Here is a 72,089-nt window from a genome sequence, read left to right as displayed (position 1 = left end):
CAGAAATTTGGAGTTTGGGGAATGGGCTAATAAATGATTATAAATTAAAGCAGTGGAAATTAAAGAGAGATTTTATGTAATTAAGATAAAAAGCCTTGGCTAGGAGAAGATTAATCAAAAGTTCTATCCTTGTTGGATTTCTCAAGATTAATAGTAATAGGTTGTTGTTTCTATTTAGTTAACCCTCAACGAATGAAGGAAAGTCAAGTAGTTGAGCTAACTCCGATCCACAAGTCCTAATCCTCTCCCATGGGAAGGATTAGCGTTAGTGACTAGAGAGCCAGCCAACAACTTCTAATTACACCTAACTCTTGAGTCTTCCAACTTAAGGGTCTCCTATTAATCAACTCCAAAGCCAAGTTAAAAGTCTACTCCATTGACATGGATTCCATTTTCGCATGCATGTAAAGGGAGTAGAAAGAAGACATGATAATTGGTTTCAATTGAAAATAATCAACAAATAATGAAATTAAATAGAAAAGTATCCTTGCATCAATTAATTCCAAAATCGAAGGTATCCATATAACTCTAAACAAAGTAAATGGGAAGAAAAAGAGTAAAGGAATAGAAAACAAACTAGAATAATAAAACCTTCAATGGAGGTAGTAACTCTTCTCAATATCCAACTCTGGTGCACGAAATTGTGATCAATACTTTTCACAACTCAAATAATCCCCGGTAATGAATCCAAAAACTTGGTGTTCAATACCATGGCATAAACACAACTTCGCACAACTAACCAGCAAGTGTACTGGGTCGTCCAAGTAATAAACCGTCACTAACGCCCCGCCCTCAGGAGTTTGAAGCTCGTCACAGTCATTCAATCATTGAATCCTACTCAGAATACCACAGACAAGGTTAGACCTTCCGGACTCTCTTGAATGCCGCCATCAGTTCTAGCCTATACCACGAAGACTCTGATCTCACGGAATGGCTGGCTCGGTTGTCAGGCGAGCGCTCGGTTGTCAGGCGATCAACCATGCATCGTGTATCAGGAATCCAAGAGATATCCACCCAATCTAAGGTAGAACGGAGGTGGTTGTCAGGCACACGTTCATAGGTGAGAATGATGATGAGTGTCACGGATCATCACATTCATCAAGTTGAAGAACAAGTGATATCTTAGAACAAGAACAAGCGGAATTGAATAGAAGAACAATAGTAATTGCATTAATACTCGAGGTACAGCAGAGCTCCACACCTTAATCTATGGTGTGTAGAAACTCCACCGTTGAAAATACATAAGAACAAGGTCTAGGCATGGCCGAATGGCCAGCCTCCCAATGATCTAAGATAGCATAAGAACAAAGGTAGCTACCCCGATATCTCAATACAATAGTAAAAGGTCCTACTTATAGAGAACTAGTAGCCTAGGGTTTACAGAGATGAGTAAATGACGTAAAAATCCACTTCCGGGCCCACTTGGTGTGTGCTTGGGCTGAGCATTGAAGCATTTTCGTGTAGAGACTCTTTTTGGAGTTAAACGCCAGCTTTTATGCCAGTTTGGGCGTTTAACTCCCATCCTTGTGCCAGTTCCGGCGTTTAACGCTGGGAATTCTGAGGGTGAATTTGAACGCCGGTTTGGGCCATCAAATCTTGGGAAAAGTATGGACTATCATATATTGCTGGAAAGCCCAGGATGTCTACTTTCCAACGCCGTTGAGAGCGTGCCAATTGGGCTTCTGTAGCTCTAGAAAAGCCACTTCGAGTGCAGGGAGGTCAGAATCCAACAGCATCTGCAGTCCTTTTTAGTCTCTGAATCAGATTTTTGCTCAGGTCCCTCAATTTCAGCCAGAAAATACCTGAAATCACAGAAAAACACAAAAACTCATAGTAAAGTCCAGAAAAGTGAATTTTAACTAAAAACTAATAAAAGTATACTAAAAACTAACTAGATCATACTAAAAACATACTAAAAACAATGCCAAAAAGCGTACAAATTATCCGCTCATCACAACACCAAACTTAAATTGTTGCTTGTCCTCAAGCAACTGAAAATCAAATAAGATAAAAAGAAGAGAATATGCAATGAATTCCAAAAACATCTATGAAGATCAGTATTAATTAGATGAGCGGGGCTTTTAGCTTTTTGCCTCTGAACAGTTTTGGCATCTCATTCTATCCTTTGAAATTCAGAATGATTGGCTTCTTTAGGAACTCAGAATCCAGATAGTGTCATTGATTCTCCTAGTTAAGTATGATGATTCTTGAACACAGCTACTTATTGAGTCTTGGCCGTGGCCCAAAGCACTCTGTCTTCCAGTATTACCACCGGATACATACATGCCACAGACACATAATTGGGTGAACCTTTTCAGATTGTGACTTAGCTTTGCTAGAGTCCCCAATTAGAGGTGTCCAGGGTTCTTAAGCACACTCTTTTTGCCTTGGATCACAACTTTATTTCTTTCTTTTTCTTTCTTTTTCTCTTTCTTTTTCTTTCTCTCTTTTTTTTCGAATGTTTTTTTTGTATTCACTGCTTTTTTTCTGCTTCAAGAATCATTTTTATGATTTTTCAGATCCTCAGTAACATGTCTCCTTTTTCATCATTCTTTCAAGAGCCAACATTCATGAACCACAAATTCAAAAGACATATGCACTGTTTAAGCATTCATTCAGAAGACAAAAGTAATGCCACCACATCAAAATAATTAAACTGTTATAAAATTCAAAATTCATGCAATTCTTATCTTTTTCAATTAAGAACATTTTTCATTCAAGAGAGGTGATGGATTCATAGGACATTCATAACTTTAAGGCATAGACACTAAGATACTAATGATCACAAGACACAAACATAGATAAACATAAGCACAGAAAAATAAAGAACAAGGAAATTAAAGAACGGGTCCACCTTAGTGATGGCGGCTTGTTCTTCCTTTTAAAGATCCTATGGAGTGCTTGAGCTCCTTAATGTCTCTTCCTTGTCTTTGTTGCTCCTCTCTCATGATTCTTTGATCTTCTCTAATTTCATGGAGGAGAATGGAATGTTCTTGGTGCTCCACCCTTAGTTGTCCCATGTTGGAACTCAATTCTCCTAGGGAGGTGTTTAGTTGCTCCCAATAGTTTTGTGGAGGAAAGTGCATCCCTTGAGGAATCTCAGGGATCTCATGTCGGATCTCCGGATATTCACTCCTTTTGAGTTTAAAAGGGACCTCGGGGTTCACCTTCTTCAAGGCCACAACTTCATAGAAGTGGTCTTGATGCACCCTTGAGATGAATCTCTCCATCTCCCATGACTCGGAGGTGGAAGCTTTTGCCTTCCCTTTCCTCTTTCTAGAGGTTTCTCCGGCCTTTGATGCCATAAATGGTTATGGAAAAACAAAAATCAATGCTTTTACCACACCAAACTTAAAAGGTTTGCTCGTCCTCGAGCAAAAGAAGAAAGAAGAGAGTAGAGGAAGACGAAATGAAGGAGATGGGGGAGGCTTTGTGGTTCGGCCAAAGGAGGAGAAAGAGTGTTTATGTTGTGTGAAAATGAAGGAGTGAAGAAGGGTTTATATAGGAGTGGGGGGAGGGTTATGGTTCGGTTATGTATGGGTGGGTTTGGGTGGGAAAGTGGTTTGAATTTGAAGGGTGGGGTAGATGGGGTTTTATGAATGATGGATGTGAGTGGTGAAGAGAAAGATGGGATTTGATAGGTAAAGGGTTTTTTGGGGAAGAGGTGTTGAGGTGATTGCTGAATGGGTGAAGAAGAGAGAGAGTGGTAGGGTAGGTGGGGATCCTGTGGGGTCCATAGATCCTGAGGTGTCAAGGAAAAGTCATCCCTGCACCAAATGGCATGCAAAAATGCGTTTTGAGCCAATTCTGGCATTAAACGCCAGGCTGGTGCCCATTTCTGGCGTTTAACGCCAACTGCTTGCCCTTTTCTGGCGTTTAACGCCAGTCTGGTGCCCCTTTCTGGCGTTAAACGCCCATAATGGTGCCAGACTGGGCATTAAACGCCCAACTGCTAGCCTTACTGGCGTTTAAACGCCAGTAGGTTCTTCCTCCAGGGTGTGCTGTTTTTCTTCCTGTTTTTCTTTCTGTTTTTGCTTTTTCAATTGATTTTGTGACTTCTCATGATCATCAACCTACAGAAAACATAAAATAACAAAAGATAATAGATAAAATATAACATTGGGTTGCCTCCCAACAGGCGCTTCTTTAATGTCATTAGCTTGACAGTGGGCTCTCATGGAGCCTCACAGATACTCAGAGCAATGTTGGAACCTCCCAACACCACACTTAGAGTTTGAATGTGGGGTTTCAACACCAAACTTAGAAGTTGGTTGTGGCCTCCCAACACCAAACTTAGAGTTTGACTGTGGGGGCTCTGTTTGGCTCTGTTTTGAGAGAAGCTCTTCATGCTTCCTCTCCATGGTGACAGAGGGATATCCTTGAGCCTTAAACACCAAGGATTCTTCATTCACTTGAATGATCAATTCTCCTCTATCAACATCAATCACAGCCTTTGCTGTGGCTAGGAAGGGTCTGCCAAGGATGATGGATTCATCCATGCACTTCCCAGTCTCTAGGACTATGAAATCAGCAGGGATGTAATGGTCTTCAACCTTTACCAGAACATCCTCCACAAGTCCATAAGCTTGTTTTCTTGAGTTGTCTGCCATCTCTAGTGAGATTTTTGCAGCTTGCACCTCAATGATCCCTAGCTTCTCCATTACAGAGAGAGGCATGAGGTTTACACTTGACCCTAAGTCACACAAGGCCTTCTTGAAGGTCATGGTGCCTATGGTACAAGGTATTGAGAACTTCCCAGGATCCTGTCTCTTTTGAGGTAATTTCTGCCTAGACAAGTCATCCAGTTCTTTGGTGAGCAAAGGGGGTTCATCTTCCCAAGTCTCATTTCCAAATAACTTGTCATTTAGCTTCATGATTGCTCCAAGGTATTTAGCAACTTGCTCTTCAGTGACATACTCATCCTCTTCAGAGGAAGAATACTCATCAGAGCTCATGAATGGCAGAAGTAAGTCCAATGGAATCCCTATGGTCTCATTTTGAGCCTCAGATTCCCATGGTTCCTCATTGGGGAACTCATTGGAGGCCAGTGGACGTCCATTGAGGTCTTCCTCAGTGGCGTTCACTACCTCTTCTTCCTCTCCAAATTCGGCCATGTTGATGGCCTTTTACTCTCCTTTTGGATTTTCTTCTGTATTACTTGGAAGAGTACTAGGAGGGAGTTCAGTAATTTTCTTGCTCAGCTGACCCACTTGTCCCTCCAAGTTTCTAATGGAGGACCTTGTTTCAGTCATGAAACTTTGAGTGGTTTTGATTAGATCAGAGACCATGGTTGCTAAGTCAGAGTGGTTTTGCTTAGAATTCTCTATCTGTTGCTGAGAAGATGATGGAAAAGGCTTGCTATTGCTAAACCTGTTTCTTCCACCATTATTATTGTTGAAACCTTGTTGAGGTCTCTGTTGATCCTTCCATGAGAGATTTGGATGATTTCTCCATGAAGGATTATAGGTGTTTCCATAGGGTTCTCCCATGTAATTCACCTCTTCCATTGAAGGGTTCTCAGGATCATAAGCTTCTTCTTCAGATGAAGCTTCCTTAGTACTGCTTGGTGCATTTTGCATTCCAGACAGACTTTGAGAAATCATATTGACCTGTTGAGTCAATATTTTGTTCTGAGCCAATATGGCATTCAGAGTGTCAATCTCAAGAACTCCTTTCTTCTGACTAGTCCCATTGTTCACAGGATTCCTTTTAGAAGTGTACATGAATTGGTTATTTGCATCCATTTCAATCAACTCTTGAGCTTCTGTAGGTGTCTTCTTCAGATGAAGAGATCCTCCAGCAGAGCTATCCAAAGACATCTTGGACAGTTTAGACAGAGCATCATAGAAAATACCTATGATGCTCCATTCAGAAAGCATGTCAGAGGGACACTTTCTGATTAATTGTTTGTATCTTTCCCAAGCTTCATAGAGGGATTCTCCTTCCTTCTGTCTGAAGGTTTGGACTTCCACTCTAAGCTTACTCAATTTTTGAGGTGGAAAGAACTTTGCCAAGAAGGCATTGACTAGCTTTTCCCAAGAGTTCAGGCTTTCTTTAGGTTGTGAGTCCAACCATGCCTTAGCTCTGTCTCTTACAGCAAAAGGGAATAGCATAAGTCTGTAGACCTCAGGGTTAACCCCATTAGTCTTGACAGTGTCACAGATTTGCAAGAATTCAGCTAAAAACTGATGAGGATCTTCCAATGGAAGTCCATGGAACTTGCAATTCTGTTGCATTAGAGAAACTAATTGAGGCTTAAGCTCAAAGTTGTTTGCTCCAATGGCAGGGATAGAGATGCTTCTCCCATAGAAATCGGGAGTAGGTGCAGTAAAGTGACCCAGCACCTTCCTTGCATTGTTGGCATTGTTGTTGTTTTCGGCTGCCATGTGTTCTTCTTCTTTGAAGATTTCTGTTAGGTCCTCTACAGAGAATTGTGCCTTAGCTTCTCTTAATTTTTGCTTCAAGGTCCTTCAGGTTCAGGATCAGCCTCAACAAGAATGCTTTTGTCCTTGCTCCTGCTCATAAGAAAGAGAAGAGAACAAGAAAATGTGGAATCCTCTATGTTACAGTATAGAGATTCCTTGAGGTGTCAGAGGAAAAGAAAAATAGAAGGCAGAAGTAGAAAATTCAAACTTATCAAAGAAGATGGAGTTTGAATTGTGCATTAAGGAATAGTGTTAGTCCATAAATAGAAGGATGTGAGAAGGGAAGAATTAATTTTCGAAAATCAAGTAAAAGATTTTGAAAACATTTTGAAAAACTTTAATTGATTTTCGAAAACCATGATTGAGAAAGAAGTGAAGTGATTTTTGAAAAAGATTTTGAAATTAGAAATCAAAAAGATTTTATTGAAAACTATTTTGAAAAAGATGTGATTAAGAAGATGTGATTGGTTTTAAAAAGATGTGATTGAGAAGATATGATTTGAAAAACATTTTAAAAAAGATTTGATTTTAAAAATTAATGACTTGACTAACAAGAAAAGATATGATTCAAACATTAAACCTTTCTCAACAGAAAAGGCAACATACTTGAAATGTTGAATTAAATCATTAATTGATAGCAAGTATCTTTGAAAAGGGAAAGAAATTGATTTTCAAAAAGATTTGATTGAAAAGATTTGATTTGAAAAAGATTTGATTTTGAAAAACTTTGAAAACTTGGAAAAAAATTGATTTGAAAACAAAATCTTCCCTCTTGTGCCATCCTGGTGTTAAACGCCCAGAATGGTATCTATTCTGGCGTTTAACGCCCAAAATGCTACCCTTTTGGGCGTTAAACGCCCAGCCAGGCACCCTGGCTGGCGTTTAAACGCCAGTCTGTCCTTCTTCACTGGGCGTTTTAAACGCCCAGCTTTTTCTGTGTAATTCCTCTGCTGCATGTTCTGAATCTTCAGTTCCCTGTACTATTGACTTGAAAATAGAACCAAGATCAAATAAACAATGCATGCAAGATACCAAACTTAAAATAAGACACTAGACTCAAACAAGAAACATAAAATTTTTTTGTTTTTTTTTATTTTGTAAAATTTTTTTGTGTTTTTCGAAAATTAAGTGGAAAAGAAAATAAAGGTATCAAAATTCTTAATGAGAATCCCAGGAATCATGCAATGTTAGTCTAAAGCTTCAGTCTAAAGGAATTAGACATGGCTAGCCAAGCTTCAGCAGAACATTGCATTCAAGAGCTAAATTGATGAAGATCAATCAGCTTTGGTGATGATAAGAACATCACCTTGAAACACTAGAATTCATTCTTAAGAACTCTGAAGAAAAATACCTAATCTAAGCAACAAGATAAACCGTCAGTTGTCCAAACTCAACAATCCCCGGCAACGGCACCAAAAACTTGGTGCACGAAATTGTGATCAATACTTTTCACAACTCAAATAATCCCCGGTAATGAATCCAAAAACTTGGTGTTCAATACCATGGCATAAACACAACTTCGCACAACTAACCAGCAAGTCTACTGGGTCGTCCAAGTAATAAACCTTATGCGAGTAAGGGTCGATCCCACAGAGATTGTTGGTATGAAGCAAGCTATGGTCACCTTGTAAATCTTAGTCAGGCAGACTCAAATGGATATGGGTGATATACGAATAAAACATAAAGATAAAGATAGAGATACTTATTTAATTCATTGGTGGGAATTTCAGATAAGCGTATGGAGATGCTGTGTTCCTTCCGTCTCTCTGCTTTCCTACTGTCTTCATCCAATCCTTCTTATTCCTTTCCATGGCAAGCTTATGCAAGGGTTTCACCGTTGTCAGTGGCTACCTCCCATCCTCTCAGTGGAAATGTTCAACGCACCCTGTCACGGCACGGCTATCCATCTGTCGGTTCTCAATCAGGCCGGAATAGAATTCAGTGATTCTTTTGCGTCTGTCACTAACGCCCCGCCCTCAGGAGTTTGAAGCTCGTCACAGTCATTCAATCATTGAATCCTACTCAGAATACCACAGACAAGGTTAGACCTTCCGGACTCTCTTGAATGCCGCCATCAGTTCTAGCCTATACCACGAAGACTCTGATCTCACGGAATGGCTGGCTCGGTTGTCAGGCGATCAACCATGCATCGTGTATTAGGAATCCAAGAGATATCCACCCAATCTAAGGTAGAACGGAGGTGGTTGTCAGGCACACGTTCATAGGTGAGAATCATGATGAGTGTCACGGATCATCACATTCATCAAGTTGAAGAACAAGTGATATCTTAGAACAAGAACAAGAGGAATTGAATAGAAGAACAATAGTAATTGCATTAATACTCGAGGTACAGCAGAGCTCCACACCTTAATCTATGGTGTGTAGAAACTCCACCGTTGAAAATACATAAGAACAAGGTCTAGGCATGGCCGAATGGCCAGCCTCCCAATGATCTAAGATAGCATAAGAACAAAGGTAGCTACCCCGATATCTCAATACAATAGTAAAAGGTCCTACTTTTAGAGAACTAGTAGCCTAGGGTTTACAGAGATGAGTAAATGACGTAAAAATCCACTTCCGGGCCCACTTGGTGTGTGCTTGGGCTGAGCATTGAAGCATTTTCGTGTAGAGACTCTTTTTGGAGTTAAACGCCAGCTTTTATGCCAGTTTGGGCGTTTAACTCCCATCCTTGTGCCAGTTCCGGCGTTTAACGCTGGGAATTCTGAGGGTGACTTTGAACGCCGGTTTGGGCCATCAAATCTTGGGCAAAGTATGAACTATTATATATTGCTGGAAAGCCCAGGAAGTCTACTTTCCAACGCCGTTGAGAGCGCGCCAATTGGGCTTTTGTAGCTCTAGAAAATCCACTTCGAGTGCAGGGAGGTCAGAATCCAACAGCATCTACAGTCCTTTTTAGTCTCTGAATCAGATTTTTGCTCAGGTCCCTCAATTTCAGCCAGAAAAAACCTGAAATCACAGAAAAACACACAAACTCATAGTAAAGTCCAAAAAAGTGAATTTTAACTAAAAACTAATAAAAATATACTAAAAACTAACTAGATCATACTAAAAACATACTAAAAACAATGCCAAAAAGCGTACAAATTATCCGCTCATCAAACTCAAAAGCATAAAACTAGAAATATCTGAATGTGAAGAACCCTAGAGGAAGTAGTGATTTCTCTCTCTAATATTCAAAAACTAAAACTAAAACTAAAAACAGAGAATGTGTGAATGTGTGCTGAGTCCCTGCTGTCCCCTGGCTATAGTCTGCGTTTCTGGGCCGAAAACTCGGTCCAGACTCAGCCCAAAATCGCCCCCAGCATTTTCTGCAAATTTTGCACGTGGCGCATGTCACGCGTACGCGTCAAGCACACGTGTGAGTCGATGGTCTTTTGCACGTTCACGCGTGTGTGGCAAGTACGCGTCCGCGTCTCTATGGAATGCGCCAGGTTGCGCGTACGCATCAGGTACGCGTGCGCGTTACGTCGATGGTCTTTTGCATGTTCACGCGTATGCGGCAGGTACACGTCCGCGTCTCTATGGAATGCAGCAGGTTGCACGTACGTGTCAGGTATGCGTGCGCGTCGATTCTCACTGGCCAGCTTCTTGGTTTCTTGTGCTCCTTCCATTTTTGCAAGCTTCCTTTCCATCCTCTAAGCCATTTCTGCCCTATAAAGCCTGAAAACACTTAACACACAGATCACGACATCGAATGGTCTAAAGGGGAATTAAAAATACATACTTTAAGGGCTTAGGAAGCGAGTTTTCAACCATAGAACAAGATTAGGAAGGATTTGTAACATCATGCAAGTAGTATGAATAAGTATGCAAAGAATTGATAAAGACCACTCAATTTAGTGCAAGATAAACCATAAAATAGTGGTTTATCAATCTCCCCACACTTAAACATTTGCATGTCCTCATGCTAAGCTCAAGGAGATCAAAAGAATGAACGGGGGAAAGTAAGACTCATGCAATGCATCCTATGTAAATGTATGCAACTACATGCTAGGATGTTGCCACCTACTTGGTTAAAAATAAACAAGTCCTCCAAGGCAAACATAAATCAGATTCCACTAATTCAAGTCACACAATAAGATGCAAGTAAACTTGTAAGAAGATAGCTCATGAAAGCTGGAAACATAGAATCAAGCATTGAACCCTCACTGGAAAAGTATATGCACTCTGATCACTCAGGTGTTTAGGGTTAATCCACTATATTCTCCTCTAGTCATGCTTTCTAAAATTTGTTCTTCATCTAACCAATCAACAAATATCTAGTGTACAAATGCAAACATCATGACGTCTTTTCAAGGTTGTAATGGGGCTAAGGTAAGGGTGAGGATATATGTATGTCCAAGTGAGCTATAAATTGAATCTTTGACTAACATAAGTTCCCACCTAACACACACACATATAATCTATATAATTATAAGTTCATGCCTAGTTACCCAAAATCTCACTTTTGTACATTTCACATACTCATGTATCAATTTTCTTTAATTTCATCACACATGCATTGATCTTTTTATTGCACTTAACAATGGGGTAATTTTTGTCCCTTAATTATTTATTTATTTTTATTTTTAATTTTTTTAAATAAAAGCATAATGGATCAATGCCTATGGTTTTATAACTTCACATGAGTAGCACCCAAATTCTCAAAATTTGTCAATAACTCCAAGATACTTTCTTACTAACCCAAGTTCCCACATTTCCCCACACTTAATTGAACACATTCTCTATCTTAAGCTAACCAAAGATTCAAATGGGATAATTAATTATTTTTCCACTTAAGGCTAGTGATGTGGTAATATAAAGAACAATTGGGGGTTAAAAAGGCTCAAAATGGCAAACAAAAGTAGATGAAATGGCAGGCTATTTGGGATAAGTGAGCTAATAATAATTGATGGCTTCAATCATATATATGCATGAATATACACTAAACAATGGACACATAGAATGGAATAAAACATAGATTGCAATTATAGAAAAGAAAACACACAAGAATAAAAATCATGGTTAAATAATATAACCATATAATTAAGCTCAAAATCTCACAGATTGTGTGTACTTTGCTATCAACCATGTTTCAAATTACAATCTTCAAACAAGTTTAACACAATGTTCAATTGAATTAGTGAAATGCTCTAAAATAGGGTCTTGAAAAGAAACTCATTCATTCAACGAAGCAGAACATACATGCAAGCAGTTATTATCATGCAATCTGTCCTATCTAAGAAAAATAACATATTGGTGTCAAGAGAGAGAGATTATGTCTGGAAGTCAGGTATTGACCTCTCCACACTTAAGTCTTGGCACAGTCCTTCATGCCATCAGTAAGGAGCAAGGTGGGGCTGGTAGCATCACCTCCACAGTCGAGTTCACCATTGCACCCGGTGCTGGTAGGTGAAGTGGAGTTCGGGGTATCCTTCTCTTCTGGAGGTGGGTGAGTACTAGCAATGAGTTATTTCAGATAGGTGTATCGGTACTTGTTGCGGTGCTCAAGTTGCTCCATCTGTCGGTCTTTTCGGTCCAACCTCTGAAGGATTTGAAGGAACATCTGAGTAGTGGATGGTGTCGGAGGGGTAGATGATGGTGGGGCTGAAGTAGGAGGAGTGTCTACAGATGGACTGGGATCAGCTAACAGAGGGTACTGGGGGTCTGATATACTTCCCAATCGGGACATATTGATTGGCCACTGGAATCATGGCCTTGGTGTTCCCAGCCCTATACGAAACTCCAGCTGCAAAGACAAGATCCGAAACTAGTGCGGAAAAGAGTAGGTTACCCACAATCTGTACGTGCCCCATGGCCTGCCGGATGTGTCTTGGTAAGATAAGAGGCTGCTTAGTGAAAATGCACCAGATGAGAACAGCCATGTCTGCAGTGAAGGGTGACTCGTGAGTGCTCGAAAAGATATAGTGGGACATAATCTGTGCCCACACGCAAGCCTCCAAGGTAAGTGCTAGAGCTGCAATGCTTTTAGGTCGAATCCGATGCTGTCCATAGATCCAAGTGCTGCAAGGTTGTGCTATAACTCCCAGGATGCTATCCCAGTCAAACTGGTATGTCTGGCGCTTGAAAGAGGTTTCTTGATAGGCGCCCAACCCCTCTAGTGCAGCTGGAAGATCCAATATGCGATGAATGGCCCCCTCGGAGATAGGGGCTTTCCTTTGACGAACATAGACAGACTGCAAGGTTGGCAAGTGAAAGTTGGAGTAGAATTCAACAACCCAAGATAGATTGGCCATCCACGACTTCCTCCTCAAGAATCCCCACTGCCTCCTTTCAATGCGGGGCTCCACAAGATCAACAAGGTGTGTTGGAAGAATGAGTAGGCACTCATTATTGTAGTTTCGCTCAGCCAGGATAGGAAACATTTGCTCACAGTAACGGTTTGTGAACCGTGCAGAGTCCCTAGCAGGAAAAGCTTTTTCTGCGACATCAACCTTAATGATTCGCTTTATCCGCTTTGTGGGCGGCTTGACGCTTGTAGAAGGTTGTGCCTTAGCTAAGGTTCTTTTAGTGCCTTACCTTGTCAGTGTCTGGTGAGTAGCCTTCCCTTTTCCTTTCTTGGTACCCATCCTAAGGAAGAAATAAAGAGGAAGAAAGTTAAATATAGAGAGCTAGAACTGAAAGGAAAAAATTCCAAGTGAAAATAAATGTCCAAGGAAATAAACAATGTCTTGAGTGCATGGTAGCTACAGCATGTAGGGAAGACATCAATGAAGAGCATAAAGGCATAAAAAACAACTAGATGCAAGAGGGATTACGGCATGTAAGTAAGAGACATGAGTAGCATAGCTCAAGCATCAAGTTCAATACTAAGTGTCACATGGAAGAAAATAATGAGCATTAGTATGATGACAATTGTGAATGATATACTCAATACAAGTTGATGGCAAGAGTTGTGAAAAAGAGGCATTAAAGTAGGAAGAATATGATAGAAAAGAGTTTAAAATGCCATGTTGGCTTTTTCACAAACAATTGGTGATCAAGGTAAAATAGGAATAAAAATAAGTCATCCAAATGTAAATGAGATCCCGAATAAAATATCAATTGTCAAATTACTCCTCATAATAATCACAAACTCAAATAAAATAAAAACAATACTCAAATAAAGCTCCAATACCAACATAAAAATGTATGAGAAAATGGTGAAAAAGAAATCATAAATAACTAAGCTAAACAAAAATTAGGGAGAAAAAGAAAACAAGAAATAAATGCAATAAATGAGAGAAGAATGAAATAGGAGAGGAGAGGAAGAAAAGAAACCTTGAGGAAGATGAAAGTAGGATGAGGCAAGAAGTGGGAAGTAAGAAGGAAGAAGAGGGAAAGAAGGAAGAAGAAAGAAAGAAGGAGAAAAGAGAAATAGGATTTGAAAAGAAAAGAAAAGAAAATTGATTAGGCGGCGTGTTGTGGTCAAGTTACACGGCGCTATCGACGCGCACGCGCCGCACACGTGGGCGCGTGAGGAGCACATTGGGGAGGGATGCGGAAGTGTCCACTACGCATATGCGTGCTCAGGGTTCGTGCGAAACGCACAAAATCATCTGCACTTGCGCACAACTCTCTGTGCAAAAACTCATTCACGCCGATTTACACAACCACGCAGACGCGTCATAGACGGTTGCGCGTGGGTTGTAACAGTGGTACACGACGCGTAAGTGTCCAGCACGCGTGCGCGTGCCTATTAGTCGTGTGAGAAGCACGAGTCGAGCGCCAAGACAGCGCAACTCATGGGCAAATGGCACATTGATGCCGATTTGCACACCCATGCGTACGCGTCATGCACGCGTACGCATGGGTAAGTTTGTGCATGAGGCACCATTCTGGCACAGTTCCGGCGCAACTTTCTGCCCAATGTGAATGTTCGCGCACCCAAATATGCCGCGTACGCGTCATAGATACCCGCGCGTAGATACTGTTTTTTTATGCAGAATGCAGATGATGATGCAGAATGTATGCATGACATTGGGAGAAATAAAACAAAATAAAACTAAGAAAGAGAAGGAGCGATCATACCATGGTGGGTTGTCTCCCACCTAGCACTTTTCTTTAACGTCCTTATGTTCGACGGTCCAGAAGCTCAGTCTTCCTTAGTTCGTCGATCCTCCTAAAGGAAGATCTCAAGCTCCTTGTTGTCCTTCGTCGTCTCACCATGATACAGCTTCAAGCGGTGGTAATTGACCTTGATGATATTGAGGCTTAAAAGGTAACTCAAATGAAAGACACCATATGGCTCAGCCTTTTCCACTCTGTAGGGGCCTTCCCATCTTGATCTCAGCTTTCCAGGCATGAGTCTCAACCTGGAGTTGTAAAGGAGGACTAACTCCCCATGTCTGAACTCCCTGCGCTTGATATTCTTGTCATGCACAGCCCTTACCTTCTCTTTGTATAGCCTGGAGTTCTCATATGCTTCTAGGAGAAGGCACTCCAGTTCTTGTAGTTCCCGCACTGCCCAGAAAGCCTTGTGTTCCACCTCCACTGGAAGGTGACAAGCCTTTCTGTAGACTAGGCGGAAAGGACTCATTCCAATGGTTGTCTTGTAGCAGTCTGATATGCCCAAAGCGCATCTGCAAGCCTGGTACTCCAGTCTTTTCTCTGAGGCTTGACAACCTTCTCCAGGATACGCTTTATCTCTCTGTTTGACACCTCGGCTTGTCCATTAGTCTAGGGGTGGTAAGCTGTTGCCACCTTGTGAACAATCCCATGTTTCTTCAGTAGACCTATTAATCTCCTATTATAGAAGTGAGTGCCTTGATCACTCACGATTGCTCGTGGTGATCCAAAGTGACAGATAATGTTATTTCGAATAAAGGAGACAACAGTGTTAGCATCATCAGTACGAGTAGGAATTGCTTCCACCCATTTAGAAACGTAATCGACAGCTAATAGTTAATATAAGAAACCATGAGAGTTTGGGAAATGGACCCATGAAGTCAATGCCCCAAACGTAAAAAATTTCACAGAACAACATAAGTTATTGGGGCATCTCATCCCTTTTGGATATATTCCTAAACCTCTGGCAAGGGGAGCAAGATTCACAGAAAGTAGATGCTTCCTTAAATAGTGTGGGCCACCATAATCCACAGTCTAAAATTTTTCTAGCTGTTCTTTGAAGACCAAAATGTCCACCACTCTCTGAAGAGTTGCAGGCCTCTAAGATTGACTGAAATTCTGATTGTGGCACACACCTTCTAATTATCTAGTCAGCACCACATCTCCATAAATATGGGTCATCCCAAATATAATATTTGGACTCGCTTTTAAGCTTGTCCTTTTGATGTTTGGTAAAATCAGGAGGGAAGGTACGACTGACCAAATAATTAGCTATAGGTGCGTACCAAGGAACAACTTCAGATATTGCATGCAAGCTATCAAAAGGAAAAGCATCATTGATAGGAGTGGAGTCATACTTAATGTGCTCTAGGTGACTCAAGTGGTCCGCCACTAAATTCTGGGTACCACTCCTATCTTTAATTTCTAAATCAAATTCTTGCAGCAACAATATCCAACGTATGAGCCTTGGTTTGGACTCTTTTTTAGCTAAAAAATATTTTAGAGATGCATGGTCTGAGTACACTACCACCTTAGTACCAAGAAAGTAGGCTCGGAATTTATCCAGTGCATAAACAATAGCTAGAAGCTCTTTCTCAGTGGTAGTATAATTAGACTGAGCAGCGTCCAAAGTCTTAGATGCATAGGCAATTATAAAAGGGTCCTTACCTTCACGTTGAGCTAACGCCGCTCCTACTGGGTAGTTGGAGGCATCGCACATTATCTTAAATGGTTGACTCCAGTCATGCCCTCTCACAATAGGGGCTTGAGTCAAGGCGGTCTTCAGCTTATTAAACGCCTCCTTGCAGTCCGCACTCAGCTCGAACTCAACATCCTTCTGCAGCAGTCGGGATAAAGGCAGGGCTACCTTACTGAAGTCCTTGATAAATCGCCGGTAGAAACCTGCATGACAAAGAAATGAGCTGACATCCCTCACGGAGGAGAGGTAAGGTAAACTAGAAATAATATCTACCTTTGCTGGGTCAACTGAAATACTAGTATTAGAAACAACATGTCCTAGAACAATATCTTGTTGTACCATAAAATGACATTTTTCAAAATTCAATACAAGGTTTGAACTAACACACATGTCTAATACTCTAGTTAAACTATCAAAGAAAAGGCTAAAAGAATCACCATACACACTAAAGTCATCCATGAAAACTTCCATACAGTTCTCAAGAAGATCTGAGAAAATGCTCATCATGTATCTTTGGAACTTAGCCGGTGCATTACATAAGCCAGTGTAACCATCTAAAAAATAGTAGTGTGATTTACCTGACAGGCAATCAAGCATCTGATCGATGAAAGGCAGTGGTTAGTGATCCGTGCGGGTGGCCTAGATGAGACGCCTATAGTCAATACATACCCTCCAAGAGTTCTGCGCTCTGGTTGCAATGAGCTCTCCATGATCATTCTTCACTATTGTGACTTCATATTTCTTTGGTACCACCTGAACTGGGCTGACCCATTCACTATCCGAGATTGGATAGATGATGTCAGCTTCAAGCAGTCTGGTCACTTCCTTCTTGACAACCTCCAGAATGGTAGGATTCAGCCACCTCTGAGGTTGACAGACAGGCCTTGTTTCGTCTTCTAAAAATATACGGAGCTCACAGATCTGAGGGCTGATGCCTACTATATCCGCCAAGCTCCACCCAATGGCCTTCTTGTGTCACCTCAACACACTAAGCAACTGCTCCTCATGTTGGGAAGTAAGTTCCCTTGCAATGATGACTGGGAGCTTCTGATTATCCTCAAGTTAAGCATACTTAAGGTGGGGTGGAAGGGGCTTTAACTCCATTTTCTGCTCATGATGAGGCACTTGATTATCTGGAGCTATTTGTGGTGGCAAGGCATCTTCAGTAAGCTCAGGGGTTGTCCTCACACTTACACCATGCTCCATGTGTGTCTCTTCTACTCCTTCTTGGTGGACTTTAGCCATAATCTCATCAATAATATCACACTAGAACATGGAGTGATCTTCTGATGGGTGCTTCATAGCTTCATCTAGATTGAAGCTCACTATTTTTCTATCTATCTCAAAAGAGTAAGTTCCTGAGAAGGCATCTAATTTGAACCTTGAAGTCTTCATAAATGGTCTTCCAAGCAGGATGGATGATGGTCTTCTTGAGTCATTAGGGGGCATCTCCAAAATGTAGAAGTCGATAGGGAATGTCAGTCCCTTAATGCTCACCAGTACGTCCTCAGCAATTCCAGCCACTGAGATAATGCTCTTATCTGCCAAAACAAAATGTGCTGCCTAACTTTTTAAGGGAGGGATCCTCAAAGCATCATATACAGATAATGGCATAATACTCACACACGCACCTAAATCACACATGCAGTCAGAAAATTGTACACCATCAATAGTACAAGTAACAATGCATGGACCCGGATCCCCATATTTTTCTGGTATGGCACCCATTAAAGCAAAAATAGAGCTACCTAGAGGGATAGTTTCTAAATCATGTATTTTATCTTTATTCATGGAAAAATCTTTTAAAAACTTAGCATACTTAGGTACCTGGTGAATAACATCAAAAAGGGGAATGGTTACCTCAACCTTTTTGAATATCTCCACCATCTTGGGGTCTAGTTCCATCTGCTTTCTGGGCTTCCTAGCAAAGTGTGGAAATGGAGTAGGAATGGCGCCACCTGTAGCTTCTGCGTCCCTTGGTGCTCCATTGCTTGGTTGAGCCGCTTCTCTTCAACCACGTCTTGTACTGCATCCTCTTCTTTAGCGTCTTCTACCTCCACAGTGCTTTCAACTGGAATATCTTCGTTTGAGATTAGCTCCTCATGACTCCTCTCTGGCAGTGTAGTCCCGAACCTGAAAGTAATGGCATTGATCCCTCCCTTGGGGTTGGGTAAGGGCTAAGACGGAAGTGCACTAGAGCTTGCAGGTTGATTGTTAGAGGTATTCAGTGATCCAATCTGTGAGACGAGAGCTTGTATAGCAGAGGTCAGACCGGTTAAGGTAGAGTTAAGTGTGTTCTCCATGGTCTTTTATCCTTGTGCAAGAGTTTGAAGTAACTCGTCATTGGAAGAGGAAGGTGGGTAAGTGGTTTGAGGGACTTACTGTTGGTTGTTTTGAGGTCCATGCGCTTGCCTTTGGTGAGGTGCTCGGTAAGGCTGGTTTTGGTTCTGCTGAGACTGGTTCTGCTGATTGTTGTTGCTGTTCCTCCACTGATTTCCACCATTGTCTCTACCTCCTTGGTTGTAACTATCTCGCTATCCTTGGTTGGAGTTACCTCTCCACCCTTGGTTAGAGTTATCCCTCCATCCCTGGTTGGAGTTGTCTTGCCAACCTTGATTGTAGTTTCCACCTTGGTTATAATTACCGCCTTGCGGATAGTATCCTGGATTAGGGCGGTCATAGAAGTTATGGGTAGTTGCCAAGGTGTTGTCTTCTTGTTGGAGCTGCGGACATTCATAAGTGTAATGAATATAACATGCACATATTCTGCACACTCTGTGAGGGGCCAACTGTTGAGGAGGCTGAGGTTGTTGTTGATTCAGTTGTAGCTGCTTCAGTATGTTGGTCATCTCACTCAGAGTCTGTGTGAGAGCAGTAGTCTCATGGCTAGACGAAACCTCTGCAATAGCCTTGGGATGGTTGTTCCTATGCCTGGTGTTTCGAGTAGACTCAGCTAGATCGGTGATCAGTTGCCACGCTTCTTCCGTAGTCTTGTACTTTTTCAGAGAGCCATTACTCGCACCATCTAATGTAGTCTTGTCATGAGGCTTCATGCCTTGCGTGAAATAGCTATCAACACCAACTTGTCAATATATGGTGGGGGCATGCGTCTAGGAGATTCCTGAAGCGTTCCCAATACTCATAAAGAGTCTCTGATTCACCTTGAATAATACAGGAAATTTCTTTCCTCATTCTATCAGTGACTTCAGCCGAAAAGTATTTGTCTAGGAATTATATTCTGAGCATATCCCAATTAGTAAGAACTGCTTCAGGTTGAGTGTGGTACCACTCCCTCGCCTTTTTCTCAAGAGAAAATGGGAAGACAGATAGCAAAATAGTAGTCTCATCTACACCATGATGCCTAACAGTAGAGCAGGCTGTCTGAAAACCCCTGAAGTGCATGAGAGGCTCTTGAGCAGGTAAGCCACGAAACTTAGGCAGTAGATTGATTAGCGCAGTTTTCAGTTCAAAATCTGTAGCCAGATTTGGGTGACGCGCTTGAAATGGGGGCAGTCTAAAGTCCGGAGATCCTGCTTCCTGGAGAGTAATCCTCCTAGGCTACGCCATATTACCTGCGCATAAAATAATAGAATTAGTAGCAGAGGAGCTTGTTTCTTCCTCAGACGCCGTTTCAGATTTGTCCTCAGATAGGACTGGTGAATCGGTAGTAACCACTTCACCACCCTCAGAGGCTAACCGACGTCGAGCTCGCCTTATACATGAAATAGTTCTTTCAATTTTCGAATCAAATGCGGCTAAGCTCGGATCAGGCAGTGAACACGTCATTCAATGAAAGAAACATACAACTCATGGTAATAACAAAAAAATAAAATATGTAAATATAAAAATATTTACACTAATCAATAAATTAGCACACTGTAGCAACTCCCCGGCAACGGCGCCAAAAATTGATGTGTGAAAAATTACCGATTAAGAATTTATATTGAAAATTAGTGTTGCAAGTACAGTTCTTAACTGATAAAAATTCCGCATATCAATGTGAAAAGGGTTGTCACAAATCAAGAATAAAATACTGGGATTAGAAATCCCAGGTCTTCTCCTAACGAGTTGCTAAGAGAGTGCAATTTATTGATCAGGAGTTTCTCAGAAATTTGGTGTTTGGGGAATGGGCAAATAAATGATTATAAATTAAAGCAGTGGAAATTAAAGAGATTTTATGTAATTAAGATAAAAAGCCTTGGTTGGGAGAAGATTAATCGGAAGTTCTATCCTTGTTGGATTTCCCATGATTAATAGTAATAGGTTATTGTTTCTACTTAGTTAACCCTCAATGAATGAAGGAAAGTCAAGTAGTTGAGTTAACTCTGATCCACAAGTCCTAATCCTCTCCCTTGGGATGGATTAGCATTAGTGACTAGAGAGCCAGCCAACAACTTCCAATTACACTTAACTCTTGAGTCTTCCAACTCAAGGGACTCCTATTAATCAACTCCAAAGCCAAGTTGAAAGTCTACTCCATTGACATGGATGCCATTTTTACATGCATGTAGAGGGAGTAGAAAGAAGACATGATAATTGGATTCAATTGAAAATAATCAACAAATAATAAAATTAAATAGAAAAGTTTCCTTGCATTAATTAATTCCAAAATTGAAGGTATGCATATAACTATAAACAAAGTAAATGGGAAGTAAAAGACTAAGGGAATAGGAAACAAACTAGAATAATAAAAACTTCAATAGAGGTAGTAACTCTTCTCAATATCCAACTCAAAAGCATAAAACTAGAAATATCCGAATGTGAAGAACCCTAGAGGAAGTAGTGATTTCTCTCTCTAAGACTCAAAAACTAAAACTAAAACTAAAAACTGAGAATGTGTGAATGTGTGTTGAGTCCCTAAGGTCCCCTGGCTCTAGTCTAAGTTTCTGGGCCAAAAACTGGGTCCAAACTCAGCCCAAAATTGCCCCTAGTATTTTCTGCGAATTCTGCACATGGCGCATTGATGAGTGAAAATTAGATTTCCACACAAACTCACCGGCAAGTGTACCGGGTCGCATCAAGTAGTAATTTCTCACAAGAGTGAGGTTGATCCCACAAGGATTGATGGATTGAGCAATTTTAGTTAGGTGATGAATTTAGTTAAGCAAATAGTTGATGATTTGAATGAATTGTGATCAACAGAAGCTAAATTGCATGAAAATAAAAGGGAGAAGGGAAATTGATAGAATCCAAAGTGCAGAAAACGTAAATTGAGGTGAAACTTAAAGTGCAAGTAATGTAAATGGCTGAAACTTAGATTGCAAGAAATGTAAGTGGCTGAAGCTTAAAGTGTAAGAAAACTAAATGACTTAATCTAAATTGCTGAGAAACTTAAATTGCTTGAAGAGTAAAGGAAATTGGGGCTAGGATTTAGAATTGAACAAGAAAATGCAAGCTAAAGTAAATCAGAAAACTATAAGATGAAGAGAATTGCAAAAAAGCTGAAACTGAAATGAAAATTTGCAGAAAAAATAAACAGCAAGAAAACTTAGTTCAATTGTGAAAAATTTAAAAGAGAAATTGAAGATCGAAGAAGAGCAATGAGATTTGAAAACAGATCTAAATCTCAATTGCTCTCTTAATCAAGCAGAAAAGTAATTGTAGAAGAAGAAGAATAAAAGTAGAAACTAAACTCAGATCCAATTCTTATAACAATTGAGAAGAGAGGTGAAAGATGATTCTCAGATTTAGAATCAATCGAGCTCTTCAATCTCAATTCAAATTCCAAGAACAGATAGCAAAAGTTGCAGAAGAAAAGAAAAAAGAAAACAAAAAGCTTGATCTAATTCCCAAAATCCCAAATTCAATGACAAATGAGAATTAAAAGTGAAAACTAAAAATGAGCTAAAAGTCCAAAGGTAAAAGTAAAAGTAAGAGTAAGAGGTTAAAGGTCCTCTACAAATCAAATTAATTCCTATTTATACACTTTCTAATTTTGGTTTTCAGGACTTGGAGTGGCATTACAAGAAAAAAGGCCTATCGCCACGCTTTTTTCTTGCCACGCATTAAAAGCGTGGCCAAAAGTGGTCAATGGCCACGCTTTTATGATGGTGGCGATTGATTAGAGATTTGGCTACATTTTTTTTCTACGCTTAAAAAGCGTGGCGAAAAGAATCTATGGCCATGCTTTTATGAGGGTGGCAATTGATTCGAGATTTGGCCACGCTTAAAAAACGTAGCCATAGAGAGAAACAGGCACGCTTTTAAAGTGCGGCGACAAAGTTTTGTTTTAGTGACATTTTAAAAGCGTGACCGTTTCCTACAACGCTTTTGGCACGCTTAAAAACCGTGGCCAAATGGTCCTTCCAAAAATAAAACGCTGCGTTCTTTTATAAATCAAAACGCTGCGTTCTCTCCTACATTATTCGAAATGAAAGAACCCCCTTTTTCTCTTCAAAGAACCCAGAACCAGAAGTTAACAATTGACCCATTGTTACATAAATAATTCTCTTCAAATAACAATATATGAAATTAAAGAACCCCCTTTCTCCTTCAAAGAACCCAGAACCCTAAGAGCTTCGAAGAACCGCAACCCTCCACGAAGAACCCCAGCCCTCGCAATGCCTCCGCCGTCACTCTCTCTTCCAGAACTCCCACCATGGCAGTGGATCCATCAGCTGAACCGCCTCGATAATCTTCTTCAGTGCCTTCAAGTCCTCATCACACCGTTGTAGCGCTCTGAGAAGCTGCCATCTCTTCTCCACCACCGATTCCGCCGGCGCAGCTTCCGGTGCTTCGTCCAGTCCTATCAACCTCGCCACCAAAGCCGGCGAGCGACTCTCCGCGGTTGGCGATTGAGGCTTTGTCGCACGAGACTGGCGAATCTCCGCGGGTAACATTGGGCTTCTCGGCACCTCGCACAGCGATATCGATTTCCGGACGGCAGCAACTTCGGAAGTCTTCTCCTCTTTTGATATTTCTCCGGCGGTGATAGAGGAAACGACAGAAGAAGAATTATTCTTAGGATTCTTCTTGTTACCTGATAATGAGGTGAATTAAAAAAGAAAAAGAAACGATTAGTTATGTGAACGATAAAAAATTTAGCGAAGAATGAAAAGGATTTTGGTGTTTTACAGGAGAATGTGAAACGGACCGAAGGTGAGGAAGTGGCATTGGCGGCAGCTGTTGGAGCGGGAGACGAGGTGGAGAATGCCAGACATGCAGCCGATGCTCTTGGCGTGAATTTTTTTCGACGCGTTTTCTCACCGGGATGACGACGGTGACACCGCGCTGGTTTGCCTCTTCATCACTGTCTCTCTACTCGTTTCTCTTCCACTTTTTGGGAATTTTCTGGGCCTCGAAAATTTCAATGCGATATCATATTCTCACACTTGTCTGATAAAGTTGTGTTTTTGTTCATATAAGTGTTGTTGGTTCTGAATGATGAGTGGGTTCTTAGGAAACATGTAAAAAAAGCTTGAAACTTTTACTGTCTCTGGAACCCCTTTGAGTTTTTCTTTCTGCTTGATGAAGTTGTTGAGTTGATTGTGCTTTATGATGTAAAGTTCCATTTGGAGTGATTTTTCCACTGGATGTGTTATTCTTGAAGATTATGCCATGCTTTCTTTTTGTTTGTTGCTTGTTCAAATTTCATTCCGTGTTTGCATATTAATAATGTTTGTTATTTCAATCAGCATAATCATTGATTTACGTTTTAATGGTGTGTAGGAGATTCTGTAATTAAAGGGCTTTTTGGATGATCAGATATTGATTAATTCACTGAGCTGAGTTGAAATTTCAATTTCAAGCTTTTGTGTTAAAAATTTCTTCATGGAGTCACCTACAAATGGAGTAGTAGAGTCTTTATCAGAGGCTCAGAATTCAGTTTCTGTTGCACAGCAGCATGGTCCTCCTTCTACATTCGGGACTCCCCCTACGCGGCCTCCCTTAAGACCATCTCGGAATCATGTTCATGGGCCTATACTGGGAAGCTAAAGTTAGTTTCACCTATACTGAAATTAGTGAGTGTGATACTAGTGTTGATAAGTCACTAGCAAAACCGATATTAGCTGATTCTGTATTAGATTTATGAACTCAATTGTTCCACAGTTGGGGTTTTTGATGTACCTCTAATCACTCTAGTCCCTATTTGTAGCGAAACATGGTTTGCTAGTTTTATAACTAACCAAGTTGATTTATTTTCTTATGGCCTTATTGTTGGAAAAACTCATGGATATGTTCCTCTTTATTTTACTTATTGAAACATGTATCCAACTTATGACAAATAGATTAATTTTACTGGTGTATTGGTTTCTAGTTATATCTTCAATGATTACTCTATTTATAAGTTGATGAATTTTTGAATGCAGGTTTTATGTGGCAGAAGTTCTCCTTGCTTTAGAGTATTTACTTTTGCTTGGGATCGTCTACAGAGACCTTAAACCCGAGAACGTGTTGGTGAGGGAAGATGGTCATATAATGCTGTTGGATTTCAACCTCTCTCTAAGGTGCATGGTTAGTCCACCCAGATTTTTGTTTTAGGATGAGGATATTTTCCTTTGGGACGAGGACCTTGGAGTTTAAGAGTTCCACCCAGATAAGAATGTTGAAAACCATCTCTGATTTCTGAAAATTAGAAAAAATATAGTTTGATGCTCTTAGATTGTTTAATTAAAAACAAAATTGGTGGAGATTACTTCTGTTTTATTTTTATTTAAATGAGCACTCCTATAATGTTACAAAATCTTAATGATTCTCAAATGATTTTTCAGTTATATACCTATCATTAAAAGTGAAGGGCTGGAGATTTCACAACCAGCACTTGATCCTTGGTGGACAAAATTGTTATCAATACTTTTCACAACTCAATTAATCCCCGGTGATGAACCCAAAAACGTGGTGTTCAATACCATGGCATAAACACAACTTCGCACAACTAACCAGCAAGTCTACTGGGTCGTCCAAGTAATAAACCTTACGCGAGTAAGGGTCGATCCCACAGAGATTGTTGGTATGAAGCAAGCTATGGTCACCTTGTAAATCTTAGTCAGGCAAACTCAAATGGTTATGAATGATGAATAAAACATAAAGATAAAGATAGAGATACTTATGTAATTCATTGGTGGGAATTTCAGATAAGCGTATGAAGATGCTTAGTCCCTTCCATCTCTCTGCTTTCCTACTGTCTTCATCCAATCCTTCTTACTCCTTTCCATGGCAAGCTGTATGTAGGGTTTCACCGTTGTTAGTGGCTACCTCCCATCCTCTCAGTGAAAATGTTCAACGCACCCTGTCACGGCACGGCTATTCATCTGTCGGTTCTCAATCAGGTTGGAATAGAATCCAGTGATTCTTTTGCGTCTGTCACTAACGCCCAGCCTTCAGGAGTTTGAAGCTCGTCACAGTCATTGAATCATTGAATCCTACTCAGAATACCATCAGTTCTAGCTTATACCACGAAGATTCCGGTTAAAGAATCCAAGAGATATCCACCCAATCTAAGGTAGAACGGAGGTGGTTGTCAGGCACACGTTCATAGGTGAGAATGATGATGAGTGTCACGGATCATCACATTCATCAAGTTGAAGAACAAGTGATATCTTAGAACAAGAACAAGCGGAATTGAATAGAAGAACAATAGTAATTGCATTAATACTCGAGGTACAGCAGAGCTCCATACCTTAATCTATGGTGTGTAGAAACTCCACCGTTGAAAATACATAAGAACATGGTCTATGCATGGCCATGAGGCCAGCCTCCCAATGATCTAAGATCTAGAGTGATCAAGAGATCTAAAGATCAAAAGACTCTAGAGATCCAAAGATGAAAATACAATAGTAAAAGTTCCTACTTATAGAGAACTAGTAGCCTAGGGTTTACAGAGATGAGTAAATGACATAAAAATCCACTTCCGGGCCCACTTGGTGTGTGCTTGGGCTGAGCATTGAAGCATTTTCGTGTAGAGACTCTTCTTGGAGTTAAACGCCAGCTTTTGTGCCAGTTTGGGCATTTAACTCCCATTCTTGTGCTAGTTCCGGCGTTTAACGCTGGAAATTCTGAGGGTGACTTTGAACGCCGGTTTGGGCCATCAAATCTTGGGCAAAGTATGGACTATCATATATTGCTGGAAAGCCCAGGATGTCTACTTTCCAACGCCGTTAAGAGCGCGCTAGTTGGGTTTCTGTAGCTCCAGAAAATTCACTTTGAATGCAGGGAGGTCAGAATCCAACAGCATCTGCAGTCCTTTTTAGTCTCTGAATCAGATTTTTGCTCAAGTCCCTCAATTTCAGCCAGAAAATACCTGAAATCACAGAAAAACACACAAACTCATAGTAAAGTCTAGAAAAGTGAATTTTAACTGAAAACTAATAAAAATATACCAAAAACTAACTAGATCATACTAAAAACATACTAAAAAACAATGCCAAAAAGCATACAAATTATCCGCTCATCACAACACCAAACTTAAATTGTTGCTTGTCCTCAAGCAACTGAAAATCAAATAAGATAAAAAGAAGAGAATATGCAATGAATTCCAAAAACATCTATGAAGATCAGTATTAATTAGATGAGCGGGGCTTTTAGCTTTTTGCCTCTGAACAGTTTTGGCATCTCACTCTATCCTTTGAAATTCAGAATGATTGGCTTCTTTAGGAACTCAGAATCCAGATAGTGTCATTGATTCTCCTAGTTAAGTATGATGATTCTTGAACACAGCTACTTATTGAGTCTTGGCCGTGGCCCAAAGCACTCTGTCTTCCAGTATTACCACCGGATACATACATGCCACAGACACATAATTGGGTGAACCTTTTCAGATTGTGACTCAGCTTTGCTAGAGTCCCCAATTAGAGGTGTCCAGGGTTCTTAAGCACACTCTTTTTGCCTTGGATCACAACTTTATTTCTTTCTTTTTCTTTCTTTTTTTTTCGTTTTCTTTTCTCCCTTTTTTTCTTTTTTCTTTTTTTTTCTTGTATTCACTGCTTTTTCTTGCTTCAAGAATCATTTTTATGATTTTTCAGATCCTCAGTAACATGTCTCCTTTTTCATCATTCTTTCAAGAGCCAACATTCATGAACCACAAATTCAAAAGACATATGCACTGTTTAAGCATACATTCAGAAAACAAAAATATTGCCACCACATCAAAATAATTAATCTGTTATAAAATTTAAAATTCATGCAATTCTTCTCTTTTTCAATTAAGCACATTTTTCATTTAAGAGAGGTGATGGATTCATAGGACATTCATAACTTTAAGGCATAGACACTAAGACACTAATGATCACAAGACACAAACATAGAGAAACATAAGCATAAAATTCGAAAAACAGAAAATAAAGAACAAGGAAATTAAAGAACGGGTCCACCTTAGTGATGGCGGCTTGTTCTTCATCTTGAAGATCCTATGAAGTGCTTGAGCTCCTCAATGTCTCTTCCTTGTCTTTGTTGCTCCTCTCTCATGATTCTTTGATCTTCTCTAATTTCATGGAGGAGGATGGAATGTTCTTGGTGCTCCACCCTTAGTTGTCCCATGTTGGAACTCAATTCTCCTAGGGAGGTGTTTAGTTGCTCCCAATAGTTTTGTGGAGGAAAGTGCATCCCTTGAGGCATCTCAGGGATTTGATGATGAGAGGGGTCTCTTGTTTACTCCATCCTCTTCTTAATGATGGGCTTGTCCTCATCAATGGGAATGTCTCCCTCTATATCAACTCTAACTGAATAACAGAGGTGACAAATGAGATGAGGAAAGGCTAACCTTGCCAAGGTAGAGGACTTGTCTGCCACCTTATAAAGTTCTTGGGATATAACCTCATGAACTTCTATTTCTTCTCCAATCATGATGGTATGAATCATGATAGCCCGGTCTATAGTAACTTCGGACCGATTGCTAGTGGGAATGATTGAGCGTTGGATAAACTCTAACCATCCTCTAGCCACGGGCTTGAGGTCATGCCTTCTCAATTGAATCGGCTTTCCTCTTGAATCTCTCTTCCATTGGGTGCCCTCTTCACAAATGACTGTGAGCACTTGGTCCAACCTTTGATCAAAGTTGACCCTTCTAGTGTAAGGATGTTCATCTCCTTGCATCATGGGCAAGTTGAATGCCAACCTTACATTTTTCGAACTAAAATCCAAGTATTTCCCCCGAACCACAGTAAGCCAATTCTTTGGATCCGGGTTCACACTTTGGTCATGGTTCTTGGTGATCCATGCATTGGCATAGAACTCTTGAACCATTAAGATTCCGACTTGTTGAATGGGGTTGGTAAGAACTTCCCAACCTCTTCTTCGGATCTCATGTCGGATCTCCGGATATTCACTCTTTTTGAGTTTGAAAGGGACCTCGGGGATCACCTTCTTCAAGGCCATAACTTCATAGAAGTGGTCTTAATGCACCCTTGAGATGAATCTCTCCATCTCCCATGACTCGGAGGTGAAAGCTTTTGCCTTCCCTTTCCTCTTTCTAGAGGTTTCTCCTGCCTTGGATGCCATAAATGGTTATGGAAAAACAAAAAGCAATGCTTTTACCACACCAAACTTAAAAGGTTTGCTCATCCTCGAGCAAAAGAAGAAAGAAGAGAGTGGAAGAAGAAGAAATGAAGGAGATGGGGGAGGCTTTGTAGTTCGGCCAAAGGGGGAGAAAGAGTGTTTATGTTGTGTGAAAATGAAGGAGTGAAGATGGGTTTATATAGGGGTGGGGAGATAGTTATGGTTCGGTTATGGGAGGGTGGGTTTGGGAGGGAAAGTGGTTTGAATTTGAATGGTGAGGTAGGTGGGGTTTTATGAAGGATGGATGTGAGTGGTGAAGAGAAAGATGGGATTTGATAGGTGAAGGGTTTTTGGGGAAGAGGTGTTGAGGTGATTGGTGAATGGGTGAAGAAGAGAGAGAGTGGTGGGGTAGGTGGGGATCCTGTGGGGTCCACAGATCCTGAGGTGTCAAGGAAAAGTCATCCCTGCACCAAGTGGCGAGCAAAATTGCTCTTCATGCCAATTCTGGCGTTAAATGCCGGGCTGGTGCCCATTTCTGGCGTTTAACGCCAACTTCTTGCCCTTTTCTGGCGTTTAACGCCAGTCTGGTGCCCCTTTCTGGCGTTAAACGCCCAGAATGGTGCCAGACTGGGCGTTAAACGCCCATCTGCTAGCCTTACTGGCGTTTAAACGCCAGCAAGATCTTCCTCCAGGGTGTGCTGTTTTTATTTCTATTTTTCATTCTGTTTTTGCTTTTTCAATTGATTTTTGTGACTTCTCATGATCATCAACCTACAAAAAACATAAAATAACAAAGGAAAATAGATAAAATATAAAACATTGGGTTGCCTCCCAACAAATGCTTCTTTAATGTCAGTATCTTGACAGAGGGCTCTCATGGAGCCTCACAGATGCTCAGAGCAATGTTGGAACCACCCAACACCAAACTTAGAGTTTGAATGTGGGGGTTCAACACCAAATTTAGAAGTTGGTTGTGGCCTCCCAACACCAAACTTAGAGTTTGACTGTGGGGGCTCTGTTTGGCTCTGTTTTGAGAGAAGCTCTTCATGCTTCCTCTCCATGGTGACAGAGGGATATCCTTGAGCCTTAAACACAAAGGATTCTTCATTCACTTGAATGATCAATTCTCCTCTATCAACATCAATCACAGCCTTTGCTGTGGCTAGGAAGGGTTTGCCAAGGATGATGGATTCATCCATGCACTTCCCAGTCTCTAGTACTATGAAATCAGCAGGGATGTAATGATCTTCAACTTTTACCAGAACATCCTCTACAAGTCCATAAGCTTGTTTTCTTGAGTTGTCTGCCATCTCTAGTGAGATTTTTGCAGCTTGCACCTCAAAGATCCCTAGCTTCTCCATTACAGAGAGAGGCATGAGGTTTACACTTGACCCTAGGTCACACAAGGCCTTCTTGAAGGTCATGGTGCCTATGGTACAAGGTATTGAAAACTTCCCAGGATCCTGTCTCTTTTGAGGTAATTTCTGCCTAGACAAGTCATCCAGTTCTTTGGTGAGCAAAGGGGGTTCATCCTCCCAAGTTTCATTTCCAAATAACTTGTCATTTAGCTTCATGATTGCTCCAAGGTATTTAGCAACTTGCTCTTCAGTGACATACTCATCCTCTTCAGAGGAAGAATACTCATCAGAGCTCATGAATGGCAGAAGTATGTCCAATGGAATCTCTATGGTCTCATTTTGAGCCTCAGATTCCCATGGTTCCTCAATGGGGAACTCATTGGAGGCCAGTGGACGTCCATGGAGGTCTTCCTCAGTGGCGTTCACTGCCTCTTCCTCCTCTCCAAATTCGGCCATGTTGATGGCTTTGCACTCTCCTTTTGGATTTTCTTCTGTATTGCTTGGAAGAGTACTAGGAGGGAGTTCAGTAATTTTCTTGCTCAGCTGACCCACTTGTCCCTCCAAGTTTCTAATGGAGGACCTTGTTTCAGTCATGAAACTTTGAGTGGTTTTGATTAGATCAGAGACCATGGTTGCTAAGTCAGAGGTGTTCTGCTTAGAACTCTCTGTCTGTTGCTGAGAAGATGATGGAAAAGGCTTGCCACTGCTAAACCTGTTTCTTCCACCATTATTATTGTTGAAACCTTGTTGAGGTCTATGTTGATCCTTCCATGAGAAATTTGGATGATTTTTCCATGAAGGATTATAGGTGTTTCCATAGGGTTCTCCCATGTAATTCACCTCTTCCATTGAAGGGTTCTCAGGATCATAAGCTTCTTCTTCAGATGAAGCTTCCTTAGTACTACCTGGTGCATTTTGCATTCCAGATAGACTTTGAGAAATTATATTGACTTGCTGAGTCAATATTTTGTTCTGAGCCAATATGGCATTCAGAGTATCAATCTCAAGAACTCCCTTCTTCTGATTTGCCCATTGTTCATAGGATTTCTTTTAGAAGTGTACATGAATTGGTTATTTGCAACCATTTCAATTAGTTCTTGAGATTATGTAGGTGTCTTCATCAGATGAAGAGATCCTCCAGCAGAGCTATCCAAAGACATCTTGGACAGTTCAGACAGACTATCATAGAAAATACCTATGATGCTCCATTTAGAAAGCATGTGAGAGGGACACTTTCTGATTAATTGTTTGTATCTTTCCCAAGCTTCATAGAGGGATTCTCCTTCCTTTTGTCTGAAGGTTTGGACTTCCACTCTAAGCTTACTCGATTTTTGAGGTGGAAAGAACTTTGCCAAGAAGGCATTGACTAGATTTTCCCAAGAGTTCAGGCTTTCTTTAGGTTGTGAGTCCAACCATATTCTAGCTCTGTCTCTTACAGCAAAAGGGAATAGCATAAGTCTGTAGACCTCAGGGTTAACCCCATTAGTCTTGACAGTGTCACAGATTTGCAAGAATTCAGCTAAGAACTGATGAGGATCTTCCAATGGAAGTCCATGGAACTTGCAATTCTGTTGCATTAGAGAAACTAATTGAGGCTTAAGCTCAAAGTTGTTTGCTCCAATGGCAGGGATAGAGATGCTTCTCCCATAGAAGTCGGGAGTAGGTGCAGTAAAGTCACCCAGCACCTTCCTTGCATTGTTGGCATTGTTGTTGTTTTCGGCTGCCATGTGTTCTTCTTCTTTGAAGATTTCAATTAGGTCCTCTACAGAGAATTGTGCCTTAGCTTCTTTTAGCTTTCGCTTCAAGGTCCTTTCAGGTTCAGGATCAGCCTTAACAAGAATGCTCTTGTCTTTGCTCCTGCTCGTATGAAAGAGAAGAGAAGAAGAAAATATGGAATCCTCTATGTCACAGTATAGAGATTCCTTGAAGTGTCAGAGGAAAAGAAAAATAGAAGGCAGAAGTAGAAAATTCGAACTTTATCAAAGAAGATGGAGTTCGAATTGTGCATTAAGGAATAGTGTTAGTCCATAAATAGAAGGATGTGAAAAGAAGGGAAGAAATTTTCGAAAATATTAAAAAGATTTTAAAAACATTTTGAAAAACTTTAATTGATTTTCGAAAACCAAGATTGAGAAAGAAGTAAAGTGATTTTTGAAAAAGATTTTGAAATTAGAAATTAAAAAGATATGATTGAAAACTATTTTGAAAAAGATGTGATTAGGAAGATATGATTGGTTTTAAAAAGATGTGATTGAGAATATATGATTTGAAAAACATTTTAAAAAGATTTGATTTTGAAAATTAATGACTTGGCTATCAAGAAAATATATGATTCAAACATTAAACCTTTCTCAACAGAAAAGGCAACATAATTGAAATGTTGAATCAAATCATTAATTGATAGCAAGTATCCTTAAAAATAGAAAGAAATTGATTTTGAAAAAGATTTGATTTTGAAAAATTTTGAAAACTTGAAAAAAAATCTGAATTAAAAACAAAATATTCCCTCTTGTGCCATCCTGGCGTTAAACGCCCAGAATGGTGCACATTCTGGCGTTTAACGCCCAAAACTCTACCCTTTTAGGCGTTAAACGCCCAGCCAGGCACCCTGGCTGGCATTTAAACGCCAGTTTGCCTTCCTTACTGGGCGTTTTGAACGCCCAGCTTTTTCTGTGTAATTCCTCTGCTGAATGTTCTGAATCTTCAATCCTCTGTATTATTGACTTGAAAAGACACAAATTAAAAATATTTTTGGATTTTTAATAGTGAGGAATAATCGAAATGCAACTAAAATCAAATAACAATGCATGCAAGACACCAAACTTAGCAGTTTGTATACTACTGACACTAACAAAATGAGAATGTATATGAGACACAAAAAACACTCAAGTCAAGAGAATTTAAAAATCAGACCAATGAAATCATCAAGAACAACTTGAAGATTAATGAAGACACATGCATGAATGCAAAAAGAACAGAAACATGCAATTGACACCAAACTTAAAATGAGACTCTAGACTCAAAAAGAAATATAAAATATTTTTGGTTTTTATGATTTTGTAATTTTTTTTTTTTGGATTTTTCGAAAATTAAGTGGAAAAGAAAATAAAGATATCAAAATTCTTAATGAGAATTCCAGGAATTATGCAATGTTAGTCTAAGACTCCGGTCCAGGAATTAGACATGGCTTCATAGCCAGCCAAGCTTTCAAAGAAAGCTCCAGTCCAAAACACTAGACATGGCCAATGGCCAGCCAAGCCTTAGCAGATCACTGCTCCAACAGCAACATTGATAGAAATCAACAAGCTCTTGTGATGATAAGTTGAAATCTCGGTCCAATAAAATTAGACATGGCTTCATAGCCAGCCAGACTTCAACAGATCATCATGAAACTCTAGAATTCATTCTTAAGAACTCTGAAAAAAAAATACTAATCTAAGCAACAAGATGAACCGTCAGTTGTCCAAACTCAACAATCCCCGGCAACGGCGCCAAAAACTTGGTGCACGAAATTGTGATAAATACTTTTCACAACTCAATTAATCCCCGGTGATGAACCCAAAAACGTGGTGTTCAATACCATGGCATAAACACAACTTCGCACAACTAACCAGCAAGTGTACTGGGTCGTCCAAGTAATAAACCTTACGCGAGTAAGGGTCGATCCCACAGAGATTGTTGGTATGAAGCAAGCTATGGTCACTTTGTAAATCTTAGTCAGGCAAACTCAAATGGTTATGAATGATGAATAAAACATAAAGATAAAGATAGAGATACTTATGTAATTCATTGGTGGGAATTTCAGATAAGCGTATGAAGATGCTTGGTCCCTTCCGTCTCTCTGCTTTCCTACTGTCTTCATCCAATCCTTCTTACTCCTTTCCATGGCAAGCTGTATGTAGGGTTTCACCGTTGTCAGTGGCTACCTCCCATCCTCTCAGTGAAAATGTTCAACGCACCCTGTCACGGCACGGCTATTCATCTGTCGGTTCTCAATCAGGTTGGAATAGAATCCAGTGATTCTTTTGCGTTCTGTCACTAACGCCCAGCCTTCAGGAGTTTGAAGCTCGTCACAGTCATTCAATCATTGAATCCTACTCAGAATACCATAGACAAGGTTTAGACCTTCCGGATTCTCTTGAATGCCGCCATCAGTTCTAGCTTATACCGCGAAGATTCCGGTTAAAGAATCCAAGAGATATCCACCAATCTAAGGTAGAACGGAGGTGGTTGTCAGGCATACGTTCATAGGTGAGAATGATGATGAGTGTCACGGATCATCACATTCATCAAGTTAAAGAACAAGTGATATCGTAGAACAAGAACAAGCGGAATTGAATAGAAGAACAATAGTAATTGCATTAATACTCGAGGTACAGCAGAGCTCCACACCTTAATCTATGGTGTGTAGAAACTCCACCCTTGAAAATACATAAGAACAAGGTCTAGGCATGGCCGTGAGGCCAGCCTCCCAATGATCTAAGATCTAGAGTGATCAAGAGATCTAAAGATCAAAAGACTCCAGAGATCCAAAGATGAAAATACAATAGTAAAAGGTCCTACTTATAGAGAACTAGTAGCGTAGGGTTTACAGAGATGAGTAAATGACATAAAAATCCACTTCCGGGTCCACTTGGTGTGTGCTTGGGCTGAGCATTGAAGCATTTTCGTGTAGAGACTCTTCTTGGAGTTATACATCAGCTTTTGTGCCAGTTTGGGCGTTTAACTCCCATTCTTGTGCCAGTTCCGGCGTTTAACGCTGGAAATTCTGAGGGTGACTTTGAACGCCGGTTTGGGCATCAAATCTTGGGCAAAGTATAGACTATCATATATTGCTGGAAAGCCCAGGATGTCTACTTTCCAACGCCGTTGAGAGCGCGCCAATTGGGTTTCTATAGCTCCAGAAAATTCACTTTGGGTGCAGGGAGGTCAGAATCCAACAGCATCTGCAGTCCTTTTTAGTCTCTGAATCAGATTTTTGCTCAAGTCCCTCAATTTCAGCCAGAAAATACCTGAAATCATAGGAAAACACACAAACTCATAGTAAAGTCCAGAAAAGTGAATTTTAACTGAAAACTAATAAAAATATACTAAAAACTAACTAGATTATACTAAAAACATACTAAAAAACAATGCCAAAAAGCTTACAAATTATCCGCTCATCAATCCTCAACTTTCTGAAAGGTCTTGCTGTGGAGATTTCACAACCAGCTCTGGAGATTTTTTAGTTACTTACTGTGCTAGGAACTGGGTTTCGACTGATTGGTATCCAAATTGAAAGGTCTTGCTGAGAGAAAAAAGCTAGAGGACTTGACAATTGGTTCAGTTCTCACTGTAAGTACATGTCTTTCATTTTCTTAAATTTAAAATTAAAATAAGTGTTGGCAGCTTCATACATTTGTGTATTATTCTCCCTAAGATATGATTTGTGGAGAGAGAACTACTCTTGAGTGCAGTAAATGATAAGATATGAACGAATTCTATAGTTAATTGAAATAAGTTATACATAACTATTCTAGTGTAAATGGAGAAAATTAAATAGAAGAAAAGCATAGCTTAACGAAAAGCATAGCTTAACGAAAAGCTTTTGAAGATGCATATACTCACAATCATGTTCTTACATACTTTTGGTTGTTGTGCTTGCAGAAGGACATACAAAATTGGAGGTTGTGATTTAAGCAGCACTGCTCCTCCTTGTACCAGGTAAAGTTTCGGTAATAAGTAATCCAATTGGCTTTCTCTTTACTTTCCTAGACTTGAAGGAAGATTATCTATTTTCTTCAGGTGGATTGAAATGATGGCTCCTGTTTTCTCAAGAGCTGCATGGCATTGCGTTTGGTATATGATCCAGTGGATTGAAATGATTGCTCCTGGATTAGGAATATATAATTCAAGGATGGTAGCTTGCTTAGAATCTTCGTTAGCTTAGGTACTAGTAGTGTTTTTTTGTTTCAGTAAAAACTAGTGGTCTTTTTTGTAACTTCCTACTGATTCTAAAATTTTTTCTCTTATGTAATAATATGTAAAGGAAGTAGATAATGTAATAGTTGTCGTAATGATTTTGATTTTTGGTATTTTGTTAGAGCATGTCATGTGATCAATCACACTATATTTGGTGACAAGTTTATAAAGATTGGATTAATTGATTTAAAATTAATGGTCATTGTATAAATTTTACAATTATCTATGAATTTTATAAGATTTTATTACAAAGATTAGAAAAAAAATAATAGAACCTGAACAAAGTTAGAGCTACGCTTTAAAAGCGTAGCCATATTGTACAACATTCATCAACAGCTACGCTTTAAAAGCGTAGCTATATCTCTTGCTATTGGCACGCTTTAAAAGCGTAGCCATATCTTTTGCTACTGGCACGCTTTAAAAGCGTAGCGATATCTCTCGCTGTTGGCACGCTTTAAAAGCGTAGCCATATTCCAGCTATTGGCACGCTTTAAAAGTGTATCGATATCTTTCACATACGGCCACGCTTAAAAGCGTGGCAATAGATAAAAGCGTAGCGACAGAAAAAGCGTGGCCATAGGTCACCAAAAGTGTGGCGATAGAGCAACCGGCACGCTAGCAGTTGTGACTCTTTCAAAAGCGTGCCGGTGGCTCAAAAAACGTGGCAAAAAGCTATCGCTACGCTTTTTTCAACTTTTCGCCACGCTTTAAAAGCGTAGCAAAATCCTGGTTTTCTTGTAGTGTGGGCTTTTCAAATTGGTGAAGAAGTGGATCCAAAATGGTATTTTCATTGAAATTGGACCAGGGTGCCAGCTGCATTAGAGCACTCGGTTAAGTAAGGTAACGTAGCATTCCCTTGCTTAGTGTGCTCCATCGAACCAAGCCTCGTGCCAAGCTTCATAGCGCTCAGTGAAGAATTCCAGCGTAGCACCCTTGCTTGTATATGGTTTCCATCTTCGAACCATGGCTGTCCCATTTGAGCCAATTTCCTTGAAGTAGCCCTTAGTGAAGTGTTTCAACGTAGCGCCCTTTTTATGCGTGTGTGACCCTCTTCGAACCTTGCTGGCTTCCTTTTGCTAGCAATTTCCTTGCTTGGTGTAGCGTAGCACTCCTTTTTTTGCATGGTTCAAACATTGGCTGCCCCATTTATGAGTGCCGCGCCTTACTTTTCTTCATGGGGAGGCCCGAAAAAGGTAGAAGAGTTAACGTAGCGCTCTCTTCAAATTGGGCGCTGGTGCCTTGTGGTTGAGTGCTCAGTTCGAACACACAACGTAGCGCTCCCTTGCCCCTTGGTGCGAGCTTGGCTTTTCTCCATACCAGTGCTCACTTTGTGAGCGCAGCTCTTAAATAGAGAGCTCTACATCTCATTGTTGCTCCCTTAGCCTAGCTTTCTTGGTGTAGCATTAGGCGCTCCGTTGGGTAATTAAGCATTGGCCCTTGTTGCTTTGGATGAGCGCCACACTTTAATATCATGGCCCACGCTCTAGCTGAGCACGCTATCATGGTTCTTTCCTTTCTTCTCCTATAAGGAATCAAAATAACCAATCAAAGCATCACCAAATTCACAAGATCTCTGCATTAATCATAAAATCAACTAATTCTAGAATGAATCCTATGATTTTGTGTGAATTAATTGATGGTTGATTGATTTAGTTTAACCATGCAAATTCACTCCAAATCACTTACTTATGATGCAAGAAAGTGCAAAAAACCTAATGAAACAAGTGAGAAATGCTTGAAAAGCTAGCATAAGATGACTTGTTATCACGCATATCATGCGTACGCGTCAAGCACATGTGCGCGTCGATGGTCTTCTACGCGTTCACACGTATGCGGCAGTACGCGTCCGCGTCTCTTGTTGCGCGTACGCGTCAGGTACGCGTGCGCGTCGATTCTCGCTAGCCAGCTCCTTGGTTTCTTGTGCTTCTTCTATTTTTGCATGCTTCCTTTCCATCCTCTAAGTCATTCCTGCCCTATAAAGCCTGAAAACACTTAACACACAGAGCACGACATCGAATGGTATAAAGGAAAATTAAAAATACATACTTTAGGGGCTTAAGAAGCGAGTTTTCAACCATAGAACAAGATTGGGAAGGATTTGTAAAATCATGCAAATAGTATGAATAATTATGCAAAGAATTGATAAAGACCACTCAATTTAGCGCAAGATAAACCATAAAATAATGGTTTATCACATGTCTTAGTCAGGCGGAATCAAAAGGAGCTGTATTATGTAAACCTTGAATGATTATATGTCATAAATGTTGAAAGGGGTAAAACAAATCCGATTAGCTACTAGGAATTACATGTTGGGAAATGAGTTGAGAGTTGGAGTTGCTTTGTGTTTCTGAATGAACTCTGGTACTACTGCTCTCCTTGCTTGTGAGTGATTTCTTCAATGGCAAGCTGTATATGATTGACACAGGTTTGAGCAGTGATGAGCAGATAATTTATACACTTTTTGGCATTGTTTTTAGGTAGTTTTTAGTAGGATCTAGCTATTTTTAAGGATGTTTTCATTAGTTTTTATGCTAAAATCACATTTCTAGACTTTACTATGAGTTTGTGTATTTTTCTATGATTTCAAGTATTTTCTGGCTGAAATTGAGGGACCTGAGCAAAGGACTGCTGATAGGAGGCTGACAAAGGACTGCTGATGCTGTTGGATTATGACCTCCCTGCACTCGAAATCGATTTTCTGGAGCTACCAAACTCCAAATGGCGCGCTCTTAACGACGTTGGAAAGTAGAGATCCAGAGCTTTCCAGCAATATATGATAGTTCATAATTTATTCGAGTTTAGATGACGCAAACTGGCGTTCAACTCTAGTTCCATGCTGCATTTTGGAGTCAAACGCCAGAAACACGTCACAAACCAGAGTTAAACGCCAAAAACACGTTACAACTTGGCGTTTAACTTCAAAAGAAGCCTCTGCACGTGTAAAGCTCAAGTTCAGCCCAAGCACACACCAAAGTGGGCCCCGGTAGTGGATTTCTGCACTTAGACTTATTTCTATACACTCTAGTAGCTAGTCCAGTATAAATAGGACTTTTTACTATTGTATTGACGTATTGGTTATTCCGTTTCCCTCTCTGGGGCCAAAGCCAATGAACACCATGATCACTTATGTGTTTTCAACGGTGGAGTTTCTACACTCCACAGATTAAGGGTGTGGAGCTTTGCTGTACCTCGAGAATTAATGCAATTACTACTATTTTCTATTCAATTCAGCTTATTCTTATTCTAAGATATTCGTTGCACTTCAACATGACGAATGTGATGATTGATGACAAGTCATCATATACCCATTTTTCAAGCTAATTTCATTTGTTTTGTTAGTCTTTATGCACTTTCTTGCTTCCTAAGTAAGTGATTTGGAGTGAAAATGCATAACTTCTTTAAATCAAGCAACCACCATGAAATTAATGTTAATCCAGGAGGTTTAAGCTAATTTTAATTGAATTTTAATTGATTTATAAGCCTCGTGAATTTAGTGATACTTGGAGTGGTTGTTTTGGTTTATTTCAGGTGAAGAAAAGAATAAAAGAGAAAAGCGTGGCCTAAAGAAAGCGTGACCCAAGGAGAAGGAAGCGTGGTTAAAGGAAGGAAAAGTGTGCCACATACAATGGGGGAGGCAAGCATTGCCCTCCACAAGGGCACACTGCCCTCTAGGAGGGCAACATAAAGGAATTAAGCAAAGAAGGCAACTCTGCCCTGCCCACTACAAGGGCAGAGCACAAATTGTGCCTTGAAATCAAGAAGGAGAAAATGTTGCCCTGCCCTCCACAAGGGCAGTATCGGGCTCATCAAGGAAGAAAATCAAAGGAAAATGTCTCCAAATGCTTGCCACAAGAGTTGAACACGGGACCATGAGGAAGCAAGGAACTAAACCCCATCACCATGCCAAGAAACCAAGGAAAATGAATGAGCGTGTGTTTCGGCCATGATTCGAACCTGGGACATCAAAGTGAAAACACTGCCCTGCCCTCCGCGAGGGCAGGGCAGCATTTTGTTGGTGCACAACTCTGGCGCACCAAGAAGTGAGTCTGGCGCACCAAATCACTACCCTGGCAGCATCAGCGCGCACCACACTCGATCCTGGCAGCACCATGTTTTTCTGCCCTGCCCTCCGCGAGGGCAGGGCAGCATTCTGCGCACCAAGGCACGATCCTGGCAGCACCAGCGCGCATCACAGCTTGAATCTGGCAGCACCAAGCACGCACCGTGGCACATCCTAGCAGCACCAATTTTTCCTGCCCTGCCCTCCGCAAGGGCAGGGCAGCGTTCTGCGCACCAGCAAGCACCAGACCGCACCAAGCCACACCAAGCCGCACCAAGCAAGCACCAACATGCACCAAATCCTGCCCCAGCCTCCTGGAAGCTATTATTTTGGGCCGAAAAATTCAATTAAAATGTCAATTTAATTCATTTCTTCACCAAATCAAAAGCCCATCCAAATCCCAAAATCCAAGAATAGAAAGTGTATAAATAGGAGCTAGTTTGATGTAATTAGGACCTTTTTTTTTTGAGACCTTTTTGCTTAGCTTTTGAATTTTTCACTTTGGAACTTCTCTTGGTGTCTTCACTGAGATTTCAGAGAATTGGGGAGGAGAATTGATCTCTCTTCTTCCTCGTTCTTGCTTGGGTCTTTTTAATTTCCTTGTTTTGAGTTTTGGGTGTTAAGAATTAAGGAACTTCTGTCTCAATCTCCACTCAAGAGCTCTTTAATTTCTTTTCTGCATAATTGAACTCATTTACTTTCTCTTTGCTACTTCTTCTTCAATTTATTGTCAATTGCTTTGAGAACTTGGATCTAGGAAGGTAATTGAGATCTAGGCTCTGCTACCTAGTCTCTTGAACCCTGAGATCCCAATTTACTTTTGGTTCTTCTGTGAACCTTGCTGCACTTTAATTTCAATTTCTGTTTGAATCCTCATTGCTTTCAATTCAATTTCTGCTTTATTAATTGTTGCAATTTACTTTCTCTTCGTTTAGATTCTGCAATCCCAGTCCTCAAATCCCTTTACATTCAAGCAATTTACATTTCTTGCACTTTAAGTTACTGTAATTTACATTTCTTGCACTTTAAGTTTCAGTCATTTACATTCTTGTTCTTTACAATTCAGCAAGTTTACTTTCCTGCTCTTTAATTTACTGCAATTTCCCCTTTTCCCTTTATATTCCAAGCAATTTAGTTTCTGTCAAGTACAACCCACTCAACCAAAACTTGATTCGCTTAACTAAATCAACCACTAAACTAAAATTGCTCAATCCTTCAATCCCTGTGGGATCGACCTCACTCATGTGAGTTATTATTACTTGATGCGACCCGGTACACTTGCCGGTGAGTTTTGTGTTGGATCGTTTTCCACACATCAATGATCTGTGACACTCATTTTCATTCTCACCTATGAACACGTGATTGACAACCACTTCCGTTCTACCTCAGAACGAACGAATATCTCTTGGATTCCTTAATCAGAATCTTCGTGGTATAAGCTAGAATTATTGGCGGCCATTATTGAGAATCCGAAAAGTCTAAACCTTGTCTGTGGTATTCCGAGTAGGATTCAGGGATTGAAAGACTGTGACGAGCTTCAAACTCGCGATTGTTGAGCGTGGTGACAGACGCAAAAGAATCAATGGATTCTATTCTGACATGATTGAGAACCGACAGATGATTAGCCGTGCTGTGACAGAGCATTTAGACCATTTTCACTAAGAGGATGGGAAGTAGCCATTGACAACGGTGATGCCCTACATACAGCTTGCCATGGAAAGGAATATGAAGAATTGGATGACAGCAGTAGGAAAGCAGAGATTCAACAGGAACAAGCGTCTCTATGCACTTATCTGAAATTCCCACCATTGAAATACATAAGTATCTCTATCTCTATTTTATGCTTTATTTATTATTATATTCGAAAACATTTATAACCATTTGAATCCGCCTAAATGAGATTTACAAGATGATCATAGCTTGCATCATACGAACAATCTCCGTAGGATCGACCCTTACTCACGTATGGTATTACTTGGACGACCCAGTGCACTTGCTGGTTAGTTGTGCGAAGTTGTGACAAAGTGTGATTCACGTTTGAGAGCACTACCAAGTTTTTGGTGCCATGATTGATGATTACAATTTCGTGCACCAAGTTTTTGGCGCCGTTGCTGGGGATTGTTCAAGTTTGGACAACTGACGGTTCATCTTGTTGCTCAGATTAGGTAATTTTCTTTTATTTTGTTTTCAAAAACTTTTCAAAAATTTTTTTCTTTAAAAATTTTTTCTTTATTTTCGTTTTTCAAAAATATAATTTTCGGAAAAAAATACAAAAAAAAATATTTTGTGTTTATTGTTTGAGTCTAGTGTCAAATTTTAAGTTTAGTGTCAATTGCATGTTTTAAAAATTTTTTGCATTTTTCGAAAAAAATTCATGCATGGTGTTCTTCATGATCTTCAAGTTGTTCTTGGTAAGTCTTATTATTTATTCTTGTTTTGTGTTTTTTGTTATTTTTCATATGTATTTTTGCATTCATAGTGTCTAAGCATTAAAAATTTTTAAGTTTGGTGTCTTGCATGTCTCTCTTTTCTTGAAAATATTTCAAAAATATGTTCTTGATGTTCATCATGATCTTCAAAGTCTTCTTGGTGTTCATCTTGACATTCATACTGTTCTCGCATGCATTATGTGTTTGATCTTGCATTTTCATGTTTTGAGTCATTTTTGTGTTTTTCTCTCTCCTCATTAAAAATTCAAAAATAAAAAAAATTTCCTTATTTCTCTCAAAAATTCGAAATCTTTGGGTTGACTTAGTCAAAAATTTTAAAAAATAAGTTGTTTCTTGTTAGTCAAGTCAAGATTTCAATTTTAAAAATCTTATCTTTTCAAAACTTTTTCAAAAATCTAATCTTTTTCATTTTTTTATTATTTTTGAAAATTTTTAAAATGATCTTCAAAACCTTTTTCTTATCTTTATTTCAATTTTTTGAAAACTTTACTAACAATTAATGTAATTGATTAAAAAATTTGAAGTTTGTTACTTTCTTGTTAAGAAAGGTTCAATCTTTAAATTCTAGAATCATATCTTTTAGTTTCTTGTTAGTTAAGTAATCTATTTTAATTTTAAAAATCAAGTATTTTTCAACTATATCTTTTTAATCATATCTTTTCAAATAATATCTTTTTCAAAAAAAATTCAATTTTAAAAATTTTTCTATCTTCTTATCTTTTCAAAATTGATTTTCAAATCTTTTTTTTCAATTAACTAATTAACTTTTTGTTTATTTCTTATCTTTTTAAAAACCACCTAACTAATTTTCTCTTTCTAATTTTCAAAAATCACTAACCCTTTTTCAAAATTAATTTTTGAAATTCTCTCCCTCTCATCTTCTTTTATTTATTTATTTATCTACTAACACTTCTTCTCTACTCAAGAATTCGAACCTATCCTCTCCCTTGTGTTTGGATTCTTACCATTTCCTTCTTCTACTAACATAAAGGAATCTCTATACTGTGACATAGAGGATTCCTCTTCCTTTTCTGTTCTCTTCTTTTGCATATGAGCAGGAACAAGGAAAAAGGCATTCTTGTTGAAGGTGACCCTGAACCTGAAAGGACTTTGAAGAGGAAACTAAGAGAAGTAAAATACAACAATCCAGAGACAACCTTACTAAAATTTTTGAACAAGAAAAGGATATGGTAGCCGAACCCAACAACAATAATGCAAGGAGGATGCTTGGTGACTATACTACACCTACTTCCAAGTTTGATGGAAGAAGCATCTCAATCCCTGCCATTGGAGCAAACAATTTTGAGCTGAAACCTCAACTAGTTGCTCTAATGCAACAGAACTGCAAGTTCCATGGACTTTCATCAGAAGATCCCTATCAGTTTTTAACTGAGTTCTTGCAGATTTGTGAGACTGTTAAGACTAATGGAGTAGATCTTGAAGTCTATAGGCTCATGCTTTTCCCTTTTGCTGTTAGAGACAGAGCTAGAACATGGTTGGACTCACAACCAAAAGATAGCCTGGACTCCTGAGATAAGCCGGTCACGGCCTTCTTGGCTAAGTTCTTTCCTCCTCAAAAGCTGAGCAAGCTTAGAGTGGATGTTCAGACCTTCAAATAAAAAGATGGTGAATCCTTCTATGAAGCTTGGGAAAGATACAAGAAAATGACCAAAAGGTGTCCTTCTGATATGCTTTCAGAGTGGACCATTCTGGATATATTCTATTATGGTCTATCTGAGTTCTCCAAGATGTCACTGGACCATTCTGCAGGTGGATCTATTCATCTAAAGAAAACGCCTGTAGAAGCTCAAGAACTTATTGACATGGTTGCAAATAACCAATTCATGTACACTTTGAGTGGAATTCTGTGAATAATGGGACGCCTCAGAGGAAGGGAGTTCTTGAAATTGATGCTCTGAATGCCATATTGGCTCAGAACAAAATGTTGACTCAGCAAGTCAACATGATTTCTCAAAGTCTGAATGGATGGCAAACTACATCCAACAGTACTAAAGAGGCATCTTCTGAAGAAGAAGCCTATGATCATGAAAATCCTGCAATAGCAGAGGTAAATTACATGGGTGAACCTTATGGAAACACCTATAATTCCTCATGGAGAAATCATCCAAATTTCTCATGGAAGGATCAACAAAAGCCCCAACAAGGCTTTAATAATGGTGGAAGAAACAGGCTTAGCAATAGCATGCCTTTTCCATCATCTTCTCAGCAACAGACAGAGAATTCTGAGCAGAGCTCCTCTAGCTTAGCAAATATAGTCTCTGATCTGTCTAAGTCCACTTTAAGTTTCATGAGTGAAACAAGGTCCTCCATTAGAAATTTGGAGGCACAAGTGGGCAAGCTGAGTAAGAAAGTCACTGAAACTCCTCCTAGTACTCTCTCAAGCAATACTGAAGAGAATCCAAAAAGAGAGTGCAAGGCCATTGATATTGTTAACAAGGCCGAATCCAAGGAGGAAGGGAAGGACGTGAATCCCAATGCGAAAGACCTCATGGGACGTCTCCCAGACAAGAAGGAGTTCCTTATTGAGGACCTAAAGGAATCTGAGGCTCATATAGAGACCATAGAGATTCTATTAAACCTCCTTCTGCCATTCATGAGCTCTGAGAACTATTCTTCCTTTGAAGAGGATGAAGATGTAACTAGAGAGCAAGTCGCTCAATATCTAGGAGCTATCATGAAGCTGAATGCCAAATTGTTTGGTAATGAGACTTAAGAAGATGCACCTCCCTTGCTCATTAGTGAACTAGATACATGGGTTCAGCAAACTCTACCTCAAAAGAAATAAAATCCTGGTAAATTCTTAATACCCTGTACCATAGGCACCATGACCTTTGAGAAGGCTCTGTGCAACCTTGGATCAAGTATAAATCTTATGCCACTCTCTGTAATGGAGAAACTGGGGATCTTTGAGGTACAGGCTGCCACATTCTCATTTCAGATTGCGGACAAGTCGGTAAGACAAGCTTATGGATTGGTAGAGGACATGTTAATAAAGGTTGAAGGCCTTTACATTCCTGCTGATTTCATAATCTTAGACACAAGGAAGGAGGAGGATGAATGCATCATCCTTGGAAGACCCTTCCTAGCCACAGCAGGAGCTGTGATTGATGTTAACAGAGGAGAATTAGTCTTTCAATTGAATGGGGACTACCTTGTGTTTAAGGCCCAAGGCTATCCTTCTGTAACAATAGAGAGGAAGCATGAAAAGCTTCTCTCAGTACAGAGTCAAACAGAGCCCCCACAATCAAACTCTAAGTTTGGTGTTGGGAGGCCACACCCAAACTCTAAGTTTGGTGTACCAAACTCTAAGTTTGGTGTTTAGAAACCCCCACATTTAAACTCTAAGTTTAGTGTTGGGAGTCCACAACATTGACCTGATCACCTGTGAAGCTCCATCAGAGCTTACTGTCAAGCTATTAACATTAAAGAAGTTCTTATTGGGAGGCAAAACCCAATTTTTATTTATATATATTTTTATTGTTCTTTTATGTTTTATTAGGTTCATGATCACGTGGAGTCACAAAACAAATACTAAAATTAAAAACAGAATCAAAAACAGCAGAAGAAACAACACACCTTGGAGAAAGAGGTTACTGGCATTTAAACGCCAGTAAGGAGCATCTGGCTGGCGTTCAATGCCAGAACAGAGCATGAATCTGGCATTAAATGCCAGAAACAAGCAGCAATCTGGCATTTAAATGCTAGGATTGCACCCTGAGGAAAGCTGGTGTTTAACGCCAACAACAAGCATTAGGCTGGCGTTAAACACCAGAAACATGCTACATCTGGGCGTTTAACGCCAGAAACAAGCTTCAGCCTGTCGTTTAACACTAGGATTGCAGGCAGAGGGTGTTTTACATGCCTAATTGGTGCAGGGATGATTTATACTTGACACCTCAGGATCTGTGGACCCTACAGGATCCCCACCTACCTCAACTCACCTTCTCTCTTCTTCACCAATCACCTCAATCTCTCTTCCCCATACACCCCACCTACCTTCAAATTCAAAATCTCTCTCCCACCTAAAACCACCCTCTCTTCTCCCCTTGGCTGAATCCACATCTCTCCCCCTCTCCTCTATATTTTTCTCTTCTTCTTCTATTCTTTCTTCTTTTGCTCGAGGGTGAGCAACATTCTAAGTTTGGTGTGGTAAAAGCATATCTTTTTTTGTTTTTCCATAACCATTGATGGCACCTAAGGCCAGAGAAACCTCAAAAAAGAGAAAAGGGAAGACAAAAGCTTCCACCTCCGAATCATGGGAGATGTAGAGATTCATCTCAAGGGTCCATAGCTCAGTAATAGAGCATGAGGAATTCCCTCATCAAGAAATCCCTGAGATACCTTAGGGGATACATTTCCTCCACACAATTATTGGGAGCAACTAAGGATAGGAGCACCAAAATCACTAGAGATCAAGCAACAGAGGCAAGGAAGAGACATAGAGGAACTCAAGAGCACCATTAATTATTCAAGAGGAAGATGCCACCCTCACTAAGGTGGACTCATTCCTTAACTTCCTTGTTCTTATCTCTCTGTTTTTCGATTTTTGAGCTTCATGTTTTCCTATGTTTGTGCTTTACTACATGATCATTAGTATTTAGTAACTATGTCTTAAGGCTATGAATAATTCCATGAATCCTTCACCTTTCTTAAAAGAAAAATGTTTTTAATACAAAAGAACAAGAAGTACATGAGTTTCGAATTCATCCTTGAAATTAGTTTAATTATATTGATGTGGTGACAATACTTTTTGTTTTCTGAATAAATGCTTGGACAGTGCAAATTTTTTATCTTTTTTTTATGAATGTTAAAATTGTTGGCTCTTCAAAGAATGATGAACAAAGAGAAATGTTATTGATAATCTGAAAAATCATAAATTTGATTCTTGAAGCAAGAAAAAGTAGTGAAAAAGTAAAAGCTTGCGAACAAAAATTGGCGAAAAAAATAGAAAGAAGAAAAAAAATAATAAAAAGCAAGCAGAAAAAGGCAATATCCCTTAAAACCAAAAGGCAAGGGTAAAAAGGGTCCAAGGCTTTGAGCATCAATGGATAGGAGGGCTCAAGGAAATAAAATCCAGGCCTAAGCGGCTAAATCAAGCTGTCCCTAACCATGTGCTTGTGGCATGCAGGTCCAAGTGAAAAGCTTGAGACTGAGTGGTTAAAGTTGTTATCCAAAGCAAAAAGAGTGTGCTTAAGAGCTCTGGACACCTCTAACTGGGGACTGAGTCACAATCTAAAAAGGTTCACCCAGTCATGTGTCTATGGCAGTTATGTATCCGGTGGTAATACTGGAAAACAAAGTACTTAGGGCCACGGCGAAGACTCATAAAAGTAGTTGTGTTCAAGAATCAACATACTTAACTAAGAGAATCAATAACACTATCTAAAATTCTAAGTTCCTATAGATGCCAATCATTCTAAACTTCAAAGGAGAAAGTGAGATGCCAAAACTGTTCAGAAGCAAAAAGCTGCAAGTTCCGCTCATCTAATTAGAACTAATATTCATTGGTGTTTTGGGATTTATAGTATATTCTCTTCTTTTTATCCTATTTGATTTTCAGTTGCTTGGGGACAAGCAACAATTTATGTTTGGTGTTGTGATGAGCGGATAATTTATACGCTTTTTGGCACTGTTTTTAGGTATTTTTTTGTAGGATCTAGCTACTTTTAGGGATGTTTTCATTAGTGTTTATGCTAAATTCACATTTCTAGACTTTACTATGAGTGTGTGTGTTTTTCTGTGATTTCAGGTATTTTCTGGCTGAAATTGAGGGACCTGAGCAAAAATCTGATAGGAGGCTGACAAAGGACTGCTGATGCTGTTAGATTCTAACCTCCCTGCACTCGAAATGGATTTTCTGGAGCTACAAATTCATTTTAAGTGCAGGGAGGCCAGAATCCAACAGCATCAGCAGTCCTTTGTCAGCCTCTTATCAGATTTTTGCTCATGTCCGTCAATTTCAGCCAGAAAATAGCTGAAATCATAGAAAAACACACAAACTCATAGTAAAGTCTAGAAATGTGAATTTAGAATAAAAACTAATGAAAACATCCCTAAAAGTAGCTAGATCCTACTAAAAACAACCAAAAACAATGCCAAAAAGCGTATAAATTATCCGCTCATCACAACACCAAACGTAAATTGTTGCTTGTCCCCAAGGAACTGAAAATAAAATAGGATAAAAAGAAGAAAATATACTATAAATCCCAAAATATCAATGAATATTAGTTCTAATTAGATGAGCGGGACTTGTAGCTTTTTGCTTCTGAATAGTTTTGGCATCTCACTTTATCCTTTTAAATTCAGAATGATTGGCTTCTATAGGAACTCAGAGTTCAGATAGTGTTAATTGATTCTTCTAGTTAAGTATGTTGATTCTTGAACACAACTACTTTTATGAGTCTTGGCCGTGGCCCTAAGTACTTTGTTTTCCAGTATTACCACCAGATACATAAGTGCCACAGACACATGACTGGGTGAACCTTGTCAGATTGTGACTCAGCTTTGCTAAAGTCCCTAGTTAGAGATGTCCAGAGCTCTTAAGCACACTCTTTTTTCTTTGGATCACGACTTTAACCATTCAGTCTCAAGCTTTTCACTTGGACCTGCATGCCACAAGCACATGGTTAGGGATAGCTTGATTTAGCCGCTTAGGCTTGGATTTTATTTCATTAGGCCCTCCTATCCATTGATGCTCAAAGCCTTGGATCCTTTTTACCCTTGCCTTTTGGTTTTAAGGGCTATTGCCTTTTTCTGCTTGCTTTCTCTTTTTTTTTTCTTTTATATATTTTTTGCCATTTTTTTGCAAGCTTCTTTTTCACTACTTTTTCTTTCTTCAATAATCAATTTCATGATTTTTCAGATTATCAATAACATTTCTCTTTTTCATCATTCTTTCAAGAGCCAACATATTTAACATTCATAAACAATAAGATAAAAAATTTGCACCGTTTAAGCATTCATTCAGAAAATAAAAAGTATTGTCACCACATCAATATAATTAAACTAATATCAAGGATGAATTCAAAATTCATGTACTTCTTGTTCTTTTGTATTAAAAACATTTTTCATTTAAGAAAGGTGAAGGATTCATGGAATTATTCATAGCCTTAAGACATAGTTACTAAATACTAATGATCATGTAGGAAAGACACAAACATAGACAAACATATGAAACAGAGAGATAAGAACAAGGAAGTTAAGGAATGAGTCCTCCTTAGTGATGGTGGCACCTTCTCCTTGAAGGACCAATGATGTCCTTGAGCTCCTCTATGTCTCTTCCTTGCCTTTGTTGCTCCTCCCTCATAGCTCTTTGATCTTCTCTAATCTCATGGAGAATGATGGAGTGCTCTTGGTGCTCCACCCTTAATTGGTCCATGTTATAACTCAAGTCTTTTAGAGAAGTGTTGAGTTATTCCCAATAGTTGTTTGGAGGAAAATGCATCCCTTGAGGCATCTCAGGGATTTCTTGATGATGAGCTTCCTCATGCGTCTCTTGAGATCCATGAGTAGGCTCTCTTGTTTGCTCCATCCTCTTCTTACTGATAGGCTTGTCCTCTTCAATGAGGATGTCTCCTTCTATGATAACTCCAGCTGAGTAGCATAGATGGCAAATGAGATGAGGAAAAGCTAGCCTTGCCAAAGTGGAGGGCTTTTCGGCTACTTTGTAGAATTCAAGAGAGATAACTTCATGAACTTCTACTTCCTCTCCAATCATGATGCTATGGATCATGATGGCCCGATCCACAGTAACTTCAGATCGGTTGCTAGTGGGGATGATGGAACGTTGGATGAACTCCGACCATCCTCTGGCCACAGGCTTAAGGTCCAGTCTACTCAATTGAACCGGCTTGCCTTTTGAGTCTCTTTTCCATTGAGCTCCTTCCACACATATGTCCATGAGGACTTGATCCAACCTTTGATCAAAGTTGACCCTTCTAGTGTAGGGGTCTGTGTTTTCTTGCATTATAGGCAAGTTGAATGCCAACCTTATATTTTTCAGACTGAAATCTAAGCATTTTCCCCGAATCATTGTAAGATAATTCTTAGGATTCGGGTTCATACTTTGATCATGGTTCCTAGTGATCCATGCATTGGCATAGAACTCTTAAACCATTAAGATTCTGACTTGTTGAATGGGGTTGGTCAGAACTTCCCAACACTCTTCTTTGGATCTCATGTCGGATATCCGGATACTCATTTTTCTTGAGCATGAAAGGGACCTCAGGGATCACCTTCTTCTTGGCCACAACTTCATAAAAGTTGTCTTGATAGACCTTTGAGATGAATCTCTCCATCTCCATGACTCGGAGGTGGAAGCTTTTTTCTTCCCTTTCCTCTTTTTAAAGGTTTCTCCAGCCTTAGGTGCCATAAGTGGTTATGGAAAAATAAAAAAGCTATGCTTTTACCATACCAAACTTAGAATATTGCTCGCCCTCGAGCAAAAGAAGAAAGAATAGAAGAAGAAGAAGAGAATATAGAGGAGAGGGAGAGAGATGTGTATTCGGCCAAGGGAGAGAAGAGAGAGTTGTGTTGTGTGAGAATGAAGAAGGAGGGAGGGGTTTATATAGTGGAGGGAGAGGGGTTTGGTTCGACCATTTAGAGTGGGAAAGAGATTTTAAATTTGAAGGTAGGTGGGGTTTATGGGGAAGAGAGGATGGATGTGATTGGTGAATAGGTGATGGGGAAGAGAGATTGAGGTGATTGGTGAAGGGTGTTTGGGGAAGAGTGTTATTGGGTTGTGTGAAAGAACAGAGAAGGTGAGTTGAGGTAGTGGGGATCCTGTAGGGTCCACAGATCCTGAGGTGATCCTGTGGGGTCCACAGATCCTGAGGTGTCAAGGATTTATCATCCCTACACCAATTAGGCGTGTAAAATGCCCTCTGCATGCAATCTTGGCATTTAACACCAGATTGATGCTTGTTTCTGGCATTAAACGCCACTTCCATGCTTGTTTTGGGCGTTCAATGCCAATCTGCAGCATGTTTCTGGCGTTGAACGCCACTTCCATTCTTGTTCCAGGCGTTAAACGCCAGCTTCATGTTCTGTTCTAGCGTTTAACGCCAACTTTCCTCATGGTGCAATTCTGGCGTTTAAACGCCAGACTGGTGCTTATTTCTGGTGTTCAATGCCAGATTCATGCTCTGTTCTGGCATTGAACGCCAGCCAGATGCTCGTTACTGGCGTTTAAACACTAGTAAGCTCTTCCTCCAGGGTATGCTGTTTCCTTTGCTATTTTTGATTCTGTTTTTAATTTTAGTATTTGTTTTGTGACTCCACATGATCATGAACCTAATAAAACATAAAAGAACAATAAAAATATAGATAAATAAAAATTTGGTTGCCTCCCAATAAGCGCTTCTTTAATGTCAATAGCTTGACAGTGAGCTCTCATGGAGCTTCACAGATTTTCAGAGCATTGTTGGGACCTCCAAACAGTGGGGGTTCAACACCAAACTTAGAGTTTGCTTGTGGCCTCCCAACACCAAACTTAGAGTTTGATTGTGGGGGCTTTGTTTGACTCTGTATTGAGAGAAGCTTATCGTGCCTCTTTTCTATATTTACAGAAGGATAGCCTTGGGCCTTGAACATAAGGTAGTCCCCATTCAATTGAAGGACTAATTTTCCTCTGTTAACATCAATCACAGCTCCTGATGTGGCTAGGAAGGGTCTTCCAAGGATGATACATTCATCCTTCTCCTTCCTAGTGTCTAAGATTATGAAATCAGCAGGGATGTAAAGGCCTTTAACCTTCACTAACACGTCTTCTACCATTCCATAAGCTTGTCTTATTGACTTGTTTGCCATCTCTAATGAGAATGTAGCAGCCTGTACCTCAAATATTTCCAGTTTCTCCATTAGAGAGAGTGGCATAAGATTTATACCTGACCCCAGGTCAAACAGAGCCTTCTCAAAAGTCATGGTGCTCATGGTACAGGGCATTAAGAATTTACCAGGATCTTGTTTCTTTTGAGGTAAAGTTTGCTGAACCCATGTATCGAGTTCACTAATGAGCAAGGGAGGTGCATCTTCCCAAGTCTCATTACCAAACAACTTGGCATTCAGCTTTCTGATAGCTACTAGATATTGAGCAACTTGCTATCTAGTTATATCTTCATCCTCTTCAGAGGAAGAAGAGTTTTCAGAGCTCAAGAATGGAAGAAGGAGGTTTAATGGAATCTCTATGGTCTCTATGTGAACCTCATATTCCTCTAGGTCCTCAATACGGAACTCCTTCTTGTCTGGGAGACGTCCCATGAGGTCTTCCTCATTGGGATTCACATCCTCCCCTTCCTCTCTAGGTTCGGCCATTTTGATTATGTCAGTGGCGTTGCACTCTCTTTTTGGATTCTCTTCAGTATTGCTTGGGAGAGTACTAGGAGGAGTTTCAGTGATTTTCTTACTTAGCTAGCCCACTTGTGCCTCCAAAATTCTAATGGAGGACCTGGTTTCACTCATGAAACTTAAAATGGTCTTAGACAGATGAGAGACTATATTTGCTAAGCTAGAGGAGCTCTGCTCAGAATTCTGTCTGTTGCTGAGAAGATGATGGAAAAGGCTTGCTATTGCTAAGCCTGTTTCTTCCACCATTATTAAAGCCTTGTTAGGGCTTTTGTTGATCCTTCCATGAGAAGTTTTGATGATTTATCCATGAAGAATTATTGGTGTTCCTGTAAGGTTCACCCATGTAATTTACCTCTGCCATTGCAGGGTTCTTAGGATCAAAAGCTTCTTCTTCAGAAGATGCCTCTTTAGTACTGTTGGATGCATTTTGCCATCCATTCAGACTTTGAGAAATCATGTTGACTTGCTGAGTCAACATTTTGTTCTGATCCAATATGGCATTTAGAGCATCAATTATAAGAACTCCCTTCCTCTGAGGCGTCCCATTACTCACAGGATTTCTCTCAGAGGTGTACATGAATTGGTTATTTGCAACCATGTCAATAAGTTTTTGAGCTTCTACAGGCGTTTTCTTCAAGTGAATGGATCCACCTGCATAATGGTCCAGTGACATCTTAGAGAACTCAGATAGACCATAATAGAATATATCCAAAATGGTCCATTCTGAAAGCATGTCAGAAGGACACCTTTTGGTCATCTGCTTGTATCTTTCCCAAGCTTCATAGAGGGATTCACCATCTTTTTGTTTGAAGGTCTGAACATCCACTCTAAACTTGCTCAGCTTTTGAGGAGGAAAGAACTTAGCCAAGAAGGCCGTGACCAACTTATCCCAAGAGTCCAGGCTATCTTTAAGTTGTGAGTCCAACCATGTTCTAGCTTTGTCTCTTACAGCAAAAGGGAAAAGCATGAGCCTGTAGACTTCAGGATCTACTCCATTAGTCTTAACAGTCTCACAGATCTGCAAGAACTCAGTTAAAAACTGATAGGGATCTTCTAATGGAAGTCCATGAAACTTGCAGTTCTGTTGCATTAGAGCAACTAGTTGAGGTTTCAGCTCAAAATTGTTTGCTCCAATGGCACGGATTGAGATGCTTCTTCCATCAAATTTGGAAGTAGGTGTAGTATAATCACCAAGCATCCTCCTTGCGCTTCCACCATTGTTTTTGGGTTCGGCCATGTCTCTATCTTTTTCGAGATTCTCTGCAAGGTTTTCTCTGAATTGTTGTGCTTTAGCTTCTCTTAGCTTCTTCTTTAGAGTCCTTTCAGGTTCCAGATCTGCTTCAACAAGAAAGTTCTTGTCCCTGCTCCAGCTCATATGAAAAAGAAGAGAACAGAGAAAGAAGAGGAATCCTCTATGTCACAGTATAGAGATTCCTTTATATGAGTAGAAGAATAAGAGAATAAAAGGATAAAAAGGTAAGAATCCAAACACAGGGGGGAAGAGTGGGTTCGAATTCTTGAGTAGAAGAGAGGTGTTAGTAGATAAATAAATAAATAGAAGAAGATGAGAGAGAGGAGTTTTCGAAAATTATTTTTGAAAACAGGTTAATGATTTTCGAAAATTAAGAGAAGAAATAAAATTAAAATTAAAATTTGAAACAATTAGTTAATTAAGAAAATTTTTGAAAAAGAGGGAAGTGATTTTTGAAAATTAGAAAGAGAAAAGTAGTTAGGTGGTTTTGAAAAAGGTAAGAAGTAAACAAAAAGTCAACTAGTTAGTTAAAAAGATTTGAAAATCAATTTTTAAAAAGATAAGAAGTTAGAAAATATATTTTGAAATCAAATTTTTGAAAAATATACAATTTTAAAAAAAAATATGATAGAAAAGATATGATTGAAATTTAATTTGAAAAAGATTTGATTTTTAAAATTAAAATTGATTATTTGACTAACAAGAAGCTAAAAGATATGATTCTAGAATTTAAAGATTGAACATTTCTTAACAAGAAAGTAACAAACTTCAAATTTTTGAATCAATCACATTAATTGTTAGTAAAGTTTTTGAAAATCATGAAATAAAGATAAGAAAAAGGTTTTGAAAGATAATTTTAAATTTTCGAAAATCATAAAAGAAAAATGAAAAAGATTTGATTTTTGAAAAAGATTTGAAAAGATAGGATTTTTAAAATTGAAAATTTGACTTGACTTATAAGAAATAGCTAAGTTTTAAAAATTTTTGACTAAGTGAATTCAAATTTTCGAAATTTTGAGAGAAATAAGGGAAAGATATTTTTTAATTTTTGAATTTTTAATGATGAGAGAGAAAAACACAAAAAATAACTCACAACATGAAAATTATGAATCAAAACACATGATGCATGCAAGAACACTATGAATGTCAAGATGCACACCAAGAACACTTTGAAGATCAAGATGAACATCAAGAAAAGAAAAACATGCAAGACACCAAACTTAGAGATTTTTAATGCTTAGACACCATGAATGCAAAAATGCATATGAAAAACAACAAAAGACACAAAACAAGAAAATATGAAGATCAAACAAGAAGTCTTATCAAGAACAACTTGAAGATCATGAAGAACACCATGCATGAGTTTTTTGAAAAATTGCAAAAAAATTTTTAAAAACATGCAATTGACACCAAACTTAAAAATTGACACTAGACTCAAACAAGAAACACAAAAATATTTTTGGTTTTTATGATTTTATTAATTTTTTTGGTTTTTTTCGAAAATTAATTGTGAAAAAACGAAAATAAAGAAAAAACTTTTGAAAAGGATTTTTGAAAACTTTTCGAAAAGAAAATTACCTAATCTGAGCAACAAGTGAACCGTAAGTTGTCCAAACTAGAACAATCCCCGGCAACGGCGCCAAAAACTTGGTGCACGAAATTGTGATCATCAACAATGGCGCCAAAAACTTAGTAGCACTCTCAAACGTGAATCACACTTTGTCACAACTTCGCACAACTAAGCAGCAAGTGCACTGGGTCGTCCAAGTAATACCTTACGTGAGTAAGGGTCGATCCCATGGAGATTGTTGGTATGAAGCAAGCTATGGTCATCTTGTAAATCTCAGTTAGGCGGATTCAAATGGTTATAATGGTTTTCGAAAATTATAATAAATAAAACATAAAATAAAGATAGAGTTACTTATGTAAATCATTGGTGGGAATTTCAGATAAGTGTAGGGAGATGCTGTGTTCCTTCTGAATCTCTACTTTCCTACTGCTTTCATCCAATCCTTCTCACTCCTTTCCATGGCAAGCCGTATGTAGGGCATCACCGTTGTCAATGGCTACATCCCATCATCTCAGTGAAAATGGTCTAAATACTATGTCACAGCACGGCTAATCATCTGTCGGTTCTCGATCATGTCGGAATAGAATCCATTGATTCTTTTGCGTCTGTCACCACGCCCAACAATCGCGAGTTTGAAGCTCGTCATAGTCATTCAATCCCTAAATCTTACTTAGAATACCACAGACAAGGTTTAGACTTTTCAGATTCTCAAGAATGGCTGCCAATAATTCTAGCTTATACCACGAAGATTCTGATCAAGGAATCCAAGAGATATGCGCTCGGTCTAAGGTAGAACGGAAGTGGTTGTCAAGCACGCATTCATAAGGACGGATGATGATGAGTGCCACGGATCATCACATCCATCAGGTTGAATGGCAGCGAATATCTTAGAATAAGAATAAGCATGAATCGAATAGAAAATAGTAGTACGTTGCATTAAAACTCGAGGTACAGCAGAGCTCCACACCTTAATCTATGGTGTGTAGAAACTCCACCGTTGAAAATACATAAGTGATCAAGGTTCAAGCATGGCCGAATGGCCAGCCCCCAAAGTCTAAGAACTGAACGTCAAAGATAGATACCCAGATAAAAACGAGACCAAAATGTCTAACACAATAGTAAAACGTCCTATTTATACTAGACTAGTTACTAGGGTTTACAAAAATAAGTCTAAATGCAGAAATCTACTTCCGGGGCCCACTTTGGTGTGTGTTTGGGCTGAGCTTGAGCTTTACACATGCAGAGGCTTCTCTTGGGGTTAAACACCAAGTTGTAATGTGTTTTTGGCGTTTATCTCTGGTTTGTGACGTGTTTCTGGCGTTTTACTCCAGAATGCAGCATGGAACTGGCGTTGAACGCCAGTTTGCGTCATCTAAACTCAAACAAAGTATGGACTATTATATATTGCTGAAAATCTCTGGATGTCTACTTTCCAACGCCATTGAGAGCGTGGCATTTGAAGTTCTGTAGCTCTAGAAAATCTATTTTGAGTGTAGGGAGGTCAGAATCCAACAACATCAGCAGTCCTTTGTCAGCCTCCTATCAGATTTTTGCTCAAGTCCCTCAATTTCAGCCAGAAAATACCTAAAATCACAGAAAAACACACAAACTCAAAGTAAAGTCTAGAAATGTGAATTTAGCATAAAAACTAATGAAACATCCCTAAAATTAGCTAGATCTTACTAAAAACTACCTAAAAACAATGCCAAAATGTGTATAAATTATCTGCTCATCAATCCTACTCAAAACGCCGCAAACAAGGTCGGATCTTCCAGATCGGAGAATGCTGCATTTATGGATTCTAGCCTCTACCACAGAGACCCTAATCTCCCTGAAAATCAGATGAACTGATGTCTCGAGAAGTTCCTGACGAAGTGGTGATCAGCCATATGAGAGATGTACATTCAAGCTGTTGGTCACCTTTGTCTGGTGAAAGACGCATTCTAACCCAAGTAGACACGAGTGTTTGTCAGGCACGTTCGTTTAATGTGATGAACAGAGCTAATTGGTTAGATCATCCTATTCACCACGATGAAGAACGAATATACATCTTCGAATTAATCAAACATGGATCGAAGAGAAACAGTAGTACTTTTATTAATTCATAGGACTCAGCAGGGCTCCTCCCCTCAACCTAGGTGATGTGCTATAAACTTGATAGCTACGATTTTAGGAAATTGCACAATCGGCAAAAATTCCTTCCGGCAAGTGCACCGGTTATCGTCAAGTAAAAACTCACAATAGAGTGAGGTCGAATCCCACAAGAATTGGTTGAGTGAGCAATTCGGATTAGAAGTGTGTTCTAGTTGAGCGGAATCAAGATTTAGATGAGATTTGCGGAATGTAAATTGCATGAATTAAAGAGCGAGAAGTTAAATTGTTGAAATTAAAAGGGATGGGGGTGATTGCATGAATTTAATTGCAGAATGTAAAGAGAAAGTGTAGATCAGAAATGGGGAGTTCATTGGGTGTTAGGAGATATTGAGATCTCCGAATCAAAACATTTTTATCTCTTCCTCAACCAATGCATTCATTGAATTTTGCTTGGCAATCTTATATGATTGGATCCCAATCCCTTGGCTCACCAATTCTCTCTAAAAACAAACAAATTCCCAATCCTTTGGTTTAAATGTTCATAAGAAGAGATGATGCTCGATCACTGATTATACCACACAGTTTCATGAACCACAATTTGGTAGGATTACATGTCACAATATCCATCCAAACCCCAATCCAATTCACTGTGAGAAAGCTTCTCTAGCATGAATCCTCCATTCCTTTCCCAAGGTTCCGAAGGATTCCAATTATGGATAGTTTCTTTCCCAAGACAACTAACCAATGGAATTAGATCGAGAAGCTTTCTAACAAAAATTCAAGAGAAAAGATTGAAGAAGAAGATAAAAACTATTATTGATTCATTGAATTACAATAGAGCTCCCTAACCCAATGAAAGGGGTTTAGTGAGTCATAGCTCTGAATTCAATTACACAAAGTATGAAAACTCGAAAAATGATCAAAAGTTCTCCGATCCCCTCTCTCAAATGCAGAAACTAAGGCCTTTAAATAGGCTCCCTAAATTACAAAATGAAAATGAAATTAAAAGCAAATTACAGTCAAATGAAAATAAAGTATTCTAGATGATTCTTGTGGCCTTGATTTGGTGTTGTTGATGGGCCTTGCTTGCTTGAAGGGTAGAGTGACATAATTGATCCAAAAAGGATAATGATCCATTAAACTACACTCAAACGTTGCACCCCCCTTTCTTGAGTCGTCACTTTGTTCTCTTGTCAACCTTGCCAATTTGATGCCAAATATAGACTATTATACCTCGTTGGAAAGCTATGGATGTCAGCTTTCTAACGCAACTGGAAGCACCTCAATTGGATCTCTATATCTCAAGTTATGCTTGATTGAAGGTGACAAGGTTGCTGGTTGGTTTGACAGCGTTTAAGCCAACGTTTAAGTCACTTAAACGTGCTCGAAAATGCCAATTTTGGGAGCTCAGTTGCATTGTCCACCCCATACTTCTATACATCGTTGCAAAGCTCTGGATGTCTACTTTCCAATGCAACTGGAAGCGCAGCATTTGGAGTTCTACAACTCGAGTTATACTCCATGGAAGGTGAAGAGGTCAGCTGGCCTGATTGCATGTTGGTACTATGCTCTTCTATGCACATTACGGGGCTGTTTTCTCCCTCAATTTTTAGTATCCACCATGCATGCCATATATGCTTGGAAAGCTCTAGATGTCTTCTTTCCAATGCATTTTGAATCACCTCATTTGGAGGTTTGTAGCTCAAGATATTTATGTTTGAAGAAGGCATGGTCAAGCTTTTCCATATAACACGTTTAAGCTCCAGTTTAAGCTTAAACTGGAGCTTAAACGCTGGCACTCCCTGGAGGCACAAGCTCGAGCACGTTTAAGCTCCAGTTTAAGCTTAAACTGGAGCTTAAACGTTGGAAGCATCCTGGAGCAATTCCCTTCCTGGCATTTAAGTTCCAGTTTAAGCTTAAACTGGAACTTAAACGCCACAAATGATATCCAGGCTTCCTTCATTGATTTTTTTTGCTTCTTTGCCTAGCCTCTTCTTCCCTGAAATCATCCAAACAACTGCATCAAAGTCTTGCTAAAATTCATGAGAATTCATCCATTCATAGCATTCAAGGAATATAACTAAAAACTCATGGAATTTGCATCAAAATCTTCATGTTTGAATGATTTAAGACAAGCATGACTATTTGGCCCAAATGATTACTTAAGGCTCAAGAAAATGCATAAAACAACTAAAAATAAAAGAAAAAGGCTAGTGAAACTAGCCTAAGATGCCTTGGCATCACAACACCAAACTTAATCCTTGCTTGTCCCCAAGAAAGTTCTGAATTATTGAGAAGAAAGAATGAAACAGAAGGTAAATTCATTAGCCATATCAGTAAGTAATTGACATTGATTAATGGGGTGTTCATGCAGAAAGTTGTTGCAGCATCACTTTATTGTTTCTTAGGTAAGAATGTCACTTTTTTTTTGTTTCCACTAAAACACTGCTATGGCCTCTTGTTATTCACATATCCTTGGCAAGTTTCTTTTCTTTGTTTTTCTTTTTCTTTGAGCTTATTTGCTCCTTGTTGCTCAGTGTCATGTGTTGCACAAGCTTTTGACATTTTTCTTTCCTTATCAGTGCTCACACATATCCACCACAAGCACTTTAGTTTACATTTCTTCACAAGATATTGGTGCCCAGCACCTCTTTGTGTAACTAAATGTTTTGTAGCTAGGTTGCTCTTGATAATGGACTTTTGGTTGATAATCCCGGGTTAGTTAACCCAAGTTACCAAGTGTTGAAACACTCCACAGAACCTATTCATCCAAGCAGATCCTAGTACATAAACACCACAGGCATATGTCTCAGAAGTTCAAACCATTGGTGCCTAGCTTTATTTTCTTAATTCTTTTGCTTTTTGGTTACCTTTCTCATTGGCTTTTTCTTTTTTTTTTCTTTCTTTCCTTTGGCCAAGGACATTTATTTACCAAGATCCATAGACAGCATCCTAATTTCCACTAAAAGTGACAATTCTAACTTTATTTCTTAGTGAGCTGACTATTCAATCAAACATGCATACCACCACTTAATCTTATTTGATTTCTTACCAAATGGAATTGAGTTACTTTTGTTCAAACATTTCTTTTATTTTATTTTTTTTTTTGGAACAGAACAAACAGGGCAAGCATACATTTAAGCAAGTGAAGTTCATCCAGACACTTAGACTATCACTTATTTGGAAATTAAACAAACAGACAAACAAAAACTGCAATGACTCAAACTTAAAGCAGGGGTGCATGCAAACTTCCAATATCAGCAATTCAAAGTACAAGCAATTAAGTGACAATACAACCTTTTAGCATCTTCTTTGTTGTTCATCATCCTTCCTAGCCTTGGTGTTCTCTTTGATGATGATGTATATTCCTTCCATGAGATTGATTGTCTTCCTGCAAAGCTATTAGAAGTTGCTTGTTCCCCAAGCACTTTGAGAATTGGTTAGCATGCATGTATGTTTGTAGGCCTCTGAACTTAGATTGGTGTGTGAACACCAAACTTAGTTCCTTGCCATATGCAGCAATTTGGATCATATGCAGAAAACCTCATGTGCTTTTATTAAGAAAATAACTATGAACTAGAAAAAGAAACTATGAACTAGAAATTAAACTATTGTTTAAGTAGTTTCCCTGATTGGTTGGAGCTAGTGACTAGTCATGCTGAGGTAGAAATGTGCTTTTAATGAAGTTTTTGGTGGAACACCAAACTTAGAATCTCACATTCACCCTTGAATTGTTTTGGTGTGCAACACCAAACTTAGCTCCTTGCAATACAGATAAATCTACTTAACTCTTTTATTGAAATAACTAGAAAAGAAAAACTAACTTTGGTTGGGTTGCCTCCCAACAAACGCTCGTTTACTGTCATTAGCTTGACATGCTGTTCCTGACTTTCTTCCTCTTCCTCCAGTTTGTTAAGAGGAATGACTTCAAGTGGATAAAGGAGCTAGTTGGTGCCCCTTGTTGTGAATGCCTCTTTCCAGCAAGCTTTCCCTTGTGATTGGCTTGAGTGAACTTGCTTGTTGGCTCAGGAGTTGGATTGTTCTTCGACCTTCTCTTCTTCATGGATATGGTCCTTTGTTTCTCGGTCACAATCCTCATTGTGGTGCTTGTTTCTACTGCCTTCACATCCTTGATCTCAGAACTTGGTTGTTGTTGGACAGTTGGAGTATCCTGTTCATCAAAAGCTTCCTGAATTTGTGGTTCAATGAACCCTTCCTCTTTGCAACTCTCCGTTTCATTGGAGTGTGATCTCCCTTGATTGACTTTCTCCCTTTCTTGTTCTTCTGATTCCTCCCTTGGGTTTGCCATGGTATCACTAGAAGAATTGTGGGTAGGGATTTGCTTTGATAGATATCCAATTTGTGCTTCTAGCTTTTGAATGGCAGAACCTTGATTTTGCAAGTTGGATATCACTTCTTCCTTAAAGCTTTTCAAATCGGCCACATCTCTGCCCATAGTTGCAAGCATTCCTTCCATCCTGGTTAACTGATCATGAAGTGATTGGTTCGGATTGGGTTGATGAGGTTGATTATCTTGGCTGTGATATGGTGGCTGGGAGTATGTGTTTTGTGTGGGCTGATAGGGTCTTTGGTTGGAGTTTTGGTAGTGGTATGACTCTTGTGTGTAGTGGAATGAGTCTTGTGGATAGTGAAATGAATTGTATGAATTTGAGAAGGAATTTTGTGCTGAGAAATGCTCAAGTGATGAAGAATTTGGATATGTAAAACTAGGAGGTGAGGTTGGATAATTAAGAGGTGATGGCTCTTGATGAATGGGGTGTGAATAAGTGAAATCTCTTTGGTTTTGATCTTCCCAGCCACAACTTGAGTAGTGATCAATTTCACCAAAACATGGACCATTTTGTGGCTCTGGGAAGTACCCCGTTTCCTGTTCCTGATACTCCCACCCACCATGAGCATAATAACATGAATCATTCTGTGGTGGTGGAGAGTTTCTCATGAATTTTGATTGACCAAAAGATGATGGATACTCCTTTCTTTTTTGCAATGTGCTCAGTCTCAGATAATACTCATCCAAAGATAGTGGAAATTCCATAGTGAGGCAATATCACAAACAGCTAGTGGTTAGTATGCTAACAAGTGAATAAGCAAAGAAAACAAATTAAAATTTGCAGAAATTAGCAGTAATAAACTGAAACAAAAACTATTAACAAAAGAAAAGAAAAATTGCTCAATCTAGTTAACTTCCAATTGGAGAATTGTCAATCGAAAACCAATCCCCGGCAACGGCGCCATAAACTTGATGTGCTATAAACTTGATAGCTACGATTTTAGGAAATTGCACAATCGGCAAAAATTCCTTCCGGCAAGTGCACCGGTTATCGTCAAGTAAAAACTCACAATAGAGTGAGGTCGAATCCCACAAGGATTGGTTGAGTGAGCAATTCGGATTAGAAGTGTGTTCTAGTTGAGCGGAATCAAGATTTAGATGAGATTTGCGGAATGTAAATTGCATGAATTAAAGAGCGAGAAGTTAAATTGCTGAAATTAAAAGGGATGGGGGTGATTGCATGAATTTAATTGCAGAATGTAAAGAGAAAGTGTAGATCAGAAATGGGGAGTTCATTGGGTGTTAGGAGATATTGAGATCTCCGAATCAAAACATTTTTATCTCTTCCTCAACCAATGCATTCATTGAATTTTGCTTGGCAATCTTATATGATTGGATCCCAATCCCTTGGCTCACCAATTCACTCTAAAAACAAACAAATTCCCAATCCCTTGGTTTAAATGTTCATAAGAAGAGATGATGCTCGATCACTGATTATACCACACAGTTTCATGAACCACAATTTGGTAGGATTACATGTCACAATATCCATCCAAACCCCAATCCAATTCACTGTGAGAAAGCTTCTCTAGCATGAATCCTCCATTCCTTTCCCAAGGTTCCGAAGGATTCCAATTATGGATAGTTTCTTTCCCAAGACAACTAACCAATGGAATTAGATCGAGAAGCTTTCTAACAAAAATTCAAGAGAAAAGATTGAAGAAGAAGATAAAAACTATTATTGATTCATTGAATTACAATAGAGCTCCCTAACCCAATGAAAGGGGTTTAGTGAGTCATAGCACTGAATTCAATTACACAAAGTATGAAAACTCGAAAAATGATCAAAAGTTCTCCGATCCCCTCTCTCAAATGCAGAAACTAAGGCCTTTAAATAGGCTCCCTAAATTACAAAATGAAAATGAAATTAAAAGCAAATTACAGTCAAATGAAAATAAAGTATTCTAGATGATTCTTGTGGCCTTGATTTGGTGTTGTTGATGGGCCTTGCTTGCTTGAAGGGTAGAGTGACATAATTGATCCAAAAAGGATAATGATCCATTAAACTACACTCAAACGTTGCACCCCCCTTTCTTGAGTCGTCACTTTGTTCTCTTGTCAACCTTGCCAATTTGATGCCAAATATAGACTATTATACCTCGTTGGAAAGCTATGGATGTCAGCTTTCTAACGCAACTGGAAGCTCTAGATGTCTTCTTTCCAATGCATTTTGAATCACCTCATTTGGAGTTTTGTAGCTCAAGTTATTTATGTTTGAAGAAGGCATGGTCAAGCTGTTCCATATAACACGTTTAAGCTCCAATTTAAGCTTAAACTGGAGCTTAAACGCTGGCACTCCCTTGAGGCACAAACTCGAGCACGTTTAAGCTCCAGTTTAAGCTTAAACTGGAGCTTAAACGTTGGCACTCCCTGGAGGCACAAGCTCGAGCACATTTAAGCTCCAGTTTAAGCTTAAACTGGAGAACTGGAGCTTAAACGTTGGAAGCATCCTGGAGCAATTCCCTTCCTGGCATTTAAGTTCCAGTTTAAGCTTAAACTGGAACTTAAACGCCACAAATGATATCCAGGCTTCCTTCATTGATTTTTGTTGCTTCTTTGCCTAGCCTCTTCTTCCCTGAAATCATCCAAACAACTGCATCAAAGTCTTGCTAAAATTCATGAGAATTCTTCCATTCATAGCATTCAAGGAATATAACTAAAAACTCATGGAATTTGCATCAAAATCTTCATGTTTGAATGATTTAAGACAAGCATGAATATTTGGCCCAAATGATTACTTAAGGCTCAAGAAAATGCATAAAACAACTAAAAATAAAAGAAAAAGGCTAGTGAAACTAGCCTAAGATGCCTTGGCATCACTAGGAGGTTTAGAAACTAATACTGAAGTAAAAAAAATGTGAAGAACAAAAATATGGCAGACCTCCCTTTAGTGATAGGTGTAAAACTTCTTTAAATACTAAGTTAATAACTAAGGATTACATAGAAAGGATAAAACAGTCTATTTAGTGCTAAAATCCACTTCTACGGCCCACTGGTGAGTGTTTGGGCTGAGCCTTGATGCGATCCACATGCTATGTGGCTCCTTGGGCGTGGAACGCCAGCCATGGGGTCCTTTTTGGGCGTTTTTACATTGGTCTCTGCTCTTTGGGCGCTTGACGCCTGGAAGAGGGGGAGGAAGCTGGCGTGGACGCCAGTTTTAGGCAATCTAATCCGAAGCAAAGTATGGACTATTATATATTTCTGAAAAACACTGGAAGTCAGCTTTCTATAGACATTTGGAGCAAAGTATGGACTATTATATATTTCTGCAGTGCTTTCTCTGTCTCTGAATCAGACTTCTCCTCCAGTTCCCCAGTTTCAGCCCAAAAATACCTGAAATTGCCGAAAAACACAAAAACTCATAGTAAAATCAAAAAATGGGAATTTAACACTAAAACCTATAAAAATCAATAAAAACTAAATAAAAACTACTAAAATCTATATAAAAATGATGTCAAAATGCATTTAAAATATCTGCTAAACAACAGAACAAATAGTGCATATTTGAAGTTGGAATTTTAGGATGCTGGCTCTTGAAAGAATGAAGAAAAATGAAAAATATTATTGATAATCTGAAAAATCTAAAAATTGATTTTTAAAGCAAGAAAAAGCTGCAAAAGAAAAAGAAAAATCATGTTGCAAAAGAAAAAAAATTATTATGCAAATGACAAAAAAATGGCGAAAAGGAAATTAAATAAAAAGCAGAATAATCTATTACTACCCAAAAATGCAGGAAAAGGAGAGCAGATTGAAAAAGCAAATAACCCTTTAAACCAAAAGGCAAGGGTAAAGAGACCCAAGGCTTTGAGCATTAATGGATCGGAGGGCCTAAAGGAATAAAATTTTGGCCTAAGCGGTTCAATCAAGCTGTCCCTAACCATGTGCTTGTGGTGTGAAGGTGTCCAGTGAAAAGCTTGAGACTGAGCAGTTAAAATCATGGTCCAAAGCAAAAAGAGTGTGCTTAAGAACTCTGAACACCTCTATCTGGGGACTCTAGCAAAGCTGAGTCACAATCTCAAAAGGTTCACTCAGTTAAAGTGTCTGTGGCATTATTGTATCTGGTAGTAATACTGGAAAAAAGGTGCTTAGGGTCACAGCCAAGACTCTGAAAGCTGTGTTCAAGAATAAAAAAAGAGCTGAACTAGAAGAATCAATAATATCATCTGCATTCTAAGTTCCTAAAGATGCCAGCCATTCTGATTTTCAATGGATAGTGAGATGCCAAGACTATTCAGAAGCAAAAAGCTACCAAGTCCCACTCATTTAATTGAAACTGAGCTTTATTGGAAGCTCAGAGATTTATTGCATCCTAACCTTCTTTTCATCCTATATTATTTTGAGTTGCTTGGGGACAAGCAATAGTTTAAGTTTGGTGTTGTGATGAGCGGATATTTTATACGCTTCTTGGCATAGTTTTCATATAGTTTTTAATATGTTTTGTTTAGTTTTCATTAAGATTTTACAGGTTTTAGTGTTAAATTAATTTTTTGATCCCACTTTGATTTTGTGCATTTTTGTACAATTTCAGGTATTTTCTGGCTGAAATTGAGGAGATGGAGCAAAAGTCTTATTCAGAGACAGAGAAAGCACTACAGATGCTGTTCAGATCTTACCTCCTTGCACTCGGAAGAAATTTTTTGGAGCTACAAAAGTTCAAATGGAGCATTCTTAACAGATATGGAAATCTAACTTTCAGAGCTTTCCAACAATGTATAATAGTCTATACTTTGCTTCGGATTAGAAGGCCCAAAACTGGCATCCAACGCCAGCTTCCTACCCGCTTTCTAGCATCCAGCGTCCAAGGAGTAGAGCCCAGCGTCCAAACACCCAGAGAGAACCCCTTAGCCAGTGTTTCACACCTAAAAGACCTCATAGAATGTGGATCTCATTAAAGCTCAGCCCAAGCACTCACCAAGTTGGCCCCAACAGTGGATTTTAGCACTAAAAAGACTGTTTTACCCTTACTAGTCATTAGTTTAGTATTTAAGGGATTTAATTTATGTTATTCGATCATCTCATTCAGCATACACGTTTTCACTTTCTATTTAGTATGAGTTTCTAAACCTCCTAGGTTGAGGGGAGGAGCCCTGCTAAGTCCTATGAATTAATAAAAGTATTACTGTTTTTTCTTTAATCCAAGTTTGATTAATTCTAAGATGTATATTCATACTTCAACATGATGAATAGGATGATCAGTGACAATTAGCTATGTTCATCATACTAAGATGAACGAGCCTAACAAACACCCGCTTCTAACTTGGGTTTGTGTGAATACTTTAGTGGAAAGCACGCACCACCAGCTTGAACCATACATCTCTTAGCCGGTTAATGCACAACTTCGTTGGGGACTTCTTGAGACACCAGTTCAGCCAATTTACGGGGAGATTAGGGTCTCTGTGGTAGAGGCTAGAACCCTATGATGCAGCATTCTTTGATCTAGAAGATCCGACCTTGTCTGTGGCATTTTTAGTAGGATCATTAAGGAGAATAGACTGTACGCACTTCACCATTAAATAGAGATGGATCCACACTAACCCTGGGGTTCAGATCTGGAGGAGTATTGATGACCTCTCAATAAAGGCATTAACCCGATACAGCCTGCCATTGAAGAGATCACTCACAAGCAAAGAAGACAGTAATACCAGAGTTAATTTAGAAAGGCTAAGCAACTCCAATCCTCAATTATAACCCTTTTATTGATTTCATTGACAAAATACCTTACTAATTTTCTTCTAATATACAAAGCATTTTATTAGTTATATGTCTTCATAGTTTTAGATCTAACAAATCCAACAACCTTCTAATCTGCCTAACTAAGACCTGCAAGATAACCACAGCTTGCTTCAGACCAACAATCCTCGTGGGATCGACCCTGACTCGCTCAGGTATTACTTAGATTACCCAGTATACTGTTGGTATAGCTGTATGAAAGTGTGGGGATTCGTGCACCAAAAAGTCCCCATCAAAGTTGTAGATTAGCCGTCTAGGAGATGTATGATCAAACTAAGGATTCGTCATTATCCGATGAAATACTCATGCTAATCCCATGTAGAATGAGATAACCTAGTGCGGGTTCAACGTGTAACACCCTAACTATCAAAATGTCACGCTTCCGGCTGCGCCACTCTGATAGCTCGAGTGTTACGATGACTCTTCTAATATTTAATACTAAAATATGAGTCTGTTTAAAACTTAAAACCGCATAACCCTTCCTAACACTTTTTCGTTGAAAACATAAACACATGTGCACATACAAACCAGATATAATACCATAAGATGTGTTTATATATATATATATATATATATATACATAACACTAGTTTACAAACATACATATCATAATTACCTATCCCTCTTACAAATTTAATAAAGATAAAGGTGAGGGAAAAATAATAACTAAGATAATACAAATATACCGAATAAACAGAAAATAAACATAACTCTTCTGAAGCTCCGTCATCCATATCCTGAAAGGGAATAACTTGTAGGAGAGTGAGAACGTTGTCCTCGCTTGCTCTCGTCTAATGAGTCTTTCCAAAAGCCTTGGGTACACATTTGAAATCCAGAAAATTCCTTTTTAAAGACTTGGTAAATTTCTCAAATGATTTAAAACAAAACCTTTTTCCTTTCTTGTAAAATCTGAAAAGTTTTTCCTAGACAGTTTGAATAACCAACATATCCCAAACATAGGTTCAATTAAGACTATGCTGTAAGAGTTTCATATTTCATACTTTTCTAGACCACAACCATAAAAGCAATTGCCTACGCGGTAAAAATGACCATCCCGTTCCGAGCATAGGTTCATTAAGTCTATGCTGAACCAGTCAGATACTTTATACAAAACTAGGACTCAATATACCAATCACGGCCTCAAGCCCATCCAATACGACACGGCCCCGGCCCAAACAACTCAATCATCAACTAATTCATCACAAAACCAACCAATCAAACACAATCACACATAATGTAGTTCAAACACAATCAATAGCAACTACAACAAATATAGCAGTTAGCAATTAACATAAGTATTCACATAGGCAAACCAATTACAATATGCACACCCAAACAATGTCACATAAATGCAAATGATGAATGTCTGCCCTACTGGCTATGATATCACATTGTCGGTTCAACTGCTAGCCCGACACATCTCCATGGAGACGTTGCCCTTCAGAATCATGGTACGGGAAACCCCGAGATATAGTGTTCGAATCACTATCCAGGGTTTTGCGCCTGTACGCTGTAAGACCCAAGACCTTTGAAAAAAGTCCTATTTTGAACTACTCTCAAACCATATATTTATTTACAGTTTTAATTTCATAAATTATCTTATTGAAGGTAATTAAAGGTAGTTTTGTTTAATTGGATTTGAAATAAATTGAAGTTTATCTAATTTTACAATTATTGAGTTATTTTATATATTTAAATTGTAAAGTTGGTAGTTGAGAAATAATAAAGATTTTATATGATTTGGATTAAATAAGTAATATTTTAAATATTAATACTGCTATTTTGGAAAATGAAGAAATTAAGTATATTATTTCTAATTATTTGATTTGGACATTTTATTGAAAATAATTTGTAAAATTGATGAGCAAATAGTATTTTCTATATATAATTAGTATTGGATTTAATTTGGGTTTCAGTTTCTATATTATCCCTACTTTTATTTGAAATTACAAAATTACCCTTGTACCTAATTTTTCACTAATCCTAAAACTTAACACATAGAACCCTAACATTGAAAAACCCTAACCCATGACCCAGTTCCCTTCTTCCCCCACACCCCATCAGTAGCCGAAATCCCTACTTCCCCCCTTCCCCTTCAACAACACAACACACACACTCAAAAAAAGGAAGAAGAAATGGAAATAAAGAAAGGGATGAAAGCAGAGGGGGATCCAAGAGAGAGGAGGGGAGCCACGCCGGGAGAAGGGAAGGAAGAGTTGCACTGTGACCACTGCCTAGCCGCTGCCGCCGGTGAGTTGTCACTGCCAATCCATCATGAGCCACCATCGTGAGTTAGGAGAGAGAGAGAGAGGTGAGCGTGAGCCCGACCGGGAGGAGGGAACCGCGCCGCCCCTGTCACCCGAGATTGCTACCGCTGTTCGCTGCTGCTGGGTTGTCGTTCTGTCTCGACCATCATCGTCAGAGGAGCTGCTTCCAGCCATCAGCATCGCTGCCATTCAAGCCGCCGTCGCTGGAGAAGCCCGACGAGACAGAGTGAAGGCCTGACGGGAGAAAAAGGGCGAGCCACCTGTGACGCTGCTAGAGCCCCTATCACCGTTTGAAGTTGCCACCACCGCCGCGTCCAGCTGCAGTCTCCTGCTCCGTCACCGCTACTGGAGGTGGATGGTCGAGTCTCTGCTGCCGGGAAATCCACTGCCGTCACCGAAGAACGTCGCTGCCGCCACTGAAACCACTACCGATAATGGTTTTAAGTTTGATTTATGTTCTTTTGAGTCTCTTGGAACCTTACTGTCACTGCGCGTTGTCGCAGCCGCTATCGCCGGAGTTCTCGTTGCCGTTGCAGCTCGAAGTGGTTACCGGGGCTGCCGCCAAGCCGGTTCAATAAACGGCGCTATTTCGTTTCCTTCATTCGGTAAGCGTTTTTCATTTGAAAGTCCATTAGAGTATTGTTCTGATAGTTTAGGCTGAGTTGTTGTGGCGTTATTGGTCGTAGGGTTGTGTATCGATGCTTGCGTGACGTGCTCGAAGTTCGCGACTGCTTCATATCGCCAATTCAGTAAGTATTTATGTTTCGGAAAGTCTTGCATTAGTATTCTAGTAGGTTTGGTTATAAACTCTGAAGTTTGGTAATGTAGGTTCGAGTTCTGTATATTGAATACCACTTTTAAGTTGCTGTGACTACTATGAAAGTGATCAGGGGCCGAGTTTGTGGATTGCTGTTGAATTCGGTTAAGAAAAAAGGTTTCGTAATGCATTTTAGGGTTATGGTTTCGACGAGTCGAGATAGGGGCTTTTTATACAAACTGATTTATTATAAAAACCTTAATTTATTTCAAATCCAATTAATCAAGTCTACCTTAATTACCTTCAATAAGATAATTTATGAAATTAAAACTGTAAATAAATATATGGTTTGAGATTAGTTCAAAATAGGACATTTCAACAGTCTTGGGTCTTACACAACGCATTCATAATGATGAAGAACGGATATACATCTTAGAATAGAGAATCATACACATATTAAGGTAGAACAGTAGTACTTTATTAATCCATAAAACTCAGCAGAGCTCTTCACCTCAACCTAGGAGGTTTATAAACACATACTGATAGAAAATACAATGTAGAATTCGAAAATAAGGCATAAAGTTGTGGAAGATCCTTGAAAAGTGTAAAAGTTCTCAAATAAATACTAGACTAATGACTAAGGATTACATAAGAAGGATAAAACCGTCTTTTAGTGCTAAAATCCACTTCTGGGGCCCACTTTGTGAGTGTTTAGATTGAGCTTGAATGAGATCCATGTTCTAGGAGGCCTCTAGGGTGTTGAACTCTGGCTAGGGGGTCCTTCTTGGGCGTTGGAACACTGGCTAATCCCTTGCGGGCGTTGGATGCCAGAACAGGGCAGGAGGATGGCGTTGAACGCTAGTTTTGGACCTTCAATTCTAAAGAAAAGTATAAACTATTATATATTTCTGGAAATCCCTGGATGTTAGTTTTCCAAAGCCATTAAGAACGCTCCATTTGAATATTTCTAACTCCAGAAAAGCTCTTTCGAGTGTAAGTAGGTCAGATCCGGACAGCATCTGCAGTACTTTTTCTGCCTCTGAATCAAACTTTTGCTCCAGCTCCTCAATTTCAACAAAAAAATAACTAAAATTGCACAAAAACACAAAAACTCAAAGTAGAATCCAAAAATGTAAATTTTACACTAAAACCTATGAAAACTCAATAAAACTTAAACAAAATATACTAAGAACTATATGAAAATGATGGCAAAAAGCGTATAAAATATTCGCTCATCACAACACCAAAATT

General features: G+C 39.2%; 4 non-coding genes across 4 annotated transcripts; 3 read left to right on the top strand and 1 right to left on the bottom strand.

Moving 5' to 3' along the window:
• Positions 1–19,279: 19,279 nt before the first annotated feature.
• LOC112700243 (small nucleolar RNA R71) lies at positions 19,280–19,386 on the top strand. The gene has a single exon (XR_003153155.1). It is a non-coding gene; the product is annotated as a small nucleolar RNA R71 (small nucleolar RNA).
• An 11,809-nt stretch (positions 19,387–31,195) lies between these two features.
• Positions 31,196–31,303, top strand: LOC112700087 (small nucleolar RNA R71). The gene has a single exon (XR_003153009.1). It is a non-coding gene; the product is annotated as a small nucleolar RNA R71 (small nucleolar RNA).
• Positions 31,304–44,038: 12,735 nt separating this feature from the next.
• LOC112699654 (small nucleolar RNA R71) lies at positions 44,039–44,146 on the bottom strand. The gene has a single exon (XR_003152599.1). It is a non-coding gene; the product is annotated as a small nucleolar RNA R71 (small nucleolar RNA).
• A 9,402-nt stretch (positions 44,147–53,548) lies between these two features.
• On the top strand, positions 53,549–53,652 carry LOC112700048 (small nucleolar RNA R71). Its single transcript, XR_003152972.1, has one exon. It is a non-coding gene; the product is annotated as a small nucleolar RNA R71 (small nucleolar RNA).
• The last annotated feature ends 18,437 nt before the right edge of the window (positions 53,653–72,089 follow it).

Source organism: Arachis hypogaea, chromosome 6 (genome assembly GCF_003086295.3).
Source record: "Arachis hypogaea cultivar Tifrunner chromosome 6, arahy.Tifrunner.gnm2.J5K5, whole genome shotgun sequence".
Classification (NCBI taxonomy): domain Eukaryota; kingdom Viridiplantae; phylum Streptophyta; class Magnoliopsida; order Fabales; family Fabaceae; genus Arachis; species Arachis hypogaea.
The sequence above is the reverse complement of the archived record's forward strand: the minus strand, read 5'-3'. Positions and strand labels throughout refer to the sequence as shown.